Source organism: Blennius ocellaris (genome assembly GCF_963422515.1).
Source record: "Blennius ocellaris genome assembly, chromosome: 14".
In the NCBI taxonomy this organism is placed as follows: Eukaryota; Metazoa; Chordata; class Actinopteri; order Blenniiformes; family Blenniidae; genus Blennius; species Blennius ocellaris.
In genome coordinates this window covers 4,393,098-4,465,186 of record NC_137663.1, presented here as the reverse complement: position 1 = coordinate 4,465,186, position 72,089 = coordinate 4,393,098, and the positions used below count along the sequence as shown (strand labels likewise).

Genomic DNA, 72,089 nt, shown 5'->3' with positions numbered 1-72,089 from the left:
TTTTTTCAAATTGCTTGGTGGTTTGGCTGGATTGCTGCCTCTCGAGGGCCGGTTTATGTTTGACACCTCTGCCATAGAGTACGGCGACGTTATTTTAACGTGTTGAGATCAGAGCACGGTAGGAGTGGGACCTCTGCTGTTACTCTTCCCGCAGAATCACCAAACGTGTGATTCTGTGATATACTGCAAAACAACCCTCTGTGATACGTCGTTAACCACGAATCAGCTGAAAACCTGATCTGTTGCTTTCATTTAGACTTAAAAAAAAAACACCAAAATAAAACAGTATCACAAGATTGGATTGTGATATATCATTGGTTTCTGGTCCCATTCCTGCTGTGCAGGACATAGTGAGCCTGCATGAGACGCCACGGGGATGTTGTCTTCCCTTCAAAAACACAAAATTTCAAAAGAAATGTACATTTCTGGAGAAATTGAGTGTTTCCGTCTGCGATGTCCCTTGATGACGGCAGAAATGCCTTGACAAGGAATCCACAGGAGCCCCAAGGTGCATGGGACACATCCAGTTCCTATCATGTTGGGATGCTGCATTTGTGGGATGAGCCGCATGCTAAACAGCTTTTCTCCGCTGGTGCTTGTCTTGCTGTTAGCTTCTGCCCCCCACCCCTTCAGGTGCAGACGGCACGATTCGAACCTTATGGATCGGATTGGAGTCAAAAAAATAAAAGGTAACAGTGTGGAGAAGGTTTGTCTTCACTGAGGACCTTTTCGACCTGTGGAGATCGGATGTTTTACAGTGTTCGACCGAATGTCCCCACAAACAGACTGAAGCTCTGGAGACACAAACAGAATGAGGAAGAAGCTGAAGACAACATGTCTCATCAAACCAGAGGCTTTCAATTCAATTAGTTAGATTTTTTTTTTATAGCACCAGATGCGAAAGACACTTAATGAAACCTACAGCAGCTTGACAAGAAAGCGTTCCAGGGCGTCCTGAAGCAGCGGATCTTACCGTAAGCTTAGTTAAATAGAAATGTGTTGAGCCAAACCTTCAAATAGAGACTGTCTGCCTGGATGCTGGTTCCTCATGAGAGCTGAAAACTCTGCTCCCTTTCTACTAAAACCCAGGAACCTCCAGGGGGCAGCACTGAGAACCACGCGTAAGTCTTTTAACTTGATGGACCCTGGTTATTAAGAGCTTTAGAGGTTAAAAAGATTTTAGCCCCTTGATGCCTGAATTCACTGACAATTGTATATATATATAAAAAAAAGTGTTTTGCTTTCAAACTGATGGTAAATTAAGTGGACATTGTTAATTTGCCTACAAAACACAGTATAGCTATACATTTAAGTTAGGATGAGAGCACTGATGCCACAACATCCTTTATAACTATTTACACCACAACAGCAAGAGACCAACTTGAATCATGAATCATTTCAGCTGGTCCATCAAAAAACCAGTGCTTAGAAAAAGTTTCCAGGTACGTGTTGATTAGGAACAAACCGGTGATGAGGGAGATGCTTAGAGTAACTGGGCTGCAACCTGTGTCAATGCTCATCACAGACAACAGGCATCAAGGGGTTAAATTCTATTGTAGCTTGAACAGGAAGTCAATAAAGAGAAGCTCATACTGGAGGGATGTGATCTCTCCTGCTGGTTCCTGTCAGGACTTGAGCTGCAGCTTTGGATCAGTTGAAGACTTTACGCAGTTACTGTGACTTTCTGGTCAACTCTGGAAGTGACACATGCATGGATTAGCTTCTCTGAGTCACACACACGAAGTCAAGTCACCTTATTTTCATGTTCTTTGTTAACATATTTATTACCTTTGCCAACAAAAGTTGGGCTGAACATTATGTTTTGGTCTCACTGTGCTTATTTATTTCTTGGTTTGTATGTAATATATGTATTTTTAATCATAATGCAGTCAGTTTTAATGTAATTGATGTCAATTCAAGGCCAAAACATTCCGTTTTAATTATCTGTCTTCAGACATGCCACATGATGCAGTGATGTCATTACCCTGGTTCTCCGCAGGGGTCAGGGGCAATTGTCATCCTAATGGGGTCGGGATAGGGAAGTGAAAACAACGTTTTGGTCTTGATATCAAAAGCTGACCATGAGGACAAAAAATATGTTTTTGACCCTTCCATGACATAGTACCACAGAATTGAATGGAACAATCCTTAGATACAGACATACATGCATACATACATACAAACCAATAAATAAATACACACATTCAGACAAAAACACAAGCTTCGTCCCTAACTTCATGGCAAAGGTAATGGATATATATTAAAACAGTACACAAAAATACGGTGACCTGACTTGGCCTATGACTTGAGTCGCCCAAGATAAAATGTGTTCCTAATTTACGAGAAGTTGCTTTCTCCATTTGTTCTCCATCTGTCACTCAGTTCCACGGCTCATCCCACAAATGCATGTTTACAAATTGAAAAAGGAAATGAACATGTTTTTCAAGACGAAAATGTCCCCACTTTCTGTTTCTTTATGTATTAAAGCTGCTTCATGGTAGAACTGTCTGAATTGATCTCTAATCCAAAGAAAACCTTTGTAGTGTGATTTGCTCTCAAAGTTCGGCCCAAGTTTGTTTAGAGCCACTAAAGTACACTTTCTGAAAGGTTAGATTAGATTCAATGAATGAATGAATAAGTACATAATGTTGGGTGCAGTTTTAGCATGTTCACATTATTAAAAACATCCAAACCCTTTCACAAACTGACTACATAAATGCAGACACTACAAAAGAACGGTAATGATCAAAAAACTAATAAGCGAAAAATATTTTTTTAAAAACATCAAACTTTGAAGATGTGTCTTTAGACCAGCAAATACAACACAACACTGAGACTCACATTGTGAAAATGCAAACTGGTATTAGCCTCAAAGTAAAATCATGCAGAAAGCAACAGCTATGATCTATATTTCACTGTATTTTGCACCAGAAGCTTTCATTAAATTGCTTTTATGTTGTTATTGTAGTCAATTTCTAGCAGTAAGAAAAAGAAAAACTTTTGAAGTTTAAATTCAAAGGTTTTTATGGCTAAAATGTCTTTGACACCCTGGACCTCAAGCTTCAAACTTCAAGAAACTGCAAAGAAACATATGATCCACATTGACAACAAGCATTGGGATCTCATACCGACTCCTACCTACATGCAAGGCAGACTTTGAATTTGTGAATATTTCAGAAAAATGTGACTTATTGTCCTACTTTAATGGGATTTGCCTTCACTTCCTGTCCTGTCTCGGGTAAAAAGGGGGGACGACATGTTGCCGTGCAGCCAAAGCTCGCTCAGCTCCCAGTTGTCACTCATCCAGCCAGCGCTGGCTCCATCCATAAAACCACCGCCGCCCTCCCTGGGGGCCGAGGAGGAGGTGGATGCAGCTCTGCTATTGTACCCCTGCATGTAAATAGTGATGTATCTGGACCTGTGTGTGTGTGTGTGTGTGCGTGTGTGTGTGTGTGTGGCAGTATGTGGGTCAGGGAATGATGATGTTTCACATCCCTCAGGGGAGAAAGGATGAATAAAGGGTTGGTGTGCATCCGTACACGAGTCTTAAAGGGTGGAAGGATTCATGTGTACAAACTGAAGCATGTTTTTCATTTTTATCGAGGGGACTTGAAGGTGAAAGGTTCTTTTTTAAAGCACAATAATGTGTAAACTGTATGTTGAGTCTGGATTCTTACGGTACATATGTTGATTTCTTACATATGTTGATTTACATATATGATTCTTACATACCTGCTGGAGGGTTTGTGTCCACTGAGGGGCAGCATGAGAGGAAATAACACTCAAACATCTAACTGAGCTGCTATTTATTGTTTTATCAGAGTTTAAACTGCTGAATGAACACACACACACACACACACACACACACACACGGTAATAAATACACATCTTTTTTTTATGAATTATAACCACGACACACTTATTGATATTTTCTTTCTCTGAAAACACATTTCATTATTCTCAATACTTTTAAAAGTTAAGTACTCTTGTTCATCTCCATCCCACAAAACATGGGAATCGATGAAACCTTCCCCTGTCTGTAATAAGCATTCAAACTAATCTGGGAAATACATGTTGGGCGCACATGCTCCTTTAGTCTATTAATGATTTCAGCAAAGTTTAGATGCTTTAGCAGCAGAGCTGCATTCACATGTTTGCACCAGTTTACTTGAACTTCCAGGCATTGTTGTACATATTTCATCCGGCGTGTGTGTCAAGCGTTTGCTGATGTCCTGGATGAGTTTGACACACAGAAAACACATATTTTAGAGTGTGTGAACAGCCTTCACATATCAAACCGATCCAGAGCTGCCCAGTGGACACAGAGCCCCCACCACAAAAAAAAAAATAAATGTTTGTGTTTGCTTTGTTTACCATGCTCAGCTAATGCTAATGCTAATGCTCAGCTTGTGTGAACCCGACTCCACATTTAACGGAAAGGTGAGAGTCCTGCAGCTGATTGAGTAAAGTTCTTCATCTACTGTCTTTCTGTAGGATCTGTCAGAACATTAAATGTCTGTTTAGCTAAATTAACGTGGCGCTAATATACAAATAGATATTTCTAGATATATTTTCATATGGATTTCATGTTAGTTTTCAGTGTATGAGGAGCTTCTGTCCTGAGATAGATTGTGATTAAAATCAGTAATATATGTTTGCAAAGATGCTCTTGTTGTGTTTTTAATTCACAGAGTTGCTCTTCGTCTATAAAGTGATGCTCAAGTGACGGCGGCCTCCGTGGTGTCATGACCCCCAGTCCCTGTTCTCCTGGGACTTGGTACTTTTATTTTGACAGTCACAGTAATAGCAATCCAGCTTGGTCATCCGTGTTCTCCTGCTATTATTGTTTAGTGTCGATTGTTCTCTGCTCCGTGTGTGTGGTTTCATTACAAAAACAACCAACAGCACCCACTAGTGGGCTAACATGTGAACTACACCCAGAACTACATAGGTTTCAGTTGAAACAAGGTCTAAGAAGAACTAGTATGTTGTGTGTCCATACAATATTGTGCACGGTTGATGAAATTGAATGAATGTTTGTACCTGACTGACGTGTTTCGACCTCATCAACCATCATGTGATGCTCTGAGAAAGACTGCAGACACAGTCCAAACACGTCAGTCAGGTAAAAAACATCCTTCATTATTTAATTATTGGTCAAACAGAAGCAAGATAACGAAATCCAGACAATAAAATGAACATATTTCAGATACATTTCTCTTTTTACGTGATCAATCACATTCAAACACACACAGCCGGCAGCAACAGCTCATCCAGACCTTTCAACTCAGGAATCCAACCACTGAACTTGATCTGTCCTGTTTTCCTCATGCGACGAAATAAATCTGAAGTCGTCCTGCATGGGGCTGTGGGTGTGGGCGTGTCCAGCAGGGGGCGCCGCTGCACAGGGGAGCCGATGGAGCAGTCTCAGACAGAACGCTCCACCATCAGCAGACACCAGGAAGTAACTGATTACATGAGAGTATGGATTACATCACTCACCTGTATTGTCTGATTTGAACGTTTTAGAAGGAAAATCTATGCAATTAGACGCTTTCCTTTCTTTCTTTCTATATATATATATATATATATATATATATATATATATATATATATATATATATATATATGTATTTCCAGTACTTTCCCTCCCATGCACATTGCAGGATGTTCTCCTCCAGGCTGCACTGGGACACGTTCGTGGTTCTGATCCAGTCAGACTCATTGTGAGCGGGTTCTCACCATCACACCCACCATGAGGTTCAGGCCCCTCCGCTCGCTTCCTTTTCTCCTCACTGACACATTTCTTGACTGAATCGATTATGCAGGCCTCTCTATGGGGGCCTCATGAATTAAGTATGAAGGGATACAGAGAAAGAAAAATACATGTTATGGAAACCTGGACGCAGCCATGTCTCTTTATTGGCTTTGATTTCTAAAGGTTGTAACCGGGCGGCTGGACAACGATCCCACGTGTTGAGCCTCGTTAGAGACGACTTTCTGGATGACGTCATAGAGTTTTAGAAAGAAATGTGGATTTAACAGGAATTAAACGGGATTCGTCGGATCAAGCTTAAAACCTGAAAGATTCTCAAGGTATTTATAATGATCCGAATCTATTTCACCTCCAGGAAGAGAGTTTTGTCGTGTGAACGAAGCTTCAGTCATGATGGTTCCTCTTTCAACCACAAGGAAAGTTTAATCGACCAATAGGGATCCATCCACACAACATCTCATGTACAAACTCTGATGTCCGTTTCCATGGAAATAGCAGTAATGACATAAGGCAAGGCAAGGTGCATTTATTTATATAGCATGATAAATTCCTGCATGTGCAGAGTAAGTGCTTATCAGTATCACTCCAATGATTAAGCTGCGATTAAATTGAAGGAGAAAAGTTCATCAAGTTCATCACTGTTGAAATGAGAGCAGAAGGGATTTAATTAGATGTAGTTAGTGGGTGTTGTTGGTTGTGTGTAATGAAACCACACACACACACACACACACACACACACACACACACACACACACACACACACACACACACACACACACACACACACACACACACACACACACACACACACACACACACACACACACACACACAGCAGAGTTAATCAAGCTCTAATCATTAACAACACCAGAACACGGACATTCTAGTAGACAGACCGCCAAGTTGAAGTGTTATTAGGGTGCCTGTCAAAATAAAAGCACCAAGTCCAGGAGAACATGGACTGGGGGTCATAACACCACAGAGGAAACATTGTTCTGATTGTCTCTACTGAGCATGTGCACAACTACTGGTCACAACCAATGTGGTTCTCATGTGCAGTAGCAGTGTTTCAGAAGAAAATAAGTTTTCCCACATTTCCACAGAAATATAGTCAAATTCTTTTCAAAAGTTGCTTTTTCCACCATTTCTCCAGAGACGGACCATTCCCCCAAATTATATTTTTCCCGCTTCTATGGAGACAGAGTCAAGCCCTCTTCAAATGTCACATTGACCCAGGTTTCCATGAGTATGGAGTCGGCGCATTTTCTAAAAGTTCAAAAAGTTAAACAAACGTTTTCATACAATCAGTTTTTCTAATGTTTTTATCAGAATGGTTTGTATGTATGTTCCATCAAGTGCTCTATTTCAGATTTACATTTATATGCTCACATCTACAAACACTTTCATATTTTCAAGCATCAAAACATTTTACTGAATATCTTTCTGGTTTTCATTGGAAAATGCTCCAATTTTGACTTGATTTAAAAAAAACAAGTATTTTTGTAGATTATTCTTGAAAAGAAAATGTAAAAGTCAAACTAAATGTTGGTAAAGCCAAACACTGAATTCAAAGTATTTAAAACCAGTTGAAAAAAACAACAACCTTAGACCAGATATAATTGATATCACAGTGAATTTTGCCCAGTATCAGTTTGCCATTTTATCAATATATTCATATTTTATACGCACATACATACAAAACACTTTTTTAAAATTACAAACTTATGTCTATTAACATGAAAATGCCATTCCTCTCTCTCTCTCTCTCTCTCTCTCTCTCTCTCTCTCTCTCTCTCTCTCTCTCTCTCTCTTTCTCTCGTGTGCACGCACACACGCAGGCACACACACACACACACACACACACACACACACACACACACACACACACACACACACACACACACACAGTAAACCCAATATCCTCTCAGGCCCGGGGGTTTTAGAGTGTACAGGCAGGAAGAGAGAGACTGCATTATCCACATCAAAGAGCAGAGTTATCAGCCATAATCAATTCTTCCCCCATTACACACTCCAGTCTCTCTCTCTCTCTCTCTCTCTCTCTCTCTCTCTCTCTCTCTCTCTCTCTCTCTCTCTCTCTCTCGCTCTCAAACAAAGTTTGAACATTATTATTGAGAATCCAGCAACTAAACACTTCATTTATCTCAGAGGAAATTTATTTGATTAGATATTTCTATTAACAATATTCTATTTACAGCTAAAGGCTGAAAGTTCAGCAAGTTTTATTAAATCATGTTCCTAATGTTTTACTGTAACACACATTTCAGTGAAAGTAGATTATGTTTTTTCCTCATTTGTTACACTGAAGTGTGTTTTTGTCTGATCAATTACGCACATTCAATATTATTGATTCCAAATGGTAAAATTTCCATATATCTTGTAATTGCTTAGTAGGAACTGAAGTATTTTCCCTTTTTATTTCAATTTATTTTTCATAATTTCAGCCTTCCAGCCATGCAAATTGAAAATACTTTCACCCAATGAATTATTATTATTATTATTATTATTATTATTATTATTATTATTATTATTATTATTATTATTATTATTATTATTATTATTATTATTATTATTATTATTATTATTATGGTTGTTGTTGTTGTAGTAGTAGTAGTAGTAGTAGTAGTAGTAGTAGTAGTAGTAGTAGTAGTATTAAATTGCAATACATTATTTTTGTTTTGTTTTGTTATTTTTGTTTGTTAAATTGTTTTTCAATAAAACCAAAAAAAAATAACTATGATAAATTAAGAGTTTTAAGAACGAGAGCAATTTCATGACTTCATGATTTTATACATTTATTTTAAAACAATCTTCCTGGATCGTCTCCAGCAGGGATGTCAGACTCTGTAAAGATGTTTCAGGGGTTTTGCTCGTGACTGGATCTGGTAAATGTAGTCTTGCTTTTGTGCAACTAACAATGATAAAAATACAATAATGAAGGACAAACACTTCAAATAAAAACATTTAATATATGTTAATGATGCACTGCTCTAGTTATGACACAAGCTTTAGCACAAAGTGTAACTAAGCTAATTTTAGTTCAGGGGTCACATTCAGCCAGATTCCAGCTTGACTGGGCCGGACTGCTGAAATAGAGCAATAATAACCTTTAAACTTAAGCTTAACTTTTTCATCACACAGAAGATGAAAATTCTTTCCAGAGACTCAGAGGTGGTTAACTACTGGTTAATGCAAGACTTTGTGCTGCTCTGGTCCAGGTTAAGTGATAAAATGAGAAAGTGAGAGACCGACATAGCTGGTCAAATCAAATCCACGAGAGAAAATACAATTAATCCATCAAACTTTGTAACCCTTCAATCCTGCCTAATAAACATAAACAGTTAAATACCAGACAATAAATATGAAAAGAACTGTATATATATCATTTGCCGTTCACTTCTAGTTTTAAATTGTGAATGATTCATTGAAAACTTTTGTTCAGTATTGTATTGACCCGCTCCTCCTCCTCTCCTCCATCGATTCCCTCTCCCAGTAACCAGGCCCCATCCCCGGGGTCAGCGACCCGCCCAAGCCCCCCTGCTGGGCAGCGGGACGGGAAGTGTGTGCATGTGCATGTGTGTGGTGGGTACATTGTCCACACCATTGCCAAACTCCACCCAACCCCCCTTGTCGGGTCAGAGCGAGGGTGGAAGCAGGTCACACTCATGCAAACAGCAGTAAAACTTCCATTCAGGCCTGTTTCTTCATCACGTGCTGAACAGACTGATTGCAAGATTCAAGATGGATTCAAGATGACATGCACAAGTGAATTCATGCATCCATCTCGCACACACACACACACACACACACACACACACACACACACACACACACACACACACACACACACACACACACACACACACACACACACACACACACACACACACACACACACACACTGCAACTAGACCTGTGTCGGCTGCCTTGGCGTCCAGGTTGCGTCTGCTCAATCTGGAAGTCTCTTCAGTTTTCCACCAAGTCACGGCCGTCATCACTCTCCGGGCTTCACGCTTGTCCTGTGCCGCCGTCTCTCTGCCCTGCCAGGAAAGTGTTGACAGCTCTCATCTTTCATCCATTTGATGCAATTATGCTCCTCCATGCACATTGGAAGCCTCTCCATTCATGCCGTCTTCAGCTTCTCCTGATTCCACATAACCATCTCGGACACAGACAATGATTTAACGTTTCTAAATCATTTCTCATTCAGGTACCTGCCGGAGAACAGCAGGGAGTAAGAAATATGTGCTTATAAAGTGAGAAAAACATCAACAAAAACCGAAAAGTCAAGATGAGTCATCCTCTACAGACAATGAATACCACAAATATTAGGAAAGTCTATGGAAGACTAGGCTATGTTTATGTTAAAATGATCACATCTTGAATTGACGGCAGTGAAGAAACACCTAACGTCCATTTTTAATAAAACTTTACGGCTTTTCATGAAGGATTTATGTCAGAGGTGTCAAACACATTTTGGTTCAGAGGCCACAGACCACTAAAATAGTGGCATAATAACATTTAAATTTAAAGGAGTCTAATAAATTCAGCTTTTCAACATTTTCACTTGGGTGTCAGTCCTTGTATTCAACGTTTATTGCTTTTCCTGGATTTTCCTCCATTACAATATTGGATCCTAGGAGCTGCATTCAGAATCTGCTGTGTCTGTGTGAGCTGGACTGGCTCCGCCCACACATGCTCATCTTGGGAAGAGGGGGAAGTACTTCCTCTCGTGGTGCCATGTGCCAGAGCAGAGCTGCCTAATTGTGGGAGGAGTTAAAGGGAGGAGCCTACCTTGATTGTGATTGACTAAACCCCCGATGACACTATATAGGGTTTGATTTCTGATTGGCTGGTTGGAGCAACACACTTTTTAAAACCTGAAATAAACCAGAGAGAGTTTTGTCGTGGTGCAGAGTATATGTGAAGAATATATCTAACTCTATGAAAATCAAACAATCACTACAGAAAATGACACCAATCTCAACATAAAGCCAATTTAGATGAAACCTTTTTTATTTGTTTATTCATTTCAGGCATGTGACATTTAATGCATTTCAACATTCACACACGCACACACACACACACACACACACACACACACACACACACACACACACACACACACACACACACACACACACACACACACACACACACACACACACACACACAAAATTCACAAACAGTGCTCCCCTTCCCAATATGCCTGTAAATACCCAAACCCTATATTTAAAAATGTATCTACAATCACCTGTGTATAATCCCGTAAAATCTTCTTAAGCAAAATACAGTGAAATGTACCAAACACTTCTATAGCTGTTGCAATATAGGTTTTTTTTACAGACTTGTTTTAGAAAATCTGACAGCATGGTTCTCTGGATACTCTTGGCTAGCTAGTTGTGTTGTGTCTGCTACTCTGAAGAAATTTCCATCCATCCATTGTCCATTGCTTATCCAGGGCTGGGTCGCAGAGGCAGCAGTTTAAGCAGGGATGTCCAGATTTCCCTCACCACAGACACTTCTTCCAGCTCCTCTGGTGGCACCCCAAGGTGTTCCCAGGCCAGCTGAGAGACATAGTCCCTCCAGCATGTCCAAAATCCCCAACGTGCACTGGGAACATGTACTCTTGGATCCGAGGTTCGACTAACGGCTGGGTCTTCCTCTCCAGCACCATGGAATAGACTTTCCCGGGGAGGCTGAGGAGTGTGATCCCCTTGGAGTTGGAACACACCCTCCGATCCCCCCAGTCCAGAGGTACTGTCCCTGCCCACCACGCGATGTTGCAGAGACGAGTCAGCCACGACAGTCCCTGCACATCCAGAGACTTAAGGAACTCTGGGCGAATCTCATCACTCCCGGTGCCTTGCCACTGAGGAGCTTAGCAATTCCCTCGGTGACTTCAGCGTGGGTAATGGACGAGTCCACCTCTGAGAAATCAGCCTCTGCTTCCTCAACGGAAAACATAATGGTGGGATTGAGGAGGTCCTCAAAGTATTCCTTCTCCCACCCGATGACATCTTCAGTTGAGGTCAGCAGCTCCCCACCTCCATTGTAAATGGTGTTGGTGAAAAACTGCTTCCCCCTCCTGAGGCGCCGGACAGTTTGCCAGAATTTTCTTGCGACTGACCGATAGTCCTCCTCCACGGCCTCCCTGAACTCCACCCAGACCTGAGTTTTTGTCTCCACCATGGATGCGGTGTACTTGTCCTGCCGGTACCTGTCAGCTGCCTCGGGAGTCCTATGAGCCAACAACGTCCGGTAGGACTCCTTCTTCAGCTTGACCGCATCCCTTACTTCCAGTTTCCACCACCAGGTTCGGGGGTTGCCGCCACGACAGGCGCCAGAGGCCCTGCGGAATCAGCTCCGAGCAGCAGCTTCGACAATGGAAGTCATGAACATGGTCCACTCGGACTCACTGTCTTCAGCCTCCTCCCCATCCAGCGCATCCAACTCATCACCAGATGGTGATCAGCTCAGTTGACAGCTCTGCCCCTCTCTTCATCCGAATGTCCAAGACACGTGGTCGGATATCAGGTGACACAACAACAAAGTCTATCATTGACCTCTGGCTTAGGGTGTCCTGGTGCCACATGCACTTATGGACACCCCTGTGCTCGGACATGTTGTTCATTATGGACAAAGTGTGGCGAGCACAGAAGTCCAATAACAGAACGGCACTTGGGTTCAGATTTGGGAGGCCGTTCCTCCCAATCACCCCCTCCAAATCTTGCTATTGTTGCCCACGACAAGGGACGTGACCCTCTTATTCACCGGGGTGAACTTGACCACATGGTGGCTGAGCTGTGGGGCAATAAGCAAGCCCACACCATCACACCATTTCACACCTCTGGCAACTCCAGAAAAGTGGAGTGTCCAGCTCCGGTCGAGGAGCTGGGTTCCAGAGTCCAAGCTGTGCATGGAGGTGAGTCCAACTATATCTAAACGGTATCTCTCAACTTCCCATACAAGCTTGGGCTCCTTTCCCCCCAGTGAGGTCACGTTCTATGTCCTGAAAACCAGATTCTGTGTCCGGGGATCGTGTCGTTGAGACCCCTGCCGTCGACTGCCACCCAATCCACACTGCACCTGACCCCTACGGCAGCCTCTGTGGGTGGTGGGCACACAGGAGGAAGAGGAGGAGAGGTCTGCGTCGTCCCTTCGGGCTGAGCCCGGCCGGGTCCCACGGGCAAGAGCCCCAACCCCAGGTCTTGCTCCAGGATGGGGCCCCGGCTGTGCCTCACCGGGCGACGTGTCTCCTCTCTTTTGATGTTTGTCCATGGGGTGTTTTGAACTGCTTTTAGTCTGACCCATCACCTAGGACCTGTTTGCCTTGGGAGACCCTACTGGGGGGCATAAAACCCCCCGACAACATAGGTCTGAGGATCATTCGGGTACTCAAACTCCCCCACCACGATAAGATAGAAGTTCAAGGGGGAGATTAAATTAAATAAGGTGAAATGTTGTAAACAGCAAATATTTAGACGTGGAGCTAACAGGTGTGGTGTGTGTGTGTGTGTGTGTGTGTGTGTGTGTGTGTGTGTGTGTGTGTGTGTGTGTGTGTGTGTGTGTGTGTGTTATTGTAGTCTTTTGAACACAAACACAACATCAGGTGACATCAGATGCCCTTTAACCTCCTTGCCCATCTGCATTTATCTTCTAAAGTTGCTCCTCTGGTTTGCCTCACTTTATTCTGCCTCCAACCATCCACCCCCCCCCCCCCCTCTTTTTCTCCCTCTCTCATCATCGGCCTGCATCACGTTGTGCCTCTCTCTGGGAGCTTCCTCTCCTCCTGATGAGTGGGTGAATGAGTGTGGCACAGCCACTGATGCACTCCTCCTGGTCATTAATAAAAGTTTTATACACAGTCAGGAAATGCATTTGAGCCCCGGTGGCTGGATCTCCTCTCAGACGCACAGGAAATGGGCACTTGGCTGACGGCCAACCCGGCTATTTCAGGGGTTCGTCCGGAGCCAATCAAACCAGGCCTGCCGGGTTAATGGATCAGTGGCTCTGCTCTACACCTAAATATCAGCAACAATTAGGAGTTGTGGGAGGGTGAGGTCATCAGGGTCTGAGCCCTCCATCGGGCACAACAGCACCACCGAAGAAGTACCGACAATGAATGGAAATGTATTACCTCATCCTTTTCCATTACATTTGTTCTTTAATCTGGAATAATTCACCAAAGCCTGCAACATTTAACAGATATGTTGATAGAGCAGCTGAACAGATGGCAATCATTCTCCAAATACGTTCTTTAACTCTTAATATACTGATGATGTGAGATCTTCTCTGCACAGCCCGTCCACGGAAAGGTGGGTTCAGGTTGGTTTGGGCTTTTACGACCAAAAGAAGAACAAACTGAGAAGAGCAATAATTCCTGTGCTTTTAGTTTCATGTGTTGGCATCAGGTAAACAAGAGACCGAGTCCAGACTAAGACCAAAGCATCTCAAGACGAAGTATAAACCAGTCCTGAGACCAGTCTTAAGACCAATATAGCTCCAGTGTTGCAGCGCCACCACAGGCCTGTTATCAACATGTTCAGTCCTTTCAGTTTCATTGGTCTCGTGTGTCAAACTCTTCAGGATTCTTCTGACTGTGGATATTCAGCTTCTTTCATGGTAACTTAATCTATTTGAGTCTGAAACAGGAACTATGAACTATGCCTGGAACAAGCAGCCTTGAAAGGTTTATTTAAAGCATTTAGTTTACGTTGCACATGCAGCAACGTCCAAACACACACCACAACGGTCTTAATGCTGGTTCTGACCACTGACAGCTGTTGCAACAAGATCGCTTCTGACGTCTACCACTGCTTCAAAAACTAAACCGTCAAATCTGGAAATGGATGAAACGCACCAAAGTTGTGTTAAATAGCAGCAGTGCACCTCAGCAGTAGAGTAATAGCAATAAATACCTTTAATAAGGAAATGGTCAAATCCAAGGCTGTGACCAGAAGCAAATACTCATCGTCATCTACCCTCCGTTATGTTTAATGTCATGATATAACGCTGATACGCTCTATTCCCGTCTTTTCTCCACCCAGTTTCCTTCCTTTCAACCTAAATTTAGGTTTCTGGCTCTAAAGCATTGCCGTCGAGGTGGTCAGTGGTAAACCCAAACTTCAAGTGGCTTCAGGAACCGCATGAGGAGCCACAAAGAAGCAATTCCCCCTGGGGCCGGGCACTTTCGCCGTTTCTCACCTTTAACTCTAAGAAAACGCGTCGACCAGAACCTCTAAAACGGCCTGTCACTCATTTCACCTCGACTCATCAAAGCTGTCGTCAGCACCAAGCTCTGAAATCTGCCCCGCACTTCCTGTTCAGGCACTTCAGATAAAAGCATCCAGAGAGGAAGTGTGTGTGTGTGTGTGTGTGTGTGTGTGTGTGTGTGTGTGTGTGTGTGTGTGTGTGTGTGTGTTGTGTAAGTCGACACCGTTGTACATCATGGGTGGGACGCCTCCTCCGCATCACATACTCGTTTTTGTTGGTTTGCAGCACAATGACACACATTACACAAGAATATGCATGAACACGCATATGCATGTGTGTGCGCACACACACATACACACACATACGCACCACACACAGAAAGAGTGCATCAAAAACAGAGAGCCGGCAGAAATGAATGACTTTGTCAGCTGTGTGGTGTTAACCAGGCCATTTGACATTGATCCCTGCCTGACCCAGAACATCTCCCATCACACACACACACACACACACACACACACACACACACACACACACACACACACACACACACACACACACACACACACACACACACACACACACACACACACACACACACACACACACACACACACACACACACACACACACACACACACACACACACACACACACACTTGCATGCACACAGGGCCTTAATTGCATTTCTTCTGTCACAGAATCTACACAGACTTTGACTGTTACATATAGGTAGGAGAGGTGTGTTCCTTTCATCCAATCACAATCACACCCTGTCTGATGGATATCATGTGATCTGACAGAGTTTACATGATGTGCAATGCTTCTTTAGATTCAATTTTGAAGTTTTATTATGCTACAAGGTTTTCCCTTTTATTCACTTTTTTGTAATTCCATTTTTAAAACTAATCTCATTGCCTTTGTCTTGACCCCCCAGTGTCTATCAGCAGTTTGTTTCATCTCGGAAACTTTCTTCCACAGGAAATGTAGCCCCCCCCCACACACCCCCCCATTAGGGACTAGTGTCCGGTTACCTTAATGTGTGTGTGTGTGTGTGTGTGTGTGTGTGTGTGTGTGTGTGTGTGTGTGTGTGTGTGTGTGTGTGTGTGTGTGTGTGTGTGTGTGTGTGTGCTACAGTGCATCTTGCAATAGTCCACATCTTGCTGAGTAAGGACACTGGATGACAAAACATGCATGAGCATCCTCACATGCACACAAAAAAAACAGTTCAGATTACAGTCAGATTCACCCTCATGGAGCAAGTGAATGAATGAATAAGGTCCAATCTCTTTGATGCAACAAGAGAATGTGCAACGTCACCAGAATGGTTTGGAATCAACAGATTAATGCATGAACAGCTCTATAACCTGAATGCCATCTGTTGTCAGTATTAGAGGAGGAAGACACTCTATAATCTGGATGTTAGAGGAAGAAGATGCTCTATAATCTGATGTTAGAGGAGGAAGATGCTCTATAATCTGGATGTTAGAGGAAGAAGATGCTCTATAATCTGATGTTAGAGGAGGAAGATGCTCTATAATCTGGATGTTAGAGGAAGAAGATGCTCTATAATCTGGATGTTAGAGGAAGAAGATGCTCTATAATCTGATGTTAGAGGAGGAAGATGCTCTATAATCTGGATGTTAGAGGAAGAAGATACTCTATAATCTGGATGTTAGAGGAAGAAGATGCTCTATAATCTGATGTTAGAGGAGGAAGATGCTCTATAATCTGATGTTAGAGGAGGAAGATGCTCTATAATCTGGATGTTAGAGGAAGAAGATACTCTATAATCTGGATGTTAGAGGAAGAAGATGCTCTATAATCTGATGTTAGAGGAGGAAGATGCTCTATAATCTGGATGTTAGAGGAAGAAGATGCTCTATAATCTGATGTTAGAGGAGGAAGATGCTCTATAATCTGGATGTTAGAGGAAGAAAATGCTCTATAATCTGGGTATTAGAGGAAGAAGATGCTCTATAATCTGGATGTGAGTCAGATTGATTGTTAAACCCTCACTCCAATGGTTTGGATATATGAAAACGTAAAAGCAGTGACATTTCTAAAATGTCTGAAGCATCCATATCATATGACCTTCAATACTTTATTAGGAGTTCTCAGCCATCAGAGTACATCAACATTTTTCATCAACTGAATGATTGACTGAAAAAACTCTTTAGATCAAAACATAATGGAAAACAGAAGCTGTAGTAGCTCATCCTGCTAATACTCCAAAGTCCAGCCACAGGCATGAAACAGCAGACCAGCCTGTTATCTGTTATACCAGCAGAATCAGATCAGACCGACATGGACCGGTCGAGAATAGACCAGACTGAGTAGACCAGCAGAGACCAGCATCACCCTGGGACTTTACATTAAAATATATAAAAAAAAAAAAAAAGGTAATAAAGTGAAAAAATTAAACTGACAATCATGTTCAAGTCAGCACTAATGATATGGATGGGCTAAAGCGCACATGCACGTACACACACACACACACACACACACACACACACACACACACACACACACACACACACACACACACACACACACACACACACACACACACACACACACACACACACACACACACACACACACACATTTCTGCTCTGTCATGTTAATACAGCTCTGAATTGAAGTGAATTCAATGATGGCAGAGGGAGGAGTTAAAGAGAGGAAGGGAGGAGGAGGAGGCATAACCAGTGTGTGTGTGTGTGTGTGTGTGTGTGTTGGAGGGGGTGAGAGTGAGCGAGGGAGAAAGTGCATGCAGCTCTCAGTCATTCATCCCTCAGAGAGAGGAGAGGAAACTACAGCAGAAGAGGAAAAGAAGCATTCCCCCCTCCCCCCCCCCGAGGACAAAATTTACTTCTTCAATCAGTTTGTGACTCCAGATGCCTGCAGCCCCTCCAGCTCCACTCTTCCCTCTTGTCATTGCTTCTTTTCACACAGACACGTTGTGCTGCTTGCGGGAGACTCTTCCTCCTTGTTCTCCTGCGTCTCCTCCAGGTCTGTGCCAGACACCAGAAGACTCCGCTGCACTCTGACTGTGTTCAAAACTTGGTTTGGAGAAGGAGGTGACCTCAGGAGGGCTTGCCTCGGATCACAGAGCTCCTGGAAGAGCTCCGAGAAGAGGAGGAAGAGGAGGAGGAGGAGGAGGAGGAGGGCGCGTCCCGCTGAGGAAGAGCATCCTCCAAGGCTCCTCACAAAAACACACTCTGAGGCGACAGGACTTCAGAAAATTAGATAAAACCAAGAGATTGAGACTTTGAAACTCACTCAGTTCATTGAGGTTGAAATAGGCCCTCGTCCAGGGATTTCTTCCATAAATCTGAGTGAAACCCAGGACGCCCCAGCGCCGCCACGCAGAATGGACCTCCCACCAATCAGAGGTGAGCATGAATTCATCCTGTCGCCATCCGATCTGCTGATGAACTATTGATGATCTGCATGACCTTGAGACCACGGAGCTCCATTAGAATTCCTGATGAAATGAGAAATAATTCACCAGGCTCTCGTGAGGTTGCAGAGAATAAAGAGGCTTCCCGGGAAGCGAGTCTCTACCTTTACAATCTGAGATTTATAAATGTAGATTTCATGATGGAGTCGAAGAAGTTCATCATTTCACAGCCTAGAGTGAAACGAGTATGACAGAGTACCTGGAGATGTGGTGAGATGAAAACCACAATGTTTGAAATGTGTTTGGCTCTTTGCTTCAGTACATTGGAATGTTGGAAGACTTTCTTCTGCAGAATGATGAAGTGTTCAGTTCAGGTAGTTTAGAGCAGTGGTTCCTCAGTTTGAGCAAGTAAAGTCAGAGAGAACAGTTGAATCCGTCCAGAATGTAGCGTTAAAGCTTCCCACAAAGCCTCAGAGAGGAGCCTTACTGTTTGACTTGATCTGTGGCTGCGAATTCGCTTCGGGAGACCAGACCTTCCTTAGACGTGGAGGTTCTTCGGCTGATGGAAGGGAAACACTCAAGGATAGATGGAAACTCTTTAGGAATCAGTTACTATATATTAGGGTTCATCGTCCCATACCTTCATTGCATGTGAACATGTAATTCTCACCATATAAAGACCAGTTCTTCAGCCTCTGATGGACTCTGAACAAGGTTTTGATCAAAGTAGAAGTGAATCTGAGCTGCATTCCGCATTTTTAACAACTTTTGGAGGAAGTTTGAGTCTCTCAGTTATACTATAACATGCACATTGACAACAGGCTTGGTGTGTGTGTGTGTGTGTGTGTGTTTGTGTGTGTGTGTGTGTGTGTGTGTGTGTGTGTGTGTGTGTGTGTGTGTGTGTGTGTGTGTGTGTGTGTGTGTGTGTGTGTGTGTGTGTGTGTAGCCGTGATGGGGACATGTGGGGTTGAGATTGATTGTCCTCAAGGTCGGATGCAGGATGTCAATACCCATCTCCGCCGGGGTGGGACTGGAGGGGCAGGAGGACGAGCAGATGATGGGATGGAGAGAGGGAGGGGGGGGGGGGGTGGGGGGGGGGAGAGAAAAAAGTGAATGAGACAAGAGGAGTGGAGGGATTGACCGGGGATGGAGAGATGGATAGGGAGGGGACGGCGTGTGAGAACACAGCGAATAGATGAACACATGACGTGATGATGGAGGGAGAGAGAGAGGGGGGGGGGGGGGGGTGGGGGGGGGGGAGAGGGAGTAGATGAATGGAGTGTTTTTATGCCACAGTAGATGAACTAATGCACGACACCGCCACAAGCAATCACAGGTTCAAGAAAACATTTTCAACTTTTTCATGAATGTAACTCAAAAGTGTCATGTCATGTTGCTGAATAACTGCTAACAGTAAGCAAAACCAGATGAGGAATTCAAACAAAAATTGTGTAGTATAAAAAGTAGTGTAAAAAGTGTAGTACATGCACTCACCACTAGATGCCGTCTGTTTGTATGAAGACGCTAAAAATAAATAAAACAAAAACAGTGGCTTGCTTGTTTTGGAATACAGTTTATTGACTGACTGAAGGAGGACGTTCTGGTTGAGATTCAAAGATATCATGCAGGTTTTGTAACAAACAGAGCTGTGAAATGCAACGCAGTTGATGTGACGGTACAGTAGAGGATTTTGTACAGCTACGAAATGATGAATAAACATTAAAAAGTCACTACATCCATCACATCCACACTACGCTCACACTCCCACTGGACGTCAATGCAAAGCTTGTGTGGTGGATGCAGACGGCAGTAAACTGAACACACTAATGCAGCAGAGCTACAAGATTTTGATCTGAGTACTGAGTCTCAACAAACCCGGGAGTCAAATAGACAAACAAAATACAGATTTGGTCTGCGGGATGAGTTGTCTTTCACTTTGTGCCAAGGGACCCAACCTTTTTAGGACAGTGGTTCCGTTGACGGATTCAGACAAAAGCAACAGTGGAAGTTGTAAACACCCCCAAGGGCTGCAACACTAAAAACGATGTAGTTAGCAGGTCAGGCCACGGGTTGGCGCTGTTGGTTGTTTTTGTAATGAAACCACACACACCTGCAGCAGAGAACAACAAGCTCTAAACATGAACAATGAGAGAACACGGACATACTAGTGGACAAACCATCAAGTTGGATTGTTATTACAGTGACTGTCAAAATAAAAGTACAAAAGTCCAGGAGAATCTGGACTGGGAGTCATGACACCACAGAGGAAACTTTGTTCTGATTGGCTCTACTGAGCATGTGCACAACTACTAGTTGTGGAGCATGCACGCAGTGGCAGCATTTCAGAAAAAGTTGCACTTCCCCTGTTTCTACGGAGACAGACTCAATGTGTTTTCAAAAAGTTATGTCTTTCCAAGGAGACGGAATCAAAGCCACTTTGGAAAAGTTATGTTTAACCTGGTTTCCACAGAAATGGAGTCAGAGCATTTCTGAAAAATTCTACCTTAAGGAGTTGTTCTCAAAAAGTTGTGTTTTCAGTTGCTCTGAGCATCGTTGTTGTGGAAATGGTCACACAATGAAAAGAAAGTTTCTCGTTGCCTGAGGAAATGTTGCCTCAGAGTTCCAGGCCAAAATAGATGCACATCAGGGACTTTCACATTGGGATAATCCGGGACTATCCCGGGGAGGAGGGAGAGAATTCTTACACTTCATTTGGTTCCGTTGTGTTTCCGTTGCATTTTGAGAGCAGATCAAACCGCCTGGTTACGTGTAGTTACAACAGCTGCTGGTTTGGGGGCGCTGGCGCCACACATGTGGCATTGGCGAAGGAATGCACTCTACTGATTGCTCGTTCTAGTTTGTGTTAGTTTCTGTTGGTTTTTGTTAGTTTATGTTGGTTTTTGTTAGTTTATGTTGGTTTTTGGTGATTTCTGTTGTTTTTTGTTGGTTTCTGTTGGTTTTTGTTTGTTTCTGTTAGTTTCTATTAGTTTTTGTTAGTTTATGTTGGTTTTTGGTGGTTTATGTTGTTTTTTGTTGGTTTCTGTTGGTTTTTGTTTGTTTCTGTTAGTTTCTGTTGGTTTTTGTTAGTTTATGTTGGTTTTTGGTGGTTTCTGTTGTTTTTTGTTGGTTTCTGTTGGTTTTTGTTTGTTTCTGTTAGTTTCTATTAGTTTTTGTTAGTTTATGTTGGTTTTTGGTGGTTTATGTTGTTTTTTGTTGGTTTCTGTTGGTTTTTGTTTGTTTCTGTTAGTTTCTATTAGTTTTTGTTGGTTTATGTTGGTTTTTGGTGGTTTATGTTGTTTTTTGTTGGTTTATGTTGGTTTTTGTTTGTTTCTGTTAGTTTCTGTTGGTTTTTGTTAGTTTATGTTGGTTTTTGGTGGTTTCTGTTGGTTTTTGTTTGTTTCTGTTAGTTTCTATTAGTTTTTGTTAGTTTATGTTGGTTTTTGGTGGTTTATGTTGTTTTTTGTTGGTTTCTGTTGGTTTTTGTTTGTTTCTGTTAGTTTCTATTAGTTTTTGTTGGTTTATGTTGGTTTTTGGTGGTTTATGTTGTTTTTTGTTGGTTTCTGTTGGTTTTTGTTTGTTTCTGTTAGTTTCTGTTGGTTTTTGTTAGTTTATGTTGGTTTTTGGTGGTTTCTGTTGGTTTTTGTTTGTTTCTGTTAGTTTCTATTAGTTTTTGTTGGTTTATGTTGGTACATGTTGCGTTTTTTTGTTCATGTTGGTTTCTGTTAGTTTCTGTTGGTTTTTGTTTGTTTCTGTTAGTTTCTATTAGTTTTTGTTGGTTTATGTTGGTACATGTTGCGTTTTTTTGTTCATGTTGGTTTCTGTTAGTTTCTGTTGGTTTTTGTTGGTGTATCTTGGTTTCTGTTGGTTTTGTTAGTTTGTGTTAACTTGTGTTGATTTGTGTTGTTTTGACTTCAGTGTTGACGACTGGCTGAGATTAGTTTCTTCAAACAAAGTCAAATTCTTCCCCTTCAGTAATGTCTCCAAGTACAACGTCTCAATAAATGTGTTTATTCCAGCAAAGGAGACATAATTCAGTCATGTTCCAACTTTAAGAGGTCTCATCTCAATCACCCCCGTCCTGTCCTCAACTGTTGTCCCCTTCCTGCCCCCCCCCCCCCCCCCCCCCCCCCCCGCCTTGACTTGCTGGTCTGCAGTGTCTATTTCAGTCTTTCCGTTGGGCTCAGATTCGGCACATCCGGTATCTCGTCCAGTTTATTGTCATTCAATCCTGCCGTGCTCCCGGAGGGCGTTGGGGCGGCGGGGGGAAGAGGAGGGAGGAGGAGGGAGGAGGAGGGGGAGGAGGTGGGGAGGGGGGGGGAGGCCCCTGGGTCTTAGAGCCCGAGAGCAAACACAGTCTCACAGTCAGTTTACCTCCCAGTGTGTCATTTCCACCCGTCACATTCACCGAGGACGTTCCTCCTTCCAGAGCTGTGTGGAAAAGATCTGACACCAAGTCAGACAAACATCTTAATAATGAACCCGTAACCTTCTAAATATGTTCAACTCTGACATTTCTCAGAAAAAGTAAGACCCGGGTCCTGTATAGTGACAGACACATTAAAGCCAAAAGGAAGGTCCTTTCTAGTCTATATGAAGATTTAACAATGAAGAAGAGCTGCAACAAGCAAATTACTGAAGTTATTAACACCAAAGGTTCATCTGCAGACACTCAGAGAGCATTGGTAGAATGTGAAGAGTTTTTTCAAAACTTCCAATTGAATGATGTTACTGAACTCATCCAGAATTGAAATATCAGTACATTGCTCAAAACAATGGGCCTAAAAGCATTTAAATTAAAGATTAAAATGTATTGTAATAACCTGGTGTTTATCATAAGCTTGTGTTTGTATTTTAAAAGCGACAATCTGATCAGTTTTGCTGAAACATTAAGGAATTTAAAATTGTATTCCAGATAGAGAAAGATACAGAGGGGGACAGACATTCTGGAGAGGGAGATCACACATTGTGTCAGAGGCAGTACAACAGATGTTTTGGAAAATGGCTGTTTTGCCTTGTTTTGCTTGAACACTCTAATCCCTCCCTCTCTTCTCCTATCTATTCATTCATTTCCCTTATATTGTTTATATATGGATCATGTTTCTACAATAATAATAACAACAACAACAACAATAATAATTATAATAATTATTGTTGTTGTTATTATTATTATTTTCTTTGTTTCTTTGTTTGTTTGTTTTTGCCTTTTTTGTTTTTAATGGTGTGTCACTTGCCTCCCTTAAAGTGCAAGTGGAATTTGGGGATTGTTGGGAAAAATGCAAAATAACCTCTGTATGTCCTGTTTACATCTGTTACTTTTCATTTGTTATAATAAAATAAAAAAAGAGAGATTTTAGAGAGGGAGAAATAGAGACAAAGAAATAAACTAATAAACAAATACAGTGATATAAAACCTGAATTAAAACTCAGGTCCTCGACACGATACTATGAATAAAAATGCTTAAAATGAAATCCTATCATTTCCACTCATTGGCAGCGTTTTTTAACCACTTCATTTTTTAAAGACATTTCTTAAAATGTTTTTGCTGCACTGAACTCTGGAAAACTGAATCTTCTCTCTGGAGAAGTTTTAACTTCTGGTCAGCGGTTGAATCATTGTTAATTATTTCATGTGAAAATTAAGATCACATCTTAAACTGTGTGGCTGGAAACCACCAGGAGTTTTTATATTTTCTGCTAAACCCACAGAAGATCTGCTTTATATGTTTTTTTTCTTTTTAGTTTTTTTTAGTTTTTCCATGATGGAAGAAGAGCAGGTGGGAAAGAGGAGGAGGAGGGGGAAAGGAGGAGAAGAGGGGGAGGAAGAGAGAGTGGGGCTTGAATACAGGAAAGCAGAAGCTGAGAAAGGGCAGCTTCTCCTCATTCCTCAGCGAAGGGTCACTGCAGACACTTTTAAATAGCCTGAAAGCATCAAGTCATCAGTGAGGGAGTACGATCATCCATCAAAACACTCCAGAACAACAACAATAATAATAATAATAGTAATATAACCTGTTTAAGCAATTTGGAATTCAAAAACTGAGATGAACTTAAAAACCACACCATTCCAAAACGCTTTCAAGTTTCAAATGGGAAACTTTTGACAAATCTGTAGGATTTTCCCATGAACACTTACAAATAGTGCAAAGTTATCACTATTGCAATATCAACATGCATAATATACATTTCTCAAAATGTGGATGTTTGCCTTGCACCGTTCAGTCAAATGAAATTGTCAGTGTGAATGAGAAGTGGGATCATTTATCATTTGTTCATTTCACAAACAAAGACATTTTTGAATCATGTGACAGAACTAATTATTTCAGAAGGTAGAAGAACAAAAATGAAAGAACAAATAAAAAAAGCAATGAATTGCTTGTCTTCTGACATCATGACAACAGAACAAAACTGTCACAGTCCCTGAAAATTAGAGCGAAGACTTTACATTTTTACACTTTTGTCTTGAAGCTGCATGATGCATCCTGGTGACTGTAAAATTTAAAATCAAGTTATCTACAAATTCTCAAGAACAAGCGGTGATTTGAAGTATTGGACATGGAATGAAGCACAAAAATGTTTACATAGTTTTGCATTTGCATGGCAAGTGATCTCAGTTTCCATGGAAACAACAGAAATGCTGACCATGAGATAGTTCTCATGTTGGGCCACTACTGGGTGCTGTTGTTTGTTTTTATAATGAAACCACACACACATGCAGCAGAGGACATGAACAACAGGACAAAACAGACATTCTCGTGGACAGACCACCAAGTTAGATTGTTATTACGGAAACGGCAAAATAAAAGTGCCAAGTCCAGGAGAATATGTACTGGGAGTCATGACATCACGGAGGAAACATTGTTCTGATTACTCATTTTACTCAGTACCAGCGTGTTGACCTGGGCTAAGAGTGGCGTTTAAGAAAAGTTGTGTTTCCGAACCCGTTTCCATAGAGATGGAGTCCGCAGCATTTTTGAAAAATGTAATTGACCTGTTTCAATGGAGACAGACAATATGACGACTCTGGATTTTCCCTTACTGACGTAACTTTAGGAATTAACCCTACATTTTCCATACTGCGAAACAAACTAAATCACCCTGGAAACCTATCCTGAGTGTGAAACCGGCTCCCGACCAGGTTAAGATCTGGATACGAGGTCAGAGCTCCGCCTCCTGACCAATCAGATGGAGGCAGTCAGCCACAGTTTCGAACAATTGTAATTCTCAACCTGTTTCTATGGAGACAGACTTGGAGAGTTCCTCGAAAAATTGAGATTTCCCTTGTCTCCATGGAACAGAGATAGAGCATTTTTCGAAAGTTCCACCTCAGGAGCCATTTTCAAAACGTTGTGTTTTCGATGACTGTGCAATGTTGTCATCGAAATGGAAAACACTACGGAAGATTTCAGTTTTCATTTGAAAAAGTTGTCGTGTAAACAGGGCCTTCATTTCATGAACATTATATTGTTTAAAAAAAGTCTGATAAACACGTTTTTCTTCTTTTCTTTGATAACTTTCACATCTTTCACTGGGTGACAGTTATTTCATTGATTATTGAGTCTTGGATGCTATCAAAAGCTTGTGTTTTAATGTGCCATGCTGGTGAATCTTGATTGTGTTTGGCTGACTATCACAGGAAGTCATAAAAGCTCTGTCCCTCAGCTTTCTGCTTGTTTTCTTTATATTTCGTCATATATTACTCAGTCGATCAGGTATGTAAGTATTTCAACCAGGACAGGATGCAAATTCAGCCAAACTGCAAGGTAAATTGCAAAAACCTCAGTGAAAACATTGATTTTTTTTTTTCAACCCATTCCTTTAGAGGAACAACACAACACTGAGACCTGAGCGGAGACAATTGAGATGCTGCCATGAAGCCAGCGACCTTGTTGCTAATCAAACTAGCCTCAAAAGCATGTTGTCAGGAAGAGTTTGTAAAAACACCAAGAATACAACAGTTATGGGAGAAGTTTTCTGGACCTTCCGCTGTATTTTGCATCATTACAAATGGATTCATATTGAATTATTTTAAGCAGTAATTGTTTGGTTTTAGTGATAATATTGACATTTTCATCATGTACACTCTGCAACACAACAAAAATTAAAACAACTTTAGAGTTTTAACTTAAATGTTATGTCAATGTTTTACCAGTGAAAATCCAATAATTCCCCCCTAATATAGTGCTCCTTCTATGTTTAACTGCTAAAAAATATTACGACAGAGAACCACAGAGTTCAAAAGTCAAGTGAAACAAAAGAAGCATCAGATTATATATAATATGAGAGGAAGGCTGAAACCTGCAGTGACGACTGACCAGTGGAGACTGTGTGTGTGTGTGTGTGTGTGTGTGTGTGTGTGTGTGTGTGTGTGTGTGTGTGTGTGTGTGTGTGTGTGTGTGACTGTGAGTGTGAGTGTGAGTGTGAGTGATACTCCCCTTGCACAGGGAGTCGTCCTCAGGTTACCGCTGACGGACTCTGGAAGCAGCAGCTCTCTGACTCTCACTTTGCTTCTCTTCATTCACATCTTTCTCTCTATTTTCCACAATAAATACGCGTTTCACGTCTCTTTAAGCGTTTGACTTAAATTAATTTGATTTTCTAAATGTGGTGGGAAGTGTCTTTAACCCATGGACAATAAAAGGAAACGTGTATTTTAATGCATCATATTCAGCTCCTACAACTTTTTCCCTGAACCATCAATCACATTGCCATCATTTATCCATACATCCATCTTTTTGTCAATAAAACAAACTTTAAAGTGCTTCACAAGTGATCGATAAATAAAAAGAAAACTGTTTACATATGTATGCACAGAAAATATAAAAATGTAAAGAATAAATATATATTACATACAATATATCAAATATAAAATATACACAGCACTGACTGATAATGTGAAGCCTCACCTCTGACCATCCTTTAACACACACACACACACACACACACACACACACACACACACACACACACACACACACACACGCACGCACACACACACACACACACACACACACACACACACACACAGGACAGAGATCAGACACTGGCGGAGCCAGACAGAATGTCACAGTCACGTTTTTGGCAGCAGCCAATCAGAGAAGCTCATTCATCTGGCATACGGACGACGATGTCGGGAATCTCAAAACAGACATGTGTTTTTTTTGTCGTTCCCTTAAGATTACAAGAAGCAACGTCAACATGAAACAAAACTTGCATGTAGCAGATCAGTTTGTATGTTAGCTGGAGTGACTCAGTCAAACTGTTGGGCTCCTAATCGGAGATCAATGAGGAGGATGGAGGAGGATTATAGTCTTTCTTAGATGCAATATGCCGAGTGGCTTCAAGGAAAACATGGATGGAAACACTGATCACAAGTTTTAATTCAGTCCTTTTCTCTACAAAACACCAGAGCAATCAGTCCACATGCTCATGACCACGTCTAACAGCTCTGCAGGAAGCCTGAATACTTTCAAAACAAAGTCATTTGTCTCGTCTTCCATCTATCCAGTGTTTTCTATATCAGCTTGAGTCCGATCAGTGTGCAACCGAAAGTCATGAGAAACTATCTGAGATGTTGAGTTTGATCCGTTTGAATCGAATCTGTTCTCTCTCTCTGCATCGCGATGCACTCCAGTTGCTCCCCAGTCCTCCTGCTGAATCTGGCGGAGCTGCCTGCTTTTCACTGGGTTTTTGCGGAAACAACACTGGTGCTGCAAAAGTGTGTAAGCTGGACTGATGGGCACCATTTATCACGTTTTTCAACCAGCAACCAAAGTGTCACTGTGATCTTCTACATTTGGCTTTCAGAGATCTTCTTCTTCCAGGATTTTTCAGGCATTTTAACACATCAAAGATGAGTTCATGGTCCAAAACTCAATAATAAGAAAAATAACAAAGAGCGGCCAGATAGTGAAAGTTGAAGTAATCCAAGATAACTGACATGGACGAACTCACTCATTGCACTTTTTAAAAAAAACAACCACATAGTGAGGATTAACTTAATGCCTCGATGAAACAATATTCTCAAGTTAAAACTGAAAACCTTCGTAGTGTTTTGGGTGTTGAAGCCACTGAGAGCACAGGGAGGTGGAACTTTATGAAAACGGTCTGACTCTGTCGCCATGTAAACAGTGAAAAGGCAACTTTCTGAAAATAGCAGAATTATGTTAATTTTGCCAATTTTTACATTTATCTTTAAAAACGATCAAATCAAAATAATTTCTTTTTGAGCGTCAATTAGTAGCCAAAGATGGGTTTTAACCTGACATGTTTCAGCTGCGTCTCCAGTCTTCCTTTTTGAAAAGGTTTTGAAACTTTGAAAACAAGAATTTTGAAAAAGCCCCCAAACTCTTGTCTTTGTGCCAACTTGTGAAAATGTGACCTTTCTGAAATGCTGCTGCTGCACATGGGCACCACGGTCGATGCTTCTAGTGCCCATGCTCAGCAGGAAGACAATAATGAACAAGGTTTGCCTTCATGATATTGTTTCTTTTTACATGAAAATGTTATGTTTTACTTTTTTACAATGTTCATCACATTGAAGCACCAGCAGGTCTCACATTTATAACATCAAGTTTCGATAGGATCCAAAATGTAATAATCACATTTTTGTTTTTTTTACATGTCATTAAGTTAAGGCCCCATTTACACAATGTTTTGAAGTGAAAAGGGGTGGGGAACTCAACGTTTGTGCCACGCTGGTCCTGGTCATGTGCACCCCGGTTGGAGCAACTAGTAGTTCTGCACATGCTCAGTTGAGAAAATCAGAACAAAGTTTCCTCCGTGGTGTCATGACTCCCTGTCCAAATACTTTTATTTTGACAGTTGTGCTGTCGAAACCACACGCACGTCCTGCATGTGTGTGTGGTTTCATTACAAACAGCACACACTGGCATGCCAACTGCATTGTTTTCAGCATTTCTGCTGTTTCCATGTAACCTGGACTTTGTTATGAAAACATGATGTAGGGGAAGGGTTCGCAATGGCGAGCAAGTGAAGAATAGGAAGTCAAGGGAATGCTGGCGGCTTATGTGCAGAAGTGGGGATTAGAAGAAGACGATCCAATATGGCCACCCCGAACGGGAAAATGCCAACAGGAAACCTGAAGGTATCATGAGTGAATGGACTGAACTTCCTACATGACTTGCAGTCTTGGTTTGGGGTTGGGGAGAGGCGGGACCCGGCTGCAGCAGTAACAGTAAGTAAAAATGAGGTCATGGAAACGGACGGCAGGCCTCTTCTTTTCAACAATTAGATGGGCTGATAGGAGAGCAGAGTACGAGTGAGCTGCAGCCACCGCTCGGTCTGATGCGATTAGTCACCAGGACCACTCCTCTCTCCTCAGACTAATTTGAAAATACATCCTCATCTAACCAACCTGGCTTCCTTATCTGCTGCTGCTTCGTGGCCCGACCTCCGGACGGACACAGGAAAGCCTCAGCAGCTTTTTATTTCTCCCAAAGTTCCTCCTTGACCAACACAAAAGGACAGTACGAGTATTGTTCTGTTGTTTTTGTTTATCCAGTCCTGCTTGCAAATCACCTCCACCCCCTTCGCCCCACTTCCCTCCCAGTGATGGATTGCCATTCTTGGGTTTCATCCGCCTTCCTCCTCTCCACTTTGGTTTGCTCTTCTCTTGTTACTTTTGCGGTGCTTTTTCCAGAACCCCCCCCTCTCTCTCTGTTTTCATAAATGACACAACATTTAATGAGAAAATGAAAATAATCACAGAAGGAAACAATGGTGATGATTTTCAGTTATGTGGATGACATTGTTATGCTCTTCATCACTGAAGTAGTAAAATGATTCATTCATCCATTTGTTTTTGCATTTTTTTCCTCCCACATTCCCCAAAAACATGCACCGGGGGTCCCGGAGCAAGATCCTCAGCTCCCCCTGAGCACTGCTCTGTGTGGCTGCAACCGATGGGTCAATTCGGGATGAATTTCCCCTCGGGGATTAATACAGTGCTATAATATAAATATATAAATGTAAAAAAAATGTTAATATTGAGAGAAGCCGCTGATTCCACCTGACACGTTGCAAAAAGCAAACTTTTACAGGCCATTAAGTCACTTTTGTTGCATTTTGGGAATCAGTTGACATCAGGATCAGATTACTTTAATAATCCTTGGAGGAAATGTGTGGCAATACATGACAAAGGTGCACAGAGCTACTGGAAACTTTCTGAAAACACTCTGACTCCACCTGGAAACGGGTGAAACTTAGCTTTCCTGACTTTTCTGCTACTGGTCATACCAGGCCCGCCCCTCCCTACACGCAGAACACGCGCTGTGCGTAGGGGCCCCGCGATCCACGGGGGGCCCCATTTTGCGCAAGTGAATTGAATTTCCCTCGGGATCAATAAAGTGTCATCATTCTCTGCAAATGTGCAAAGGATGCGCTGCATTTTGCTGAGAGGCGCGTAGAGCACCGCCACCAAGTCAGCCTGAGGCAGGAGAGAGAGAGAGAGAGAGAGAGAGAGAGAGAGAGAGAGAGAGAGAGAGAGAGGAGAGAGAGAGAGAGAGAGAGAGAGAGAGAGAGAGAGAGAGAGGACGCAATGATTGAAAGCGCGAAGCGTCACCATCTGACCAATCAGCGGTCAGAAGGGCCGGCAGGCAGTTGTTTACAGGTAGAGAGGAGAGAGAGAGAGAGAGGGGTGAGAGAGAGAGAGAGGGAGAGAGAGAGAGGAGAGGAGGGAGAGGAGGGAGGCGAGAGAGGAGAGAGAGAGAAGAGAGAGAGAGAGAGAGAGAGAGAGAGAGAGAGAGAGAGAGGGAGAGAGAGAGAGAGAGAGGGAGAGAGAGGGCGAGAGAGAGAGAGAGTAGAGAGAGAAAAGAGAGAGAGAGAGAGAGAGAGAGAGAGAGTGGCGAGAGAGAGAGAGAGAGAGAGAGAGATAGAGAGAGAGAGAGAGAGAGAGAGAGAGAGATGGCTTCCAGACGTCAATATGATTCAGGATCTAGCAAAAGAAAGAAAAAGTCCAAACAGTCAGAGTCTCGTGCTTCACTTGAAGGGAGGGGATGTTGTTGAAATAAAAAAGAAAAAACTAAACTGTTTATGCCACAAAGTAGTTTTCAGACGTGTGGATCTGTAAAGTTCTTGTTCCACTGTTGATAGAGACTGTTCATTTGATTCGTTAGTAATTGTAATTTATTATTATGATGATTGATGATGATGATGATGATTATTATTATTATTATTATTATGTTATTGGAAGGGGGGCCCCAAAATAAAATCCTGCTTAGGGCCCCCCACTTGGCCAGGGGCGGCCCTGGGTCATACACTAGGTCTGGGTGATATGGCCTATAAACTATATCGCCACTGTAATCCGTTACTTTTCAAAAAATGTTTATCAGTAACTAAAAAAGTAACATACCTGAGTACTTTTAGTGACTTTTGGATTACTTCACCAGCAAACATAAAAAATAAGAGACAAGAAAGAATAGCAATGTTTGTCTGCTCAGTGTAGTGACACGTCTTATACACTAATTACACTGAACAAGTTTGAACTATCAAAACTCAGTAACCAATCAGGTGTCGAATACTGATTTTCTTTTTTCAAAGAATCAAAATTACAATACAAATAAAGCTTTTATTTTCTATTCAAAGAAATGTGCCCATTTTTTCCAAACTTTCTCTCTCTCTCTCTCTCTCTCTCTCTCACTCTCTCTCTCTCTCTCTCATCCCATTTCCTCGTTGATTTAATGTTTTTTTCCGGACTAAATATGAATATTTGATGAGAGGCTGTATCTGGCAGCATGAATCACTGATTGACAATAACTGAACAACCAGCTACTCAGTCAACGAGCAGACTTAAAAAAAAAAAAAATTGTTTATGGCACGTGTCGCCCCAATTAATCCCAAAAAACATGAGATCCTCTAAAAGTATTGAGAATGTCTTCCTACCATCAGCAACCAGTACTGGTATTTAGCAGGTTACTAGCAGGTTATGAGCTAATAAAACTAGTTGACAGAGTCCCAGGTGTGTTTCAGTAAAGTCAGCAGGTTTTATCCTACAGATGTTTCTTCAGGTGAGACGTCGACTTCCTGGACGTTCACGTCACTTTCACTGCTGGGAGGCGTCATTAGCATTGTACAGAGAGGTTAAGAGACTCCTCCACTTAAAACATAGTGATGAGAGCAGCTGGCTGCAGTATCCATGGCAACGTGTCAGTGCCGGCCAGCCTGAAAGCGTCAGGAAGTGTCGCAATGCCAGTGGACGTCGCATGTAACAGCTGCAGTTGTAGTTTATTATCTGATTTTCTATTGTAATCCTGCTCAGTAATCCCACTTTTTATCCAATATACCTGTAACGAGATCACACATTTTCTTATGTACTGTAACGGATTACAGTTACATTTATTTGTATCCTAATTTCGTAACGCCATTTACTAACAGTTAGTAAATGAGGAATAGTTGCAACTTTAGAATAACGTCCTAATAATGTATATAAAGTATTAACTGATACTTAACAAGTCATTAGTAAGTAGTTTACCAATGGCTTGTTCATGATGTATTACTAGTTTATAAGGTATAGTTATAAATCATTAACATACAGTTAACATGTAATTTATAAATTGTTAACTAAATGCTTGTAAATTATCTATTGCCAATCTATAAGGCACAGTTATAGATCCTTAATAAACTGTTAGCAAATATTCAACAAGCAATGTATAACTCATTAACAAATGGCTATTAATGGTTTATTAACTACTTATAACGGATAGTTATTACAAAGTGTTACCCAACCCACCAATGCCTGTCCAAGACGAAGACAAGTGAAAAGAAAAAGTCTTTTTTTTCCACACCTGAAAAAAAAGTGTGCCGTGGCTCAAAAAAGGTTGAAAAACACTGATCTAGAATCTAAATTAAAAAACTTATTTCAAGATTTAATTATCAAATAAAATCCACTTGCTGCATGTACAGATAATTACTCACGTTTGGAAACGAGGCCTGGAACATGCAGGACTGAGAAGCACCGGCATAGGGTCAAAATATTTATTAGCAATATGACCAAATTCTGGGAAAATTCTTCATCTGAGGGATGAAGAAGCACTAAGTTGTCTGTGGTGTGCTCATGTCGACAGACTGGACTGGACGTTTTCAGTGCTGAAACAGATGCTGTGGCTCAGAAAACCTGAACCATGTGTCAGTAAATGTTCCTGTCTGCCTCCTACCATGCTGCTACTGCAGAACATCTCAGCTCCCCTGCGTCGTACGTAACACTGAAAAATGCATACTGTCTGCACCCTCTACCAACAAGTACGACATGCAAGGTCGAACAGGCTTCACGTCACTGCATGGAGCTGAAAGGGTTAAGTTTGTTTACGATTCCCAGCTCAGTCTCACATACCTGTACACAAACTCTAAACGATCAAGTCTGCCCACTCAGGTTACCTTTGACCACCAGCATGGCTCATTGTGATGATGACATGTGCTGAGAAGTCCACTAGTGGAAAATCACAAATACAAAACAAAACGTAAGCATAAAGTTCTCAAAATAAAGAAGAAGCGTCCCAATTTTAGGAGATTATCAATTAATTAATTAATACTAGGGCATTTGCACGACAATATTTTACGTGACCACGCCTTGACTGTTAAAGAAAAGTGGTGCGTTTCCATTGCAGCAGTAGACACAGTGACAATGATATAGTTACCATGCTGGGCCATGGGAGGGCGCTGTTGCTTGTTTTTGTAGTGAAACCACCCAGCATTCATATGGACAGATGACGAATCAGATGCTATCAGGGGTGAGTCTCAACTATTGAACTACCGATACGGACTTAGACAACCAGAACAGAACTGGCAGTCACACCGCTACGGGTCGGCCACGTTTGTTAGTTGCACATGAGCAGTAGGAACTATTTACCACGGCAGAGACTGCATGCACAGTAACAGTACTTTGTGGCCCCGAGTCTCTGCAGGCGGGAATCAAAAAAAGTTTCACCTCGGGAGCAGGTATAAAACAAAGTCACCGTTGTAGTGTATCCGAGTACTGGGCCGTTGTCGTGTCAACGTGGCCTTGGACTCTACGAGCATGTCTTCTTGAGAACAGTAAACAAAACAAGCATTGGGAAAGCTTGCAGCCTCTAGCAGTTAAATTGTTGAAGAAACAAGGTAGTTCAGGAGCCTCTCCAGGATGTTGTCGTGATAAAGTTGAAAAGATTGGTCATCACTCATAACTCATCATTATTTAGATCCCACCTTTTAGGAGAAAATAAATATTATATAGTAGGTGCAGGGATTCCACTTTTTTTTTTAAAAACCCACACAAACACAAAACATTAAATTCTTCAAAATATATTGTAATATAACATTGTTTATAACAGGGAATATTAGAATGTACAAAACACAAAAAATAATGAGGGAATTAAAAATATAAAAAAAGCCTAATTTCTTTTTCCTATTTTTTTGTGAATGAGTCGTGTGGCTGAAGATGGTGATTGTCTGCTGTTTCCCTCTTTCCTCCCTCCCTCTGATCTAACCATCTGAGCTGCTTTAAACACATTTCCATTTGGCCTCATTACTCTGGGTGGACCCCCCCCCACCGCGCTGCCCTTCGCAACTTGGCACGGGTGTGTGTGTGTGTGTGTGTGTGTGTGTGTGTGTGCTGTCTTGATCACACGTTGAAATACAAATTAAGAATCAATTTTCCAACAGTTTTCGTCTCAAATCAAACAAGGTGCATTTCAGATTCAGACCAGAATCTATATTCAGTATGTGATTGTTAGAAAACCAAACAAAAACAAAAACAAAGCTCTGGACGCAAACGGACTCACTGGAGAAGGGGTCGAATTCAATAAGCTTCCTTCTCCTTCGAGAACATGTTTTAATTTTCAATGTTTTCATTGTACTTGTTATTTTATTTATTATATATGAAATGAAATAAAACGAATGAGCAAATGAAGATTTTGAGTTAAATTCACTAACCTTTTCGGTGCAGTTTCAGTGTTATTTCTGCATTAAGTTCGCGCCAACAACACAATTATACCGGATTATATGACGCTGTTGCACCTCATAGCGTGAATCTTTTGATTTCTTTTAAACGAGGTGCATAAAGCCTTACATTTAGGAAAAAAAATGGCAAAACCATAATATGAGATCTGACAAACACGTTTCCACTTCACAGGACTTTGAAACCAGCATCAAATAATAACTCAACCACTCCAAACGTGTTGAGTTAAAGAGGGAGAATATAGTTTTCAAGGATGTTTTCAAAGGAAAATGGAAAACTTTTACCTTTTATTTGCATTTTGTTCACACAGCGACTGAAAACTCAACCCTCAACTCAAAACGTTGCCATGTAGATGTCAAACTTTCCTAAAACAAATACACAAAAACAATCCAGTTCCCATGAGTTTGATCGGGAGCTGTTTGAATCCACAGACTGAAAATCCCTTCAGGTTTTATACTGAGCTGGTTTCTTGAAATAAGCCATTTTTCTGTATTGCAGAATTTGATCATTCAGAGGAAAGAAGATCTTTGTGCATACGGACAAAGAGTCAGCTTTAGAGGGGATTTGTGTGCAGGTGGGATTCCTCCGTGGCAGAAACAGCAGCTGCTGTGTTCAACAGATGCTAAATTACAGTGTGGACCTCCTGGTTCGATCCCTCCAGTCCTGGCAGCCTAATAATAGTGTTAGTTTGAGCGGAGGAGAGCTGCAGCGGTCATGATGACATGGCTGATGGTCATGTGGTGGCTCTGCAGCCAAACCCATCCATGATGGAGAGCTGCTTCAAAGCCTGCAGGCCAGTCTGAAGACTGTATCCTGCATTGGATGCCATCTTCTGCCAATCGTTCTCACAAAATGAGTTTTTTTTTATTTTTTTGTTTGCTTTAAGCAACACAGTTCACTTAATCTCTACTTCATCGGGCACACTGTGGAAAAGAGAGTTAAGGATAAATGAAATATTCATTTGATTGCTTAGTGGCAGGCTGTTTTGGTCGATGATCATGAACACAAGTGAAAACCTGTTTTGTTTGTTTCAGTCTTTTAAGTTGCATCAAGCAGAAGTTAAATCAAATGTCAAACAGCCTCTGACTTGAAGGAGGTCATTGGACATTTCAATGGTTTTTCTGCATCTTGCACCGTATTTTAATGAAATAAAATATTTCTTTGTTTACTCATGTGTTTTCATATTCCAGCTCACAAAAAAAAAAGTTTATGTACATTTGAATAGATGTAAATAAAATGCAGTGAATAAATTGAAATCAAAGTCTCCTGGTAGAATGGATGTGGTAGCTGCAGCGGGCATGTCAGTGGGGGGGTCTAGGTTGAGGTGGGCGGGACCGGACGGTCTGGGGGTGTGTGTGTGTGTGTGTGTGTGTGTGTGTGTGGTGGGCTCCCTGTGCTGCTTTCTTGCTGCTCCCTCAAATTTTTCCCTGGAATTTTTCACCCTCGATAAAGTTTTTTTTCCCCAACGCAGAGTGCACAGCGGGCAGTACGGTTTTTGTCACCTTTTACTGAGCCGAACTTAAAGTAATGTGGGTATTTTCAAGCCTTAAACGCTGCAGGTCTCTGCTGTGCTTCACTCTCTGCTGATCACAGGTCGCGCTGTTGAAACATAACACGGCCTACTTTCTGGAAAGTAACTGTAACTTACTGTTTTTGTAGAAGTAATACCTTACTTTACTTGTTACTTATTAAAACTATATTCTGATTGCTTCTACTGAGCATGTGCACAACTACGAGTTACTACTGCCATGGTGTGCATACACAGCAGCAGCGTTTCTTCCGTCTATATGAAGATGGAGTACAAGCGTTTTCAAAAAGTAAAATTTTTCCCAATTTACGTGAAGTTTGACTGTTGATGTTGAGCACCGTTGTCGTCTTAACTGGGAGGGGGGAGCTGAATCTAGCAGAGGAGTTATTCATGTTGTCGGACTCAAAGTTGTCTCCACTGTTACTAATCACGGTTGCTTCCTTGTGTTTGTGCAGGTTTATCTGATGTGCCGTGAGCACCTCGTCCCCTCCCCGGCTCCCAGCCCTGGTGCCATCCAGCGGGCTCACCAGGATGGACCCTACTCACTCCCTGAGGATGGAGCTGGACTCCGTGCTGTCGCTTGACCAGATACGTGCCATCCGGGCCAACAATGACTATGTGGACCGGCCCGTGGCGCTGGAACCTGCAACGCAATCTGGATTTTTTTACGCCCACGATGACCGATACCCTCACGGAGTGTACTCCCACCACGCCCAGCCCTCCTTCCCCTCGGCCCTGTCCCGCAGCCAAAGTCAGCAGCAGCACGCTCACCTTTCCCACCTGAGCCGTTCCAGTACGATAAGCTCTTCCATGTCTCGGACCAGTGCCACCTCGGATCAGCGGCTACTGGCAGGGTTGACGCCGTCTCACTCCGGCGTTGGATCAGTGGTCCACTCTCAGCCGAAGGGGGAACTCAAGCCTGACACTTCCCTGGGTAAACGCCTGACGGACGGCGAGGCGGAGCTGGGCCTTCACCTGTTCATCTGTGAGCGGTGTGGTCGCTGTAAGTGTCAAGAGTGCTGCGCCCCCCGCCGCCTGCCATCCTGCTGGGCCTGTGGACAGCGCTGTCTGTGCTCTGCCGAGAGTACCGTGGAGTACGGTACGTGCCTGTGCTGTGTTAAAGGCTTGTTCTATCACTGTTCGGCTCAGGACGACGAGGATAACTGCGCCGACAGACCGTGCTCTTGCACCCCAGCTCACGCCTGTGCCCGGTGGGGCACGATGGGGCTGTTGGCGCTGTGTCTGCCCTGTCTCTGCTGCTACCCCCCTGCCAGGCTGTGCCTTGCCCTGTGCCAGTGTGCCCACGATCGGGCCACGCGGCCCGGCTGCAGGTGCAGCAACACCAACACTATGTGCCGCAAGATTTCCGCCTCCAACCCCAACCCTGGTCATCCCTCGCTCCGCAGCAAAGCTCTGGAGAAACCCTTATGACAGGCTTGGACGAGGGCCAGGCGAATCCGTTTTCCTCTTAGCCGTGGCCAAAGCAATGCTGTCGCCAATTCACAGCGCCACAGCTCACGCTGTGACGACAGTGCCATCGTGACCCACTTACCTACATATGATCAACCAACCAACCAACCAACCAACCAACCAACCAACCAACCAATCAACTGCTAAGTGTTGTTCACCTAATGTACCTTGAATTTTCTTCTTCTCCAGCTCAGGAGGGACCAAAGCTTTATTGTGCCTGTTCATGTCGGAGACTTCATTTCTCAAAAAAAGAACACAACAAAAAACTGAACTCACCTTGAAGTGTCGTGCTTTGCTGGACTGCCCTTTGACCTTATACAAGACTTTGTGAAAGACGTCACCTCTCTCCACTGTCAGTGGTGTAATCTGGGCGTGTTGAAATCTATTTATTTATTGTTGAACCTCCTTCCTCCCCACCCTTTGCAAGGAGTTCGCACAGAGAAGGGCGATGGACCAAATCAGGAAGGAAAGACGCCCGTGGCAATGTGGACGGTCTTTGCCAACAGCCTTTCCGCAGAACGAAGACCGGAAGGAGAGACTGAGGTTAAAACTCAAATGACAAATTAAAAAAAAAACAAAAAAACAGCACAAAATGTTCCAGATGAATGAATTCGGAACCCAGAATGGGTCTCAGCAAAGTACCATGACACAGAGTGAGAACAAAATCAAGGCAACACAAATAAGAACAGTTCAGCACCAAAAGAAGGGACCATGAACTGTACAAACTGAGAGAATTTCAAAGCTGTGGAGCTCATTTGTAACAGAAAAGCACTGTGAGGTTGATGGACAATTTCTCCCCACAGCCAAGAAGCTGAATGGGGGATTATTTAACCAGAGGGAGGATGCATCTATTGTGACTAGGCAGCGTGCGTGTGTGTCTGTATGTGTGTGTCCTCCTACTGTACGACCTGTGTTATGTATAGCCCAAGTATGTGTGTGTGTGTGTGTGTGTGTGTGTGTGTGTGTGTGTGTGTGTGTGTGTGTGTGTGTGTGTGTGTGTGTGTGTGTGTGTGTGTGTGTGTGTTTTCAGCAGAAGAAGCTTCCCTTGTCTTATTTTTAGCCAAGCTGCTTCGGCAGAGCTCTGAGGGCCTGGTCGGGTTTCCTCCCGAAGTCAGTCTGTCGCCAGCCTCCTCCTCCTCCTCCTCCTGCTGCTCCTCCTTTTCGTCCTCCCTCCTCTGACCGAACTCCTTTACAGCTCTGCCCACATACACCCAGCCGCCATTTCCCGTGCTCCACTCCTCTCTCCCATCCTCCAATCAAACACTCTCTGCACTGAACCATCACCTCTTCTCACTTGTCGCGCATCATCCATCCATCCATCCATCCATCCATCCATCCATCCATCCATCCATCCATCCATCCATCTTCATCCGTCCATCCATCTTCATCCATCCATCCATCCATCTATATTTCACATCTTCTAAGGTGTGAGAAGAATAAAAAGCTTGGTTGGACACTGAAACAATGTCTAAAAGAATTGTTTCCAGCAAAGAAAATCAATTCACACTCCAGGTAGAATCTGATTCTCCGTCAGTTCAGCCCCACTGTGTATCTGTTGGTGTAGAGGAGAGTCGATGTAATTCAACCGAGACAAGTCATTAGGGAAGCAACAATGACATATTTTTTAAAGGATGACTACTAACCTTTAGCTCCTTGCCGATACTGAATACCGATATGAATACTTGCCATAAAGTCGAATTTATGCTCCATAATTTACTGTCTTACTTTCGTCATTCACAATAATACTAAAAAGATCTCCAAGCTGCGGACACGGTGTGCATTTTCTCTGGTTTACCTGTGGCCGATGTTGCTGATGCATAGCGTCATATAATACTCTCCAAGTACGAGTACATGGAGAGTATGAGACAATGCATGAAGAAATAATACAACAGTACTAATTAAATGTACGTTTCAATCATCGATTCAACGTCCTTGTTGTCTGAAATGTGCATCTTAGATCAAACAGGAATATTCGCTGCAGTGTGACTTTGCACCTGCTCCATTCGCCTCGCTTCAAATCACCACAACACAAACAGGAAGAAACCGATTGAACTCCTCGAAAAGTGGCCGGAGCGCGGCGTATTATCCCCACACGCCCATACCGTACTGTACATCCCTCCTTCCTCATCCGTCTCTCCTCTTACGCTCAGACGGCTAAAAGCCTCCAGTTCCAGGTCCGCAGAGAGTTGATCAAACAGGCAATTAGCTTCATGATAGCTCTTAATGGGCCAGAGAAGAATGGAGTGTGGGAGGAACGGATGAGTGGGGCTGTGGTGTGCGGCAGATGGACAGCGGCAGCGGGAGAGGAGGGGTGGAGCGAGGAAGAAGAGGGTGGATGAAGGGAAGGAAAGGGGCACGCTGGAGAGAGAGATGGAATAGAAGCAAATGATTCAACTTGAATGTCACAAAACGGCTCGACTCTGGAGGGACTCTGTGTGTGTGTGTGTGTGTGTGTGTGTGTGTGTGTGTGTGTGTGTGTGTGTGTGTGTGTGTGTGTGTGTGTGTGTGACATTTCTAGGTCATGTTTGGATGCATACATGAATGCCTGTCAGGATACATGTACACACACATACACACACTGACCTGATATGTTCTATATTACTTTGTTCTATTTTTATATGTAAATATGGGCTGTTAACTGTATAACTATTTTTTATTCTGCTTTATTTTGTTTCTAATGAGATGATATTATTACAGCAGTCCCCCCCCCCCCCCCCCCCCCCCCCCCCATTATAGTGAACTTTTACCTATTTATTTTAAACTCGTGATCAATTCAGAAACATTTGGGGCAACTCCAGCTCACATTTCTGTTGACTTGAATGGGAACAAATTCAGGATCAATTGTATTTATTTTCAGATGCATGCAGCTGAAATCGATAAACAAGTGAACCGATGCACAAACCGATTTGACGGTTTACGAAATAATCAGAATCTTTTGTATAACTTCTGGAAACGAGACGATCAGCATAATATCTCATCTTATAGAATGACAGTGACATTTGTGTAAACCACTATATTGTTTCATTTAGACCACCCAGAGACCGCCCTCTAGTGGCAGTTGCTTGCAAAAACATTACAAAAACAATCAACTGCGCTAACTTCTGGACTTACACGATAATAACATTATTTTCAGTATTTCTGCCATTGCCATGGAAACAGATGTAATTTTCAAAATGTTTCCGTTTAAACTTTTCTGAAAGGAAAATGCATAAAAACTCCAATGTGTTTTCACTTGAAAAGTTGCACAATCGGGGCCTTCACGCCACCACGGTGTTGGTAGTTTTGCCCTCATTTACTGTTCAAAGAGTCTGACCAGTTCTTATGGCACAAGTTTCTTCAGACTGTTGGAGGGAGTGTGATTACAGGAGGAAAAGTTACAAATGCACAGGGAGGACATACAAAGTTGAAGGTCTCCAAGCCTGGAATCAAACCAAGGTCCTCTCAATGTAAAAGGAGAGTGCTAACCAGTGCTTACCGATTTGATTGTTGCCCCAAACGTTTCTGCGATCACGGCTTGATTTCACTTTAATAAGATGGTTGGGCACTATGGAGGACACACTCGATGTAAGTTACATTTTTTTTTTTTTTAATGTTGCAACTTTTTCCACTCTCAGTGTTACCCGCGACATGATGATTGATAATTGGTAGCACTGACAAACCAAAAACACATCGCCCACGTTAACGCCGCTGAGTCTGGACGGCACTTCATCAACTTTTTCTCCATATTCCTTGTTTCCAACCACCAAAAGAAAAAAAAAAAAAGAAAAGACAAAACAATGAAGCTGAAGGCTCATTTTTTCATACTTTGCTGGTACGCTATCCTGCATGCAGCTCTGAGAACGACGATGCTTCAAAGTTGAAATGGCAGCAGTCGGTGGTGTCGTGCAGGCACCTGATTGGAAACCAGGAGAAAAAGCTGGATGAACAGAGGAAAAGCCATCAGATTTACCGGCGTTAGAGCGGACGAGGCTTCACGACGGTGGAACACATCACGCACACTGTCTCCTCTGAACTGACTGAACCGCCGCGGTCAGGTCTTGGTGCTTGTGGAGACGACTTTAGGAACATTTACTTCTGGGGGTGGTGGGGGGGTCGTTTGTTGTCCTTTTTTGTTTCTTTTGTTTAACCTGAGCAGGACAATGTTGAGCATTTTTCAAATGTTTATGTTCAGAGTAGCTTTATAATAGTTCCAGATCTGTTTGCAGTGTTTTCATTGTGATGCAGATACACACAGGAACAGGGAGGAGGTGCAAACTGCCATGAGGAGGAGGAGGTGACAGTTTTTATATTGTTCATCTTATTTAACCCAACACGCGGAACACTGGCTTAAGTTTTGACCTGGAAGTAGGGAGCACGTCTTCTCCTTGACTGTATTGGTTTATTTAAATTTTGTTTGCTGCAATGTCTTTGTTACTCGTTTTTCCATAAATACCCACATCTTACATTTTAAAACATTATTTTGTTGATTCCAGCTTTCAAATCCAGGATCTGCTTGTACTTCTCTGTTGAAGGTAACAAGATATTAAAATGCTGGGACACAAAGCGTCCAACTTCCAGAGTAATTCATAGCACAAAGAGCCTCAGACTTTGACATAATTAGAAAAACCACAATAATAAGATATTTGGTTGTTGAAGACTGAGGCCCTGTTTACATGATATTTGAAGAGAAAAATGCAACCTTTTTTTCATGTTCTCGTTTTGGAAAAGTTTTGGGTTTACATTGCAATGTTATGAAAATGATGTCCGTTTCCACGGAAACGGCAAAAAAAGCTCAAGAAAATGTACTTGCCATGTTGGGCCACTAGTTGGTGCTGTTGAAAAGAAACCACATTCACATGCAGCAGAACATAAACATTAACAACAGGAGAACACAGACATTTTAGATGACAGAGCACCAAGTTGGATTGTTATTCTGGTGATTGTCAAAATAAAAGTACCAATTCCCAAGATAATATGAACTGGGAGTCATGACAGTGGAGGAAAACTTTGTTGTTGTCCAGCTACTGAGCATGTGCAGAACATCTAGTTACTGCTCTGGTGCACATGTAGATTAGCAGCAATTTCAATAAGTTGCGTTTTACTCCATTTGCATGGAGATGGAGTCAGAAAGTTTTCAAACAGTTGAATTTGCCTCCGTTTCCATGGAGACGAAGTTAGATAGTTATTAAAAACTTGCGTTTTCAGTGACCTGACTGTTGTCATGGAAACCTAACCCCAAAACAGACAGAGTTTTCCCTTTTCACTTGAAAACGTTGTCATTTAAACGAGGTCTGAGATTTAAGGCTTTAAAGGTCTCTGAATACTCATGATAGTTTCACTTATAACATTATATAAACGCAACTATTTAACTGCCCAACATTAAGCAGTTTTCTGGGGATTTTTTTCCATTTCTATGTGTACAGGGAGATCAGTTAGCAGGAACATCATCATCTTCCGTTGACATTCCGTCTTTGTTTGCACCTCACCTCTGTGACGACGCTGTGTGTATCTCTACGTACAGACGAAGTGGTCCTACCTGTAAACCCCCGGTGGTTTTCCCGTCCCTCCCTCAGGAGCTCATGTCAGGATGCTGTCTGATGCTGTACGTACGCAGGCTGCCACTGTAACCACACACTCCCCCTCTCGTGTCTCAGCAAGCATCGCTTTCAATACAAAATTGGCATCTTGTACGTTATAAAAGAATTTAAGGAGAGTATATGGAACAAATATATATAGAAATCTATCTAAAATGAATATATTATATATGGAACAATAAGCATTTCACACACATGTTCTGTTTCATTGCGGTTACTGCTTCATGGGTATTTATTTGTTGCAACAACAGAAGTAAGAATGATGGGGAGGACGGCGGGGAGAAGTATTTATTTTACGGGGATCAGAGGAGATGAAACGTGCACCCAGGTTGTTGCTGTTTGTCCTTTTTCTGTTTGTTACTTTGTTCCTCTCAGTGTGGTGTGGCTGCTGCTGCCCTCCTGGCTAAAGATGAACCAATAAAAAGGCGTTTCCAAACAGTGCGTGTGTGCAGGCTCCGTTACTCTTACATTTTTGACGTATTGGTGTCTGAATCCTGAGTGAAACTACAGCAGCATCAGTTCAACATCTGTTCAGGTCTGACTTCAGTGATTTTCAAGTGATCAGCGAGCAGTAAAGTAAGAAACAATTTGAGCTATTCCATTTTTACAGCCAGTAATCACTACAATAGTAGAATAATACTTAAGATCAACTAAATATTTAGTACCATCCTTGAGACGTTTAGAAGAACAGTGCTCGTCAAAGTGTTGGACACACCCAGAAGCATAACAAATCTGCAATATTGAAAGATATAAAAGACTAGAAGTGGCAAAAGCACATTTAAAAGTAGAGATACCTGTGCAAGGTTCTTAAGGCTTAATCCTTCATAATGACACAGATCATGAATCAACGTTTTCAATGCCCAAGATTTCAAAAGTGCATTAAGAGTCAGTTTTTGGGAGAATGAACTCATTCAAACCCTGATACCTGTCACACTGAATATTTTCATTATATTCCAATTTTAATAAGTCTGGAGGGCAAGTTTTTAAAACATTTGAAATGATTATTTGCCCACATGATAGCATCATCTGTGGTAAGAGGTGGGTGAAGTCAAACAACATTTTTCTAAACGAGGCCCCCCGGTGCTCCACTCCCCTCACTTTACTCTGCTGAGCCCATGAATAAGTAATCAAGGCTGGGTCACACTAATGGCTTCCCAGAGCAGTGAATACATGTACTGTGTGTGTGTGTGTGTGTGTGTGTGTGTGTGTGTGTGTGTGTGTGTGTGTGTGTGTGTGTGTGTGTGTGTGTGTGTGTGTGTGTGTGTGTGTGAGTGTGTGTGTGTGTGGATAAAGTAGAGCAGGAAAGAGCAACTAGAAAAAATTCTAAAATTACAAAAAAAATTAAACACAAAATCGAAAAACAAGACATGCGTGTGTGTGTGTGTGTGTGTGTGTGTGTGTGTGTGTGTGTGTGTGTGTGTGTGTGTGTGTGTGTGTGTGTGTGTGTGTGTGTGTGTGTGTGTGTGTGTGTTTCTGTCAGTGTACAGTACATGCATGGCGGAAAAAAACACAAGGTTTCTGTGTTCATCATCTCAAATCAAAGTGCCTCAAAGTAGAGCTCTTAGCCCCCAACCAACACACACACACACACACACACACACACACACACACACACACACACACACACACACACACACACACACACACACACACACACACACACACACACACACACACACAGAGTAGACGGTGTGTGTGTAATAAAAGTGTGATCGAGAACATGAATAATGTACGATCACTACTCTACACAAGCTCTTGCCAATAAATCCGCTCTGCATTTCCAGCTCTGTAACGTAAGTTGTGGCCCTGGAGCAGCACAGACCCCCCACAGGGCAGGTTGCTGGTTTGGTTCCCCTGTGGACACACATCCAGATCTTCACGACTCTTCTTTGACATCTGTCACTCCTGGCTGCTTGTTTACCTGCAGCTCGAATGTTGCTTTCTTTCTGCTGTTTTGTCACCCTTCAAGAACTCTCTTGTCCATTTAACTGTTTCTTCATCCATCCATCCATCCATCCATCCATCCATCCATCATTGATTGACCCACTAGTCCATCCATCCATCATCCAGCCATCCGTCCACCCATCAATCCATCCATCCATCCACCCACCCATCCATCCATCCATCCATCCATCCACCCACCCATCCATCCATCCATCCATCCATCCTCCCAACTACCCATGAATCCATCCATCCATCATTGATTGATCCATTGGTCCATATGTCCATCCAATACAAAAGTATTTTTCCTTCTTCATTTCAGACCACTAGGTTTTTACAACATACCTTTTGAATGTTATGACTTCATCAGAAACGTCATGAAACCATTGAAACACTAAAAGGTATTTTGACAAAAACTACTTGCCTGAAATTAACAAAGAAAATTAGTTGTGAACAAACTAAAGGAATTATGAACTTAATTGAACTAATGTGGCAAGCCTGTTTATATTTTTTTCTGATTTGGTCAGAATTCCACTGTTTGTAACTTTGTCAATATCAACAGAATGATATTGGCTAAATCTGAATGACATACAATACAATTACAATGTTGCATGTATAATGTTTAGGATTCCTAAAATTGAGAAATGGTACTTGTACTTTGCAACAAGCCTATACATATAAAACACTTTATCTGACATTTTGTGCTGACATGGCATCTCTCAGTCCCATTCGCTGCATCAGAAAAAAGACTTTCGAAATCCTTTTTACACCTATTAGATTGCATTCGTGGCACCTTTTTTTTCATACCAGAACAGTCCCACTATGTGTATCAGAGGTAGAAATCCATTTGGAAATGCAAATAAAAGTCTATGAAAAAGATTAATCCTGGATTATCCCTTAATACAACCCAAATGTTCTATTCCCAAGAAGTCCATAAAGACTGAGACGGGGATTTGGAGAGATGAACCAGAGTACTTTGTTCCTGTCTCTGAGGCTGATGAGTGATGCCACTTCCACTCGTGACTCCTGACCCTGTTGTTAAAGCAGCGGGCGGCCAGAGGTGAGGACCATCCCACCCCCGTGGCCCGACCCCCACCTCCAGCCATCTTTGAGCATCTTCAGTGTGGCCATCGTTGTTCCAATCCCGGTGCAGTCTGGGAGTCTCTCTCACCGCCTCGCCAAGACAAAACCTCCTGTCCGTCAAAGGCCCATACAGCCGTCAATCACCAGCCAAACCATTCTTAGCTGTTTACACAGACGATCCTGTCACTGTGCCTCACATGGACTCGGAGCTGTGGTTTATAGCTGTCAGTAATGCAAATTAACACAGGTCAAAGGTCAGGATGGGCTGGAGGGGGTTACTGACGTGCTCAAGGACACTTACGAAGCTGCTTACATTCTCCAACCTCACAATGACACTCTCAAGGAGGTGGTGGTCCAGAAAATAACAAAACTACCCTGAAAGTCACTGATTCATCACCACAAGAGTACACGCTAACCTCATTCAAGTCATTTTTTGCTGTGTTTGCACTTCAGTTTTGATAGTGCTCCTTTCTGATACCGTCAAGGTCTATGATGTAATCACTCAACACACAAATGGATTCAGACGGTCCGGGAGCTGGCAGGGTGTTTATAAAAGATAAGAGGTCAGAGCTCCTCAGGGTGTGTGTGTGTGTGCGTGTGTGTGTGTGTGAGAGAGAGAGAGAGAGAGAGAGAGAGAGAGAGAGAGAGAGAGAGAGAGAGAGAGAGAGAGAGCGCTTTAATAGGAAGTCAGGATTTTGTACGGGTGAAAGACAGGAAGCGATGAAGGCAGAGAGAAGATACTGGATGATACAGTTTCATTTTATGCAAATCATGCAGCTTTTATTTGGACTTTATCATCAGTTTGGTTCTGCTGTATGTGTTACACCAGGAAGTATTTGTGCATCGATATTTACATCACGTCTTGATAAAATCAACTTGGGAATTGGAGGAGAAGTAGTCAAAACAAGTGCAGCAGACGATCCACATTTTCCTTCATCAGGAATTAAACAAGTCTGAATTTAGATATGTAGACATCACCCAACCAACCAACCAACCAACCAACCAACCAACCAACCAACCAACCAAACAACCAACCAACCAAACAACCAACCAACCCCAAACCATTGCAACAACCATTATAACAACCAACCGACCATCATAACAACCAACCAACTATCATAACAACCAACCAACCAACCAACCATAATAACAATCAATCAACCAACCAACCAACCAACCATCATAACAAACAGCCAACCATCGCAACAACCGACCATCGTAACTACCAATCAACCGACCAACTTAAGGAGTCAGGATTCACATTCAATCTGTCCATCAGAAGGCAACTCACTAATACTCATATCTACAGTTAATTTAGACACAACAGTTCACCTCAGAGTTATGGTTTGGGCTTGGGAGGTCAAACATAAGCCGTGGGGACAAAACTAGCCTGCAAGAGGCTCCAATATGGCCAAACCATCCAGCAAATTGGAGAAATTTCAAAGAAAACATTTATATTTTTTTAGCTAATGAGAGTAGTGACACAAAACAACACAGAGACCCGAGCTGACATGTCAGTGATGCTGCTGGGAAGCTAGTAAACTAGCGTTAGCCTAAAAGCCATGCTGCCAGGGTGAGTTTACAAAAAAATATCTATAATTCAACAGCTATCGGAGAAGTTTTTCGGACATTTCACTTTATTTTGTAAGGCCTTTTTAAAATTGGTGTTGGGTTTATGAAAATACTGACAATTTCATCACGTACACTCTGCAGCACAACAAAGAATAAGATGATAATTGATGGTTATTAAGGGACTGTTTTCCTGATTCAGATGAATTTGTAGCTCCAAACAGAAATAAGTCTGACACATTTGGTTTGGATCGTGGAGAAAGTCAGAGGGACGTACCCAGAAAAAACACAGAGACGATCCCAGATCTTCTTCACGAAATGGACACAGTGTGTGAAGTGACTCTGCTGACCGCTACATCACTGTGTTACTCCTATAAACACACTCAAGCTGATCAAATGTGGTCCAAGTTTAGTGCTGGAAGCTTTGGTCTGTAGCAGAAATACTTTAATGGTGGTATCAGCAGCAATGTTAATTTGAATGTAATGGAACAGTCCAGCCCTGATTTCACATCTGAACATCCAGACAAAACCTACTACCTCTCAAAAATTGCTATAAATTGAGATCGAAAACTTGTGTTTCTGAACTGAATCAACTTTGTCTGAATCCCTTTGTGTTTCGTCAAGAGACTTCGAACGGTGAAAAGTCCGAGCTTCTTTACAGGAAACCAGTTGGAGAGAGAGAGACCCAGGGACCGAGGGAGGGCTTCACACAGCTGCAGCGATGGGGGAGGGTGGGAATGTTATCTGCACCGGTCAACAGGTCAGGAGAGAGGTTTTAACTCACTTCCTGTTTCTGCTGCTGGGATGACCAAACTCTGGAATTCACATCCATCCCTTCCTCCCACACTCATTCTTTCATCCCCAGTCTGATCTGCTGCCTTTTCTCACTGAAGCTGTGTCCACATTTCACATTTTCTCATCCATCTGTGCAATCGTCTGACCGGAGAGGAACCGGCCACGTGTGATTAAGATGGTCGTAATATGTTAAAAAATGTTAAAAATGACTAACATCGGTGTTGAAATCGAATGAGCTTTAAGTGACAGTGAAATATTTGTGGCCATTGGTTTTCCAGATGTTTGCTGCTGACCCAGTGGAGTTCACTCATTGACGCAGCTGTGTTCAAGACAAACCGTTCAATTCAACAAGTGTTTCCACCCACTTTATAAAGACACATTTGAGACTTTTTGCTCTTTATTATTGTTTGTTTGGTCCAGTGAAATAAATACCAAAATACGGTGTGGCTGGACGATTCAGAAACGCAGGTGTCTGTGGGCGGAAAACAGCTGCTCACTGCTGGAAACCAAACACAAACCATCTTGTGATTCATGAAAAGAACTTCGCAACTACAAATTCAAGTCCTATTTGTCTCCTCAGTTCTGACACTTGAAACCGTCAGCGACATGACAGAACAACAGTGTTGTCTGTTATAACATCAGATGAGGATCTCGGTGGTAGAAATCCAGAATTATGAATGACCTTCTGTACTACAAATTAATCCAATAAACCCAAACTTTTTAGCCTGAAGGGTAGCCAAGATTGTCTAGAAGACAAGTGGTGGACACCCTCTTTGATCTGTTCACTTTACAAAAACCAATGTACAAAGTGGGCCTGAGAGCGTGTCCACACAATGTTTCACCTGAAAACTCATGGTAACATACCGAAACCAATGTCAGCTTGCATGTAAAGGGTGTAATTATCATGCTAATCCACAAGCAGGCACTGTTTATTTCTTAGAACCACACACACACACACACACACACACACACACACACACACACACACACACACACACACACACACACACACACACACACACACACACACACACACGGACATTCGTATGGACAGATGACAAGAGTAAAACTACCAAGTTCAGGAGAAAATGGACTGAGAGTCATGACACTCTGGAGGAAGCATTACTCTGATTGTCTCTACTGAGCATGTGCAGAACAACTGTTTACTACAGCCTTTCCCACGGAGACAAAAGTTCCACCGTGAGAGCCGTTTTCACAAAGTTGCCTTGTCAGTGGCTCAGAGCATCATTGTCAAGGAAACGGAAAACACAATCACATTTCTACATTTTCACTTTAAAATGTTGGAAACTCCAACCTAGATCTGAAAAGTTACAACCAGTCGTTTGCTGCCAGAGTGCGATGATATCAAGACAAAGACGAGACCAGCTTTGGTCTCCTTTAAAATTCTGGAGAACATTTATCAGACAAGGAGTTGAACTTTATGTGATTCTACATTTGAAATCTGCTGCAACTCTGCTACGAGCAGACAAACCTAATGTAGGTCATGACCAGGGCTTCACAGTCCACACACACACACACACACACACACACACACACACACACACACACACACACACACACACACACACACACACACACACACACACACACACACACACACACACACACACACACACACACACACACACACACACGCACACACACACGCACACACGCACACACTTTCAGTGATTTTCTTGCAACACTTTGCATCCTGTAGAGAATGCAGGGAGGAAGTGATTGAATAATTCAGCATATTTCCTGAACAGTAATGGCCTGCTGCTGATGGTGGTGTGGTATTCAGCGATGGGGTTAAGTGCTGCATGTACTCAGCCAGCCATGCAACCAACTGGCCAGTCATTCATCCATCCAACCATCCTCGTTGGGTTTGGCTTGAGTTGAACAGGGTGAAGCTTAAAACATGGGGGATGACAGAAAAAGGGAAAAAAATTTAATAAAAATGAAGAATATTTTTGAGAAAGAAGTGCTTGGTAATTCTCTTTATATTATGTTTTGAATGAGCGATACAGTCCTAGTTTCTAAATCCTTGGGGAGACAGTTGATACTGCAGTAGAGTAAGCTTTACAATATGTTGTAAATATTCCAGTTCTATCCAGGTAACTCTCATGGGGGACTGGATGTGACTTTACTATATGGGATTGTAATTATTATATTCACAATTATGTTAGGAAACCAGAGAACCTGCACATACTCAGGGAAATCGTGCAGTCTCCACACAAGACACAGAGATAAACAGTCACATTCGCCCCGTCAATACGACAATGCCGTTTCATAACCGCATAGTTTTACCTAATCATCCCCATGGTGATGATTTAGGAGCCTGAAAAGTGTTTGTTTGAAAACAGGTTCCAGAGTGGAGAGATTTGCCTTTTGAATGGACAAGATGCACATTAGCTAAAAATGATGATGCCATCACCTCAACATAGAACCCCCACCCTTCCTGCGATGTCACTTGAGAACAACAACAATGGTGGACCACCTGCTCCAGGTGGCGCTGCAGAAGCTACTGATGCTATTTGCTGTAATAAGGCCACATGTTAAATGTGTTGATTTCTCCAGTTTTGTATGATCCATGTCTTCTTCTCTGTTTTTTGATGTATTGCTGTGGCAGAGTTAGAGCACCACCTACAGGCCTGGCATGTGTACTACATTGTTTTCAGTAGTTTACATGGTGTAGCGTGGGCACAGAGTTTTCCCGTGTGGATGGGAAACTCTTAAAGATTGACGGGGAGAAAAAACACGGTTTGGCTGGTGTGGACAGGGGCTTAGTCAACAATTAACCTCACCTGCTTTTGGATTGTGGTAAGGAACAAAAACACCAGAGAAGATACCGTGCCGGGAGAACATACAGGGACAAGCAGATCAGCACCTTCAAACCTGAGTTTCCCAGGCTCGTCTACCTGAGTGGAGGCCCCATACTTAGCCTGGGACCTGCAAGAAAATGAATAACTAAACATGGCTTGGTCGGGGAGCTGCTTGGTTCCCCCAAGAAGGGCCGGAGGAAGAGAGGGGGACAGAGATGTCCGTGTTTCTTTGCTTTCTAGACTGCCACCATGACCCCGTGTGGACTAAGATGGAGGGAGGATGTTTGGACAGACAGACTGGTGGTTAGTTCATTGCTGTGCTGGTCCTGGACTGAGACATTTCTGTTGTGACAAGAATAGCAGATAAGAGAGCAACAAACTTGGGAACAAAATCTCAGAAGGAACATGGCTGCATGTCAGTCTGGTATTTCGGTGCAAAGCGGGAAAATCCACAGCCCTGCTCACATTATATTTAGCTCTTCGGTCCAGGAAGCAGGATGGGAAAGGAGGGTGGCTGTTAGATATTAGCGGGCCTTGTGGGACGGACTGGGGTTCCCACTTTCCCACAGTCTGAGCTGGAAACGGTTGGACGGAGGCCCTGACAGCTGGCCCCACATGGGACTCTGGGTATCAGACTGCCCACTGCCTGTACAGGAAGGAGAGGTCACAGTGCAAACATACACACAAACACTGGTCTGTCTGAGCAAGATCTATGAATCCTGCCTCCAGGGGGTCTCTCCACCAAAATCACAACGAGAGAGAGCTCCGGCGAGGAATCGGAGGACATTTTGTTTTCACTACAACCTTGTAAACCCTATGACTGATTAACTCAAATCTACATCTTAAAGAGCTGTTCGTCTCGTTTTATCTACTGACGGTTCCTAAAGTATACAAATGTAGGACTGGAGGAAGATCTTGCAGTCATCACACTCTTCACTGGAAGTAGCTCCATATTTTGGTTGAGGAGGAAAACACACTTCTGAGACGAGAGTAAAGCTTTCTTCAGCTGGGTGGAGGTCAGACTGCTGGATCATCACCACAGTCCACTGGAACGTTTTCTGAGCTCAGCTGCTCTAGGTTTAGAATGCAGTGAGACTTCAACCAACGCAATGATCCTCCTGTCGTCACTCCACACACACACTCTGGCTTTTCTTTTTTCCCTCTTTCTCTATCCACTGTTTTCTCTCTGTCTTCTTTCTATCCCCCGTCTTTGTCTTTTCTCTGCATCCTCTCTCCTTTCTCAATTCTGTCTGTTCTCGCTCTGCCTTCTGTCTATCCTATGTCTTTCTCTTCTCTCCGCCGTCTCTCTTCTCTTCCTATGTGCCCTCTCTGTCCTCTCTTTTCGGTCTTCACCCTCTTCATCCTATCTCTTTTCTCTCTCTCACTCATCTTGATCAATTGGATGTTTCTTCTGGTTAAAACTTTTCCTTTCACAGTAAAACTTCGCCTCACATTTCTCATGCTGGATTATTGAGACTTTACTTTTTAAAATGCATCTAAAATGTCAAAAACAAAGTGATGAAACAAAATACAACTGGACAATTGAGCTTAAATTGAGTAGCAATCAATCTAGTGAAACAAAGCAAATGCAATTCCTTACTTTCTTTTGTTTTACACGTCATTGTAATAATTCAGAATCATCATCATCATCATCCCCCCCAAAAAAACCCAACAAAAAAACTCAACATTCAACACAAGACCTCCAGCTTTCTTCAACGTCTCAAAATTGAAGCTTGTTATAAACATCTGGGTCCCGAAAGCTAAATATATATTTGTCACCAGTTTGGTAAGACATAGAAAGGCATATACTTACATAGTGTCCATGCAAAGCTGCACTGTTGAAACTTTTTTAGTTTTGTTTTTGTGTTCAATTTTGCTTATTCGTAAATAATTTTGACATGCAAAAGAAAATTGTATTAAAGAAGAGCCAACTCAACTGAAAGTCGTGCAACAAAGAAAAGAATTCCAGGCGTTAAATATAAATTCAGAGATATAGAGTGGAAACACTCATTGGGACACTTGTATGCTTGTTATCTGACAATATTGGGGTCAAAATGAGAAGTCTGTTTAACATAGCACTGAGAAACATACATTACTACAGCAAGGCAAGCAAGAAGGATCACTGGTGAACCACCAGCTAAAGTGCTCACATTGAAAAAAACATTATTTGGAGGTATCTGCCTTAAACTTTAACTCCTAATCTCAGCTCTATATTGGAAAAAAGTTTAAGCTTCTGCGTAATCACTTCTTTATAACGAGCTCGAGGCTGAAGAGAAGGCTTGTTTTCTGTTAAGGGGCGGTGGTTCCCCCTTGTGGTTTTACTGACACATTGCCACTGAGAACAGAAGTGAAGAGACACGTTTAGATCTATTGGATTCATCAACTTATCTAGACGAGAGTTTTCAAAACTCTATGAAGAAATTCAGCATGATTAATGTTTTAAATGTTTGTGTTGTTGGCACTGGTTCATCAAACACACACTAAATAAAAAATCTGAAACAAATCCATTTTCTTGTTCAGCATTTCATCCAATAAATAACCCCTGACCCTCAACCGTATGTTTGTAAATTGTTGAGGTACCAGTGAGAAACCTGCACAAGCACAGGAAAGACAAGCCAACCCCACACAGATTCAAACCGAGGTTCTGGGGGGTCGTGGTGGTGGGGGTGGGGGGGAGGGGTGCTATCCACTACCCCACCGTGACAGAGAGAACATCAGCTGCTCCCAGCCGCCTTTAGTCGCTGCAGCACATCAGATTTTAAGTTGTAACTGTGTGATGCAACTTTTCATCATGCCTGTGATTCAAACCAGTAACCTTACTGCCTTGTTTCTCTTTCCATCACATGTTCATCCTGTGAACACCTCTTTATTGAAGGATCTCATTATGAACTCTCATTGCTGTCCATATCACACTTGTGTTTTCACCTTTTCTATCTTGCCATGCCTTTATGACTGAAATATATCTTACTTTTTATTTTATTTTCGAATTTTTTATAGAAATATAAGCTCAACAGAGGAGATAAAAGAGGCAAATAAGAAGGCCTTCATGCCGTCTTATGGGAATCACATGGATGCAGTACTGACAGAAACCACACGATGGCAGTATCAGAGCATAATAACGAGAGAGGAAAAGCTTCATTAAACTCTCCTGTTAAAATGAAGAGTCGAAAGACAGAAAGCAGAAGCTTCAGATTGTTTGCAGTTCATGTTTCTCGCGTTCCTCAGTTTCTTCAGGTTACTTTTGTTCCTCGTGTTCTTTGTCTTTCTGATGTTCCCAATGTTCCTTTTATTCCTCACCTTCTATGTTTTCTTGGTGTTCTTCATACTCCTCGTGTTTCTAATGTTCTTCCTGTTCCTTGTGTTTCTCGTGTTCCTCTTTATATAGCAGCTTCTTTGAGTAAAATGTGCTTTTATTTGGCTCTTTGTTGAAGGCTGTATGTGTTCTTTCTTCTGTGCATAAAAGCAGTTCAGCAGATACAATTGAAACATAACCTGTTTTAAAACAATGCACAAAAACAGCAAGATTGAACACATTTTCATTTTATGTTCATTTATCATCAGTTCCTTTTATATTGAAATTAGTTAGAAATTTTGAAATGTTACGTATTTATTATTATTATTATTATTATTATTATTATTATTATTATTATTATTATTATTATTATTATTATTATTGATCATTTGAATTTAAATCCATTTGTTTATTTTACAAGTTATGTCACATTATCTAACAGTATCATATACTACTAATAGACAAAAGCAATTGTTATACTTGAAACACAGAGAGATACAAAGGCAATGCAATGTAGTTTAGAACTGTAAAATAATAAACTGACATTTGCATATATTTCACAGGACACAGTCAAATCCACAAGATGGTATTGTGTCAGATAAATGAAGCATGAAGACAGAGTCATGACGTCGTAGTGTTGATGTTTATGATTTGTACTGTAGGCCTGAGCGAGGCTAACCAGCCAGCTCCAGCTTTTCCAGTAATCCAGCATCTCGTATTGGGATTATTTCAGCTTTGAATTTCGCTCTCGCAGTGATTTATGTGAAACTGGTGGACATCTGCTATGTGGAGTTCAAACTGAGGTCAAAGCCACAGTTATAGACCAAAACCCGAAGAAGAAGTGATAACGATCTGCATTTACAATTCTGCCTGAGTCTGTTGCACACACACACACACACACACACACACACACACACACACACACACACACACACACACACACACACACACACACACACACACACACACACACACACACACACACACACACACACACACACGCACACACACACACACACACAGATCAATACATACAGTTTAGCTGTCTCGCTGTCACTCACTGACAGTGGGTGTGTGTTGGCTTCACACTGGCCACCAAACAGTGAATCTTATTAGATTTGGATCTGATGTTTGATGTTCCAGTCACTTCCAGCCCTCACACTTCACTGGTCTCGCCATTTCTCTTCCGTCGGTGGACGTCCTGATCACAGTGTTTATCAGATTCATTAAACTGTATTTGTGTCACATTCCAATATCTTCATAAAAATACCTGTTTGGATCAATCAGACATACAAACAAGAAATACCGTGAAATAGTTACATCTATTCAATGAATGGTTTTGTCTTTTGGTCATTTCTTTTCTCGTGATGTAAAAAAATAAAATCCTTATGTCTCACAGACAATATCATGCACACATTGATGCACTTCAATCACAGTGTTTATCAGATTAATTAAACTGTATTTGTGTCGGACTGCTTGTTGTGTCTCATATATGAAAATACTTTCCACTGTACATCAACGTTTATGAGGTTTGATGAACTCAGTTATTAACAGTAACTGTAAAACTGGAGTGTGTGTGTGTGTTGGATGCCGTTCACACAACAACCTTTCGTGTGAAAACGCATCGTTTTCCTGTCAAAGCTTTGGAAGATGAAGCTCGTCTCCAGGGAAATGAAAAAGATGTAGTTGGCATGTTGGGCCACCAGTGGGTGCTGTTGTTTGTTTTTGTAATGAAACTACAGTTATCATGTAAATATTACACTGCTGTGTAGAAACCTGGAGCTCTTGGCCTCGTTTACACAATGTTTCAAGGGAAAATGCATCATTTTTACATTGTTGTTTCAGAAACGCTTTTGGTTTATGTGGCATAATATTTTAAAACAATATCTGCTTTTACAGCAAAACACTGAAAACGATGTAATTAGGATGCCAGACCACAAATTGGTACAATTGCTTATTTTTGTAATGAAACCACATAAACATACGCACACAAACAAATATGCAATAAACATTAACAACAGGAGAACACAGACATTCTTGAGGACAGACCAAGTTGTCTACAACCGAAAACGATGTGTTTTCACTTGAAAAGTCATGTAAGCAAGGCCTCAATTTCAAAGTCCTCTCTGACTGCTGGTGGCGTCAGTAAAATACATACCTGAGACCGGAGAACACGTTAAATTACGGCTAATCTGCAACAAATGTACGTGTTAATTCACAATGACTGTGCAGGTTTGGTTGTGTGAGATGAAGTAGAGTGCAGGCCGAACATCTCTCCATGTTGTTGTGACTGAGTATCAAAAAGCATTAAAAGAAGTTACTTCAGAACACATGTGACCTTCACGTCGTAAAATGTGTGAACACATGTGGTGATGTGTGACGAGGAGACGTTGCTAGACCTTAAAGTTGCTCTACGAGAACAAATCTTAAGATCTGCTTCCCATAAAAGTAATTTCTGCACAGAGAATAAAGCAAAACACCAAAACCAGACCATCACCACTCATTTCCAGAGCGCAGTTCCTAAACCGACCACACCAAACTCAATATGCTCACAAACAAACTGGAGTTTGTAGCCTTCAAACTGTGTTTATGTCTTGCCAATTGGCGTCATGTATGGAAACCTGTTGCAAGGGTTTCTGGGAAATCAAAGACGGCGTCATGGCAGCTCAAGCGAAAATATCAACATTTGACCGATTCAGCCTGGAAAAACAATCCAGACTTTCTCAAAGAAGAGTCTTCAAGCCGTGAGAACAGATTGAAGTGTTGTGAAATTGAGCGTTTAGATTTTCAAGTGTGACTCAAGCTCTCATCAGATCAGAACAAACTGGATGTTGCTTTAGGAGTTTCTATCACGCTAAAATACCAACAAACCTGGGATCTCTCGCAAAATAGAAATGATGGAAATTCATGTTTGTCTGAGTGTGAAGACAAATGTCCTCCAGAAATGTATTGAACACATATTAGAGATATAGATCAACAACTGAACTGGATCCTAATTGTTTTAATTTTTCCTGTGTGGAGTCTGGTGGAGGAAGTTTCAAAACTGAAATAGAAGATATTTCTGAATATGAATCGGTTGCGTCTGCGCCGGTTGCTTGGGGTTCTTAGTTGCTGTGGAACCGACAGGAGATGTCGACGTCGTGGTTTCAGACACTCTTCATTTTCTAGTGGAGGATTTTTAAACGGCGATATAAATTTGTTGTACTGCTACATTTTGTGGAGGCGCTGCTGCGGCATGTTTTGTGCAACACTGTTGTTTGTTCAACTTCTTCCTTCTTGAAGCCACACTTGAATCAAAACTACCGCCATACTCCCTGCTCTATATCCTTTGGAATTAATTCGAACACACTCACATCAGTTCATTCATTTGCTTCCTCAAGGTTTGGTTCTCTGGTGCTTCACTGCAGCTCATCAGCAGGTTCCAGGACCGAACACCAAACAGGAAGAGAGTCCTCAATCATTTTATAGTGAACTGCATGGAACATACCAAGTTTGAAGAGAATAGAGGGGATTCATTGTGTTCATCTGTGTAAACTCTTTGATTTCCCTGGATTTCTGTTATTTCAGGATTTTTGCTGAGTCCCCATTCGTCCTTTTGCCAGATAAAGTGAAAACAGGAGGGAAAATGTTGCTTCGCAGCAAAACATGGAACATCCAAATTGTATCAATGAACACAAAAAGGGAAAATCCTACAACTGTTTATTGACGAGGTAAATTCTGAGAAGACATACAGTTTGGTTTTGTTTTCCCATTTTTGTTTATTTGATGTTAGAAAAGAGCTGCAAAATGAGCTCCTATACACAAGGGTGTCAAACATAAGGCACGTGGGTCAAAACCAAACAACAAGAGGCTCAAACCTGGTCAATCCACCCAACAAATGGTCAACATTTCTTAGAAAACATTGATCATTTTGTTGTGTATAGACACAACCCAACACCAAGACCGAACTAATACCAATGTGAGTTTATCAAAACACCTATCAGGCAACAGCTATAAGATCATTAGTTTTTGGGATGTTTCACTGTATTTTGCACAGGAAGTTCTTAATAAATTTGACTTTATTCTGAGATTGCAATAATTTTTAGTAGTAATTTTGTGTTTTTTTGTGAAAATAAAGACATTTTCATCATGTGTACTCTGTGCCAAAACAACAACAAAAAAATGTAAAGTTGAAATCTAATTGTTATTGTGGCACTACTATACCAGTCAGGATGAAATCGGGCTCTATATGCTTGTAAAATGAGTTTGACACCAATGTCTCACTATATCTAAAGGGGGGCTTTTTGCTTCAGCTGTTGGGAAAAACGAGGCAAACTTTGTTTGCTCTACACACAAACATCATGCTCAAATGGATGTACTGAAGAATATAGATTTGTATTATTTAGTTTCAGACTTTCCTCCAGTTCCAGGTTTTGGAGGCTGAAACTAATAAAATAGTCTTTGTTTTGTTTGTTTTTTGTTTTTATAAATAACATATTCCTCTTCTGCCCTGATCAGCACAAACAAAACACATAAACACGTTAACTAATTTGTATTTCAGTTACTTACTCATGTGGTTTACTTAACTTCTGCTATAGTGATCACTGCTGAATCATATTAGCCAGAAATTGTGTTCACATTTCTTTTAGCTAGTTGATATTTCAGTAACTTGGATATATAAATAATAAATATATATTATTATATATTATAAATAAAAAAAAATAAAAAAAAAAAAATATATATATATATATATATATATATATATAATAGATATAATAGATTGGGGTTGTGTATGTATGTTTTGAAGTTAAAACACCATCTGACATAGAAACAGGGAGGATGATGGGAGAAAGACTGAGATTGTGATAAAGAGGTGTCTGAAATATGACATCAGAAAGATTTATTTATTTTCCAACAAAGGGAAAAAAAGAGCAGAAGAGTTTTAGACTTTAGCATTGAGGTGCTGCTCTGAGAAAATCCAAGGCCACAAACATCTGAAAACACAAAAGTAGGAAGAAAAAAGACTTTTTTTTTTTTTATATAGCTTCAATTTTCATCAATCCCCAAAACAAATATATATTTTTTCCCACAGAGAAAGAAGTGAGAAACGCAAAGGGATGGGGGGGGGGGGGGGGAAGGGGAGGGAGCAAGTTGATTTTTCTACTTCTTTTTTCTCTGTTATTTTCCTCTTCTCTTTTCTCCTTATTTTTCAACAGATGTAAAAATGATTGAAATCCCAGCAGGCCTCATTACCGTGGTCCTCTGGAGATCAGGGGCTGGGCTTAAGGTCTTCAAGTAACGATTGAAACATGATTTGTATTAAAGCCAACGATCTTCCTCCGCCACAGCATCAAATTAGCGAGAACCTCTGGTGAAGAAAGGAAGAGATTTCACCAAAATGTAATTGTCTCTGACGGCCCGAGTCGTGGAGAACGTTACGAGCTGAGACATGGCGAATGCGCTCAAGGAACACACACACACACACACACACACACACACACACACACACACACACACACACACACACACACACACTGGTTGTTTTAATGTCCAGGAGGATAGTGGGGATAAGAAAGCTGATGTTCAGTAGATGTTGGTTTCGGTGATATGAGCCGCTGCCCTTCATGCCGTCTCGTCTTCTCAGCGTCTGTCACAGTTTAAGACGTCCATTAAAGCAGATAAAGGAAGGTTGTTGTCTTCAGATGAGCAGAGCAAAGTCTTTGATGGCTCAGATCATGAGTCCCAGGAGAGCCTCACAGTGGCGTCTGTGTTTGAATAATCAAGGCTTTGTTATTCCTGTTTGTTAATGGCGAGGATTTAACCTTACAAATCCTCCGTCTTGTTTCACACAAGCACATATATCACGTGAAAATGTATTTTGTTTCTTATTTAGGTGGGATGATAAAAGAAAGCAAGAGGCTGCGTTGGTACATGAATAATTGATCATATTTGTAACTTTTTTTAAACAAATTTGAGAATGAGCAGATATAAAGCATTTTACCAGAAGCTTCACTGAAGGATTCTTGGAAATGTTACTGCTAACAAACAAGATTCAGAATTTTTCTGGCAAGTTTAACAACCTGTAGCCTTCAAGAACCAAAACCAAGTCAAGCCAAAGTCTAGACCAAGACTTTAAGGTTCCTAGACCGAGTCCAGCTCAAGACCCTCAGGGGCCTTGAACATTGGGATAGTCTGGGACTGGGTTCACTTGGGAGGGAGGGGCCGAGAATCTTCACACCTTCATTTGGTTTAAGTGGCCTTCAAGCAGCACTTTTGAGACCAACGCAAACTGCCCTGAAAATATCCTGCAATTACACCAGCTGCTGGTTTGGGGGCGCTGTTGCCCGAAACAAACGCTGAGCAAAGAGGAAGTAAAGAAGAAACAGGGCTCATTGATTGGCCCAGAAAACCTGAAGTCCCGCCTCTTTAGCCCATGGTGGCTCTGATGGTTAGGTCGTGGCTAATGGGTAGCCTCAATCGACTGCGATATTTAGTCTTCAGACCAGATATCAATGAGAGTCTTCCTTACTACTCCTTCCTCTTTACTTCTTCCTCTCTACTCCACGTCTGTCCACATCATATTTTCCAAGTTTCTCCAGTGAAAAACGTGAAAAACACAGTGAAAGTGGTTAGCGCTCTCACCTCACAGCAAGAAGGTTGTGGATTCAAATATGGCCTGGAATTTTTCTGTGTGGAGTTCACATGTTCTCATGTGTGTGTGCGTTTTCCTCGGGCTACTCCAATTTCCTTGCACATTCCCTAAAAACATGTACTGGGGGTCCCTGAGCAAGAAATTAAATATGTGGTTGTCTGAATATAATAATTACAGTACAGACTTTAAGATGGTGTTTAGTGTAAAGTCGACTGGTGGATTATCTCAAGGTCAGGTCTCTGTGAGTTTAATAGCACGTTGTGTCGGAAGGATAAAAACCAAGAATCTGAATGTCATTGATGTTGTTCTTTTCATGTTAACATCATCTCACACGTGAGAAGCCTGAGAGTTGTTTGATCACAAAGAGTCAACTCAGAACTTTACAGCACTTTGAAGCTGCTCAGCCTCACGGCTCTGTTTATCCCTGAAAAACTCCCTGCGTGCTGCCTGAGGAAGAAACCACGCTGGCAGGAAAGTTAACTTCACTTCTGCAAATAAAAAAGCAGGTATTTCCTCATTGAGATCCAGAATCAGATTCATATTGGATTTATGTGAAGGAAAACACAATTTGAAAAAAAAAAAAAAAAAAAAAAAAACCTTCCCAAAAAAAGGTACGGTATTACAATATGATGATATAAGTGCACGTGGCACCAGGACACCCTAGGCCGGAGGTCAATGATAGACTTTGTGGTCGTGTCATCTGATCTCCGGCCGCGTGTCTTGGACACTCGGGTAAAGAGAGGGGCAGAGCTGTCAACTGATCACCACCTGGTGGTGAGTTGGATGCGCTGGACTGGGAGGAGGCCGGATAGACTCGACAGGCCCAAACGTGTTGTGAGGGTCTGCTGGGAACATCTGGCCGAGCCCGCCGTCCGCGCAGCCTTCAACTCCCACCTCCGGGAGAGCTTCTCACAGATCCCGAGGGAGGCTGGAGACATTGAGTCCGAGTGGACTGTTGGGATTTATGGTTGGTAATTAGCATTAATAATTACTGTAAGTAATGGACTACTGAAAGTAATAGATTACTGATAGTAATTTAGGAAAAATTGGAATTACTAATAAAGTAAACGGTTAGTTACTCATCAGCAACTCCTAGAGTAATTGAGTAATTACTCAAAAGTTAATAAATTATCAAAAATAATTTATTAATGGAAAATTATTAATTTGCATAAATTGGTTATTTATCAAATAATAATTAAATCGGGGCACCACCAGCTAAGCTGGAAATAGCTAATACCAAATTTCAGTCTCGTTTGTCAAAAGGTTATTTAAGTTAGTTAATATTTCTGTGTAAATATAACAATCTTAAATAACAAGGAAGGTGTGAGATTCGAGCACAGACTGTTACAAACCAGTGAATTGTCAACAATAAATACACAATGATTACCAAGAATCGATCAATACAGTTAAAATGCGTTTATTCACAAAAAGTATTTATTCAAAAACAATTAATAAATTATTTATTAAAACAACACAATTAAGTAATAAACAATCAAACACGAAGATCTAATCTATTAAACAGCAAACACTATGTACAAAGAAAGAGGGTGTGTGTGTGGAATGAGTGTGTGGAAGCCTGAGTGGCGATGTAATGACCACAAACGGACACCAGAGGGAGGCAGGCGTCTGGTTCGAGGCAGTAACCAGAACGACCACTAGGGGCGCGGCGGCGCACGGAGGGAGAATGCAATGACTCGACTTGTCCACCGAGTGGCGGTCTTTCAAGAGATCGCAATCACCCACGCGGCCACCAGAGGCGCTCGGCGCACTCTTTCTGGACGGCGTGACGTCACTGTGCTCGTGCACGGCTCGTGAGCCTGCTTGGAGCGCGCACCTTGGGGCTCGTGGCCGAGTTTTCCCAGGGGGCAATGAACTACACACGGTCACAGAGCGCATGGGGGACAGCTGTAGCTGCTGCGATCGTTTAGTGAGGAGAAGAGAGAAAGGAGAAGAAGGAGGGGGAGAAAGGAGGACAGATTTGTCCAACTACACAGTCCGTGTGTGTAACTGTGCAGCTTTCCACCAGTCCAGATTTGAGAATGTGCAGGATCTAGACAGCGAGAGAGAGCGAAAGAGAGAGAGAGATGCACAGTGCGGGAGGTTCGCGTGGATGTAAATCCAACGCGCAGACACAGATTGGTTGAAAACACGGGATCGGCGTCCCTGAGTTCAAACACAATAATAAAACACACAGCAATATTACAGTCACGTTATTCTCATTGCCTGCCCAGACTCTAAGCCTTACTCAGTTTGACGAGGGTGAACGTGCTGCGGCAGCCGGGGAAAGTCCGTTGATTTCCCGGCTGCGAGCTTGTTTCTCTGGCGTCCCAGGTAAACAAGCTAAAACTGGTCTGTGGGCAGGAAAAGTCCACAGGATAATCCGAAGATGATCAAGAGCTTCTTTTGAGGAGGGGGAAGAAGAAGCGGCTTCAGGTCTGCATGCGGGAGGAGTGTGCGCTGCCAGCTGCACACTCGGACTCCGGTGAAGAAGAAAAAAGGAAAAAGGAAAAACGGAAGTAATTCCCCGGTGGTTCTCGGCTCGTCCGGCCAGGTGTGGAACTCCAGGGCCCGGTCAGCGTTAACACATGCAGTACTTTCTCTCCGTGCGAAGAGGTGCGTCCGGCGAGGAGCACGTTCGATTTGGAAGAGAGAGAAGTTAGCTTAGCGGGTGTTTTTATACCTCTTGTTTTGGTTCCGGGTCGTCGCTGGGGTCAGGGCCATATGGACCAATCCTGAGGGAGGGCCCGCCCTGGACATTCCAGCTGGTGAGGGAGCTCTCTGGCTCCCCCTGCCGTTGGCCTCCAGTATTGCACCTTGGACGGGGGGGATCCGGGGGGTGATCACGTGACCAATGGCAAACTTTTCCAGTTCTGACCATGTGGTCTCTTTGTCCTCAAAACGTGGTCCCCCCCTCCCCCCTTCCATGAGGTTGAGTGGCCCCAACAGGACCATGTTCTCCACTTCCATTGTCGAAGCTGCTGCTCGGAGCTGTGGCCGCAGGGTTTCTGGCGCCTGTCTTGGCGGCAATCCCTGAACCCGGTGGTGGAAACCGGAAGTAAGGGATGCCGTCAAGCTGAAAAAGGAGTCCTATCAGGCACTGTTAGCTCATAGGACTCCCGAGGCAGTCGACAGGTACCGGCGGGCCAAGCGAGCCACAACCCAAGCTGTGGTGGAGGCAAAAACTCGGGTCTGGGAGGAGTTCGGAGAGGCCATGGAGGAAGACATTCGGTCGGCCCCGAGGAAATTCTGGCAAACCGTCCGGCGCCTTAGGCGGGGTAAGCAGTTCTCCACCAACACTGTTTACAGTGGAAGTGGGGAGCTGTTGACCTCAACTGGGGATGTCGTCGGGCGGTTGAGGGAATACTTCGAGGACCTCCTCAATCCCACCACCACGTCTTCCATTGAGGAAGCAGAGGCTGGGTTCTCAGAGGTGGACTCGTCCATTTCCCAAGCTGAAGTCACTGAGGTTGTTGTGAAGCTCCTCGGTGGCAAGGCACCGGGAGTGGATGAGATTCGCCCAGAGTTCCTTAAGTCTCTGGATGTGCAGGGACTGTCGTGGCTGACTCGTCTCTGCAACATCGCGTGGCGGGCGGGGACAGTACCTCTGGACTGGCAGACTGGGGTGGTGATCCCTCTCTTCAAGAAGGGGGATTGGAGGGTGTGTTCCAACTACAGAGGGATCACACTCCTCAGCCTCCCCGGGAAAGTCTATTCCAGGGTACTGGAGAGGAGGGTCCAGCCGTTAGTCGAACCTCGGATCCAAGAGGAACAATGCGGTTTTCGTCCTGGTCGTGGAACACTGGACCAGCGCTATACCCTCCACCAGGTGCTTGAGGGTTCATGGGAAAATGGTGGCTTGCCCCCTCCAGGTCGGTGGAGTGCCCTTGTCCCAGGTGGAGGAGTTCAAGTATCTCGGGGTTTTGTTCACGAGTGGGGGAAAGATGGAGCGTGAGATCGACAGGCGGATCGGTGCAGCGTCTGCAGTTATGCAGACGTTGTATCGGTCCGTCGTGGTGAAGAAGGAGCTGAGTCAAAAAGCGAAGCTCTCGATTTACCGGTCGATCTTCGTTCCTCCCCTCACCTATGGTCATGAACTATGGGTCATGACTGAAAGAACCAGATCCCGGATACAAGCGGCTGAAATCAACTTCCTCCGTAGGGTGGCTGGGCGCACCCTTAGAGATAGGGTGAGGAGCTCAGTCACCCTTAGAGATAGGGTGAGGAGCTCAGTCACTCTTAGAGATAGGGTGAGGAGCTCAGTCACCCTTAGAGATAGGGTGAGGAGCTCAGTCACCCTTAGAGATAGGGTGAGGAGCTCAGTCACCCTTAGAGATAGGGTGAGGAGCTCAGTCACCCTTAGAGATAGGGTGAGGGGCTCAGTCACCCTTAGAGATAGGGTGAGGAGCTCAGTCACCCTTAGAGATAGGGTGAGGAGCTCAGTCACCCTTAGAGATAGGGTGAGGAGCTCAGTCACCAGGGAGGAGTTCGGAGTAGAGCCGCTGCTCCTCCACATTGAGGGGAGCCAGCTGAGGTGGCTCAGGCACCTGTTTCGGATGCCCCCCGGACGCCTCCCTAGGGAGGTGTTCCGGGCATGTCCCTCCGGTAGGAGGCCTCGGGGCCGACCCAGGACACACTGGAGGGACTATGTCTCTCGGCTGGCCTGGGAACACCTTGGGGTGCCACCGGAAGAGCTGGAGGAAGTGTCTGGGGCGAGGGAAGTCTGGGCAACTCTGCTCAGACTGCTGCCTCCGCCACCCGGCCCCGGATAAGCGGAAGAAAATGGATGGATGGATGGATGGATGAACACCTCATCAAATATTACTCGTAGGTTAAAACTTTTGATGATTATTGGACAGATAAAGTCTGAATTTTTCCCATCCCGTGGGATCTCAGTTTGGACCATTGGGACAAATCACATGGGCAACAATGAGTCGTCAATTTATCTGCTTAACGTACACTTTTAGTACCATGGAAAACCAAGTAGATTCAGGATCTTCTTACAAACAGCCATGGAAAAAATTAACAAAACAGAAATCTGTCAGTCCTTCCATCCATCCATCCATCCATCCATCCATCCATCCATCCTCTTTCCCTCTCAGTACATACAGAGTATGGAGAGTAAGGTATATGACAACATTTCAAGTAAAAACACATAATTTTTAAAATGTTCATTTCAGACAAGTGTACATGGCAGTGTTCTGATGGCAGGAAGAGTAAACATAATGTAGTTAGCATGTTGGGCTGTTCTTGTTTTTGTAATAAAACCACACACACACACACACACACACCCACACACACACACACACACACACACACACACACACACACACACACACACACACACACACACACACACACACACACACACACACACACACACACACACACACACACACATACACACACACACATGCAGCAGAGAACAACAGGCTCTAAACATTACTGTACCAACAGCAGAACACAGACATTCTAGTGGACAGACCACCAAGTTGGATTGTTATTACGGTGACTGTCAAAATAAAAGTACCAAGTCCAGGAGAATATGAACTAGGATTCATGACATCACGGAGGATACATTGTTCTGATTCTCTCTACTGAGCATGTGCAGCACCACTAATTACTATTGTCATGGTGAGCTTGCACAATAGTAGTGCTTCCACTGTCTCAGGATGGAGCCCTGAGTATTTTCGAAAAGTTCCACCTTGGGAGCCTTTTTATAATGTTGTGTTTTCAGAGGCTCTGAGCACTCTTGTAGTATAAACGGACAGCCAAACTGCTACAGGAGTTGTGCATTTTCACTTGAAATATTTCCTTTATAAACAGGCTTCAAAAAGTCCAGATGTCACACATGTCTTCTGTAACTTCTTCCAGCTATTCCAGGGAGACTCCAAGCTGCTCCGAGACACAAGCACAGATCTAGTCTCTCCAGACAGTCCTGGACTGACCTCCAGAACTCCACCCAGTCGGATGCAAGCAGTAAACCTCTAATGGGAGGCGACCCTCATGGGCTGAACCACCTCAGCTGGAGATGTAAACTGAGGAGCAGCTCCACTTCCAGTCTCTCCCTGATGACAAAACCTCACCACCTGAATGTTTGTGGAGGAATTCAATCAGAAAATAGTGCCTTTCTTCCTTTGCTTCTTGCAGATTTTTCTTTGTTCCCTTCTGAGGGACTTTTCATGTCTTTCACCCGCCCGCTCACCTCTCTCTCTACTCGTCTTCCTCAGCCCCGTCGCCTTCCCCAGTTTGACCCCGAGGCCAAGCAACAAGTCCACAGAGGATAAAAGAGGCGAGAGGGAGACGAGAAGGAGAGGGAAAAAAAATGACTCTCACGTCACTCACTCTTCTCCGTCTCCTCCTGCTTTCGCTGCTCCTCACGTCTCCTTTCTCTCCCTGTTTGTCCGTGTGAATGAGAAGCTTTGAAGGGGAGAAAAGGAGTGGGTATTGATTGGCCCTCTGAAAGATGCAGCCGAGCAGCCGGACCCCCGCTGCATTGTGAACGCACCTCCCACCTCTATCACACCGGCGGATCGATAACTCCCTGCTCAGCGCGAAGCCGGCTGTGGAGAGTTTTGAGAAGGACGAGGAGAAAGAGGAGGAGGAGAAAGAGGAGGAGGAAGAGGATGATTTCCTCAAGCTTCACTGAAGAGGAAGAGTTATGAAGGAGCTGATTGACAGGCTTGTCAAAGTTCTTTCTGACAAAATGAACATACAGCATTGTTGTATAAACACACACTTTTCAATCCAGATTGAATGGTGTCTCTTTTTAAAATTCCATTTGGAGTGCTTGTGCATTAACCACCCTTCAGAAACTTTAATTCAAGATGTTTCTCCACATGATGTTATTGAAACGTCCTCAGGATTTACATGACAAACACGCTTAAATACTTTTTCTTCCTGGTTTCAATGGGAACGGAGAAAGTTGTCCGTCATGCCTCAGCTGTACATTTGGTGGCAGTGTTGAGTCATTTTCGCCTGTTTAGTCCTCCCTGTTCTGAGTCTTTATTTTAGCTTTGCAGTGGAGGGTAAATCCTAAACGTAGTTATCATGTAAACATTACGCCGCTGTGTGGAACCCTGGAGCTTTAGGCACCATTTACACGACAACGTTTCAAGTGAAAATCATTTTCTCGTCACCGTTTCAGAAAAGGTTCAGGCATAATTTTATAACAATATCTGTTTTTTCAGCAAAAACACTGAAAATGATGTAATTAGCATGTCAGGCCACAAGTCGGCACAATTGCTTATTTTTGTAATGAAGCCACACACACACATACACACACAGATCAATGAGCTCTGAACATTGACGACATTGTAGTGGACAGACGACCAAGTTGGATCATCATTACAGTGACTATCAAAATAAAACACCACAGAGGGAACATTGTTCTGATCGTCTCTCTTGAGCATGTGCACAACTACTAAATACTACAACCGTGGTGCACATCCACAGTAGCAGCATTTCAGAAAAGTTGTGTTTCCCCCCATTTCCACAGTCAGACCATTTTCAAGAAGTTCTAGTGTGGAAGTTGTTCCCAAAAAGTTCCATTTCAAGTGACTCTGCGCACCTTTGTGGTGGAAACAGAAGCCCAAAGTGCAATGAAAGATTTCTGTTTTCACTGCTCTAGTTCTTCATCACAATTGGTGTGACTCAATACACCACCTTGTGGTGCAAAATTGTACTGCAAGACAAAACGGCTGAAAAATCCATGTCACACACCACGAACCTTCTGTCTTGGAAATAAAGCCAGGACTGCTATCCTATGTCATTCAGATTATTATTTGAGGTTATGTTTAACTGAAGCGGCAGGCGAAGCCACCGGGATGAATCCGAGACATTCGGCCAACTCCACTTGACCTGATTCAACTGCTTCCACAAAGCTAAAATACACGCTTCACCCTTGAACTGATTGAAATGTATAATGATTGATATCAGACCGTCGATAGGGATGTCATCAATCAATTTGATCATGCAGATGATAACATTCATATTACATTTTATAATGAGCAGCTTTGCAGTGATTTCTGTTCATTCATTCAGCAAGTCAGATCCAACTTTGTGTTTCATCATTGTTACTCTGAAAATGTTTCATTATCATTTAACAAGCGGCGCAGAGTGGCTTCACTCAGCTGCTTCATTGTGAATTCAGAGCCGAGGTAGAAGCAGCCCAGCAAGTCCGATAGTGCCGGCTGGTGGATTATGACTTTATCCAGTGCTAATGAGAGCGGCTCAGCTCTGAATCCCTTTTCCAAATCAATAAAGAGAGCTAATAAGAGCCGGGCGGTTAGCGGCTTACCCCAAGATCACAGCAGGGGTGTGGAGCCGGGCTTTTCCAGACAACGGGCCCGACTGGTGGACAAATGCACCAGGTGAGAGACACTCATGAGGACGAACTAGAATTACATGACCGAACAGCTGATTTTATATGTGCGATGTATTTGGGCAATAATGATTATTGGATGACAGATCTCTGCAATATTATTTATATACGGAGCTGATGCATGAAGATGATGATGCAAATGAAGCACAGAGATCTGTGCCTACATGTGCATGCCGTCAAATTGCAGCAGTGAACACAGATGATTGGACACGCCAGTCGTCTGGTTCTTCATGCAACATGTTCTGATAAGAAGTGACAGTCAGAGAGAGAGAGAGAGGATGGAAGCATTCTTGGGTTTTTTTGTGGTTGTTTTTTTGCAAACATCTCCATCTTTGTTGTCCATTGCAGGCAGATAGTTGTGTCACCCCCCTCTCAAAAAAACAAACAAAAAAACCCCCAGACTCTCAGGGGGAAAGCGTGAATGAGAGTGTGTGCATTGATGGTGCCTTGATCAAGCCTTAATCCTGGGAATAACACCCCCTCTACACACACACACACACACACACACACACACACACACACACACACACACACACACACACACACACACGCACACACACACACACACGCCCCAGTTCGGCCTGATCTATGCAAACACCATCTCCTCATGGTAAACAGCCGCTCTGCCGTCTCGTGCTAGAGAGAAATTAAAAGAGGGTGTGAAGCAACTGTCACAGGAACGGAGCGGATGAACGAGCGAGACAGTTGAAGAAAAGGAAGAGAGTCATCTGCTTGAAATAAATTGGATTAATAGGCCTCAATTAAGTCATAAACATTTCAAATTGTATTTTCTTACTGTAGAATGACAATTTGTTGACACAATGAAAGTGTAGAATGAGATAGAGCTTAACATAACCTTAACTTATGATTTTTGTTTTCTTGATCATTCCTGTTTACACGACAGCAAGTCAAAACGCATCGTTTTTGTTTCAGAAAAACTTCACAATGAAACAGCAGAAACGGCAGAAAAAGGTGTAGTTAGCATGTTGGTCCTCTAGTCCAGTGTTTTTCAACCACTGTGCCACATCACACTGGTTTTCCACGAGATATAGTCAGGTGTGCCGTGGGAAATTATCCATTTTCTCTATAAATACATTTACTCTCACAGCCGCTTTCAGCTGTGAGAGCAGTGTGCAGAGTAGTCGTCAATAAATACTGTGGCGATCGCTGCGGAAGAATTGCTCTGAGTCGAAATTCTATTCTGCCAGCTGAACACCAGAGGCTTTTGTTTTGACATGAACACACGTGACCGGAACTTCATAACAGGATGACACTCCACACAACACGTTTGTCACTCATGGTTGCACACCAACATCCAACAAACCAAACCAAACTAGACGAAATAATTAACTACAACTAGTAATATAAACAACCCACCAATGCCTGTCTGAGATCGAAGACAAGAGAAAAGAAAAATTCTTTTTTTTTTCCACACCTGAAAAATGACCTTTTAGCTTAGTCGGTTAAAACGTTGTGCTAATAATGCGAAGGTCGTGGGTTCGATCCCCGAACGGGCTATACAGTATTTTTCCCCCAATAGAGAAATTCAGTTCTTTTTTTAACGCTTTAACCTGCTTTCGTACCACGTTCTTGCTTAATGACGAAGGTGTAAAACCCAATTTTTACTCAAACGAGTCCAGAAGA

The 72,089-nt window shown here is 42.7% G+C and overlaps 2 protein-coding genes across 2 annotated transcripts in view; both read left to right on the top strand.

Annotated features, from left to right (window-relative positions):
- pof1b (POF1B actin binding protein) overlaps positions 1-4,616 on the top strand; it is a gene marked incomplete at its 5' end in the record, with an annotated part of 11,562 nt that extends 6,946 nt beyond the window's left edge. Inside the window, one exon of the mRNA XM_080508477.1 lies at positions 1-4,616. This exon is cut by the window's left edge and continues 737 nt beyond it.
- Positions 4,617-18,228: 13,612 nt separating this feature from the next.
- Positions 18,229-43,870, top strand: LOC308139698 (protein sprouty homolog 3). The gene is made up of 2 exons (XM_080509188.1): positions 18,229-18,402; positions 37,342-43,870. The coding sequence occupies exon 2, from the start codon at positions 37,418-37,420 to the stop codon at positions 38,315-38,317; it is 900 nt and encodes a 299-aa protein (XP_080365314.1). The 5' UTR covers positions 18,229-18,402; positions 37,342-37,417; the 3' UTR covers positions 38,318-43,870.
- The last annotated feature ends 28,219 nt before the right edge of the window (positions 43,871-72,089 follow it).

What these genes read in the sequence shown, in the direction of transcription:
- LOC308139698 (XM_080509188.1), top strand. Translation starts at nt 37,418, where the DNA reads ATGGACCCTACTCACTCCCTGAGGATGGAGCTGGACTCCGTGCTGTCG.